Source organism: Lathyrus oleraceus, chromosome 7 (genome assembly GCF_024323335.1).
Source record: "Lathyrus oleraceus cultivar Zhongwan6 chromosome 7, CAAS_Psat_ZW6_1.0, whole genome shotgun sequence".
Lineage (NCBI taxonomy): Eukaryota > Viridiplantae > Streptophyta > Magnoliopsida > Fabales > Fabaceae > Lathyrus > Lathyrus oleraceus.
In genome coordinates this window covers 180,979,296-181,051,384 of record NC_066585.1, presented here as the reverse complement: position 1 = coordinate 181,051,384, position 72,089 = coordinate 180,979,296, and the positions used below count along the sequence as shown (strand labels likewise).

General features: G+C 39.3%; 3 protein-coding genes across 3 annotated transcripts; 2 read left to right on the top strand and 1 right to left on the bottom strand.

The window, feature by feature from the left end:
• Nucleotides 1–28,278: 28,278 nt before the first annotated feature.
• Nucleotides 28,279–29,227, top strand: LOC127100658 (protein DESIGUAL 2). Its single transcript, XM_051037906.1, has 3 exons — nt 28,279–28,519; nt 28,603–28,808; nt 28,927–29,227. Exons 1-3 carry the CDS (start codon nt 28,421–28,423, stop codon nt 29,114–29,116), a joined length of 495 nt encoding a protein of 164 aa, XP_050893863.1. The 5' UTR covers nt 28,279–28,420; the 3' UTR covers nt 29,117–29,227.
• A 4,218-nt stretch (nt 29,228–33,445) lies between these two features.
• LOC127102769 (uncharacterized) lies at nt 33,446–50,049 on the top strand. Its single transcript, XM_051040103.1, has 4 exons — nt 33,446–34,232; nt 38,187–39,463; nt 39,941–40,104; nt 49,747–50,049. Exons 2-4 carry the CDS (start codon nt 38,242–38,244, stop codon nt 50,047–50,049), a joined length of 1,689 nt encoding a protein of 562 aa, XP_050896060.1. The 5' UTR covers nt 33,446–34,232; nt 38,187–38,241.
• An 18,422-nt stretch (nt 50,050–68,471) lies between these two features.
• LOC127102767 (uncharacterized mitochondrial protein AtMg00820-like) lies at nt 68,472–68,864 on the bottom strand. Its single transcript, XM_051040102.1, has one exon. The coding sequence runs from the start codon at nt 68,862–68,864 to the stop codon at nt 68,472–68,474; it is 393 nt and encodes a 130-aa protein (XP_050896059.1).
• Nucleotides 68,865–72,089: the final 3,225 nt, after the last annotated feature.

The window sequence follows — 72,089 nt, the reverse complement described above, 5'->3', positions numbered from 1 at the left end:
TGAACCTCTATCCCATTGTGATGGATCGGGTGCGAGTAGCTAATTCCTATTATGGGGGATTAGTGAAGCGTTACCTATGGTGATGGTAGCGATTTTGGTGTGCTCCGGTTCCAAGAGGGAATCGATCTTATTATGGGGATCATGGAGTGAGATGAACCTGAGTGTTCATATTTGGTACTACATGCATGTCGAGTCAGTGTTGAGTACATTGCATAAGTGTTGCATTTGTATTGGTTGTTATTGATGTGTTGTTGGATGAGATGTTGCTGCATATGATGTTAATGATAATTGAGATGTGGTTTGTATGATGTTGATGATAATTGAGAAGTTATCGTGTATGATGTTGATTATGAATTTTATGTAAGAATATGATATATTGTTGTGCATGATTGTGTAAATGTTATACGGTATTCTTCATTCTATATCGTTATTATTGAAATGAATTCTCACCCCTTTTTTTGAATGTTACCTTTACATGGGCATCGTGAAGATACTCAAGAGTAGTATTTCTGAAGTAAGTGGAATGCAGCTCTTGGATTACTTCTTTATTTTGTCGCTTTTACTAGTGGTACCTTGCTCTGATCATGTAACATCGGGTTGGGTTAAACGCTTATTTTATTCCTTAATATAACGGTGTATTCGTCACCATTGGAAATATTGATTAGATCCAAGGTAAATTATACAAAGTCGAGTCGCCACCGCATTTCTATTTATCCAAAGGAATGGCTAGAAAGCGAACAAAAGCCTAAAAAGTTTTACCAACAAAACTAGTAAAAGGGGGTCAGAGATCTGGGTAAGGGGGTTGGTTATGTCATGGGAAGGTGTTAGGCACCCACAACATCCTAGGTACTCCTAGGGAGCCCTTTTCACAACTTGTTGTAAAATTATTTGTTTATGAAGTATTTTTGTGCAAACAGGATTGAAGAGATGAGAAAAGAATGTACAAGTTATTTACATTTTGTGTTTGGATGGATGAAACCCATTGCCTACGTACCTTTCATGAAAGATAAGGATCAAAACGTCGTAGTTCGGCTAAAAGATTTCAAAAAAAGATGAGTGGATTGATTTTAAACAAAAGCCTTAAGGTCTTTCGTTATCAAAGGGAGAAAACTCAACCTGAACAACCACAAGTCCACCATGTGAGAACAGCTTCAACATGCTAGTGAGGGGTTAGCCATATAATAAGCATGGAAGTCTTACAATTCAATCACTAAGGACAAAAGGTGAGATTCACATCAACCACTAAGATAACTCAGATCTACGGCTAACGCATATGAAAAATTTGATTAAGAAGTGGACAAGGCCACAAAAGCAATTGAGTGAGTGGAATTAACCAATTAGAATTATTCACAAAGGTAGTCAAAGTTGATTAAAGATTCAATTCACAATGAGTATTAGTGAAAATGAAGTTTGAAAATCAAAGGCATAAGGCCTAGGTTTCTAGTTTTGAAAACAAATCAAATGTTTGCACAAAAGTTTTCTGGTTTGGGTTAAGGATGAAAACAGATCAAGGTTAGGCACCAACGGAAGGTGAGGGTTAAGGGATAGAGCCACAGGCAGGATTGCTTTCTCAAAATCATAGAAATGATCCAAGTAAGTTCCTTTGGAATCAGGCAACACAAAGCAATAAGCAAATAAGCAATGGTCTCAATAAGAGAGCAACAAAACTGGAAATGGAGTGCCAATCAATAGTCTTACATCCAACTCCGAAACGAAATGGGAAACGGAGTGCCAATAAATGGTCTTACGTCCAACTCCACAAAGCAACATGGGAAACAGATAGCCAATCAATGGTCTTACATCTGACTCCACAAAAGAAAACAGAATAGGAAACAGATAGCCAATCAATGGTCTTACGTCTGACTCCACAAAAGAAAACAAATAGGAAACAGATAGCCAATCAATGGTCTTACGTCTGACTCCACAAAACAAAACAGGAAAGGAAATGGAGTGCCAATAAATGGTTTTATATCCAGCTCCCCAAAAGGAACAGGAAACAGATAGCCAATCAATGGTCTTACATATGACTCCTCAAACAAAGCAAATAACAAATGCAAAAGCAATATGCAAAACAATATGCAAAAGCAAACACAAGCAATCACATCAATCAATTAGCACACTCTATACACAATCAAGAGGCTCAGACAAAGTTGGGCTTTAGTCAAGGGGTCATATCAACCTCGACAAACAAGCCAATACTGTTATGGGTGTTGAGACTCTTAACCACTGACATTGACCGTTAGGGTGAGCAGATGAAATGGGAAATGAGGATTAGACCTCATAGCTCTTAACCCTGGCCTAGGTGAGCTTGAATCAAAGAAGGTGTGGGAGTCCAGAATGAGGAACTCTATTCCACATGACTGACTCTATATACAAGATTTTGGGTGTTTATTCAAAAGCATCAGCACATAGTGCGAGCATAATGAAAGACTCAACTGAATAACAGGGGATCGATTGCAAATCCCTTCTATCTTCCAATTTCCTCTTCACTTAGGAGGACTTGAAGTACATGGCATAAATATAAACAATCACAGACATTGCCTCTTAAGGAGGACTTCAGCCAAATGCCTGCCAAAAGAAACGACAGGGCTTCCAGACTACATGAAGTTAGAGAGATTACCTAAGTGGTATGCCAACCACAAGCAAAGCAAAGCTCAAGTAATGAGCTTAAGCGGCTAATGTACCTGTATGAAAAGCTAAACAATCAGTACTATGTTCAGATAACCAAACAATTAACAACAGTCAAACATTCCCAATATGTACAACATGTAAGCCATAAGAGGCAAACACTCAAGAGAGTTAGCCACCAAAGGACCTACAACACAATCACAATTAGTTAAACAAAGTAAATTGCATCTCAAGCAAGGAGATCACATCATCCATTAGGACTAAATGCTTGAACCTGAAAGGCAAGGCTCAAATTGTGAGTACAAACCACTAGTCCAATGACTAGGGTCAAAGGAAAAGCAAAATGTCAAAACAACAACCAATATTCAACATGAAGCTCATTTAAACAAGTAAGAACATGTCCTAAAAAGGACCAAGTTTAAAGCATCAAGCAAAGTCATCACATGAGCAAGATATGGCAAAGGCAATTACAAAGCACACAATTGGTCATCAAGAATGAAAAATCCATATTAAAACAGAAATGAATCAAATAACCATGGAAATGTTTATGTGCACACAACATGTCAAACATAAGCATCATGCCAAAAATTGTAATCAGTAGAGCTCAATTGATATGTCAATGAAAATGAACAAGTATGACATCCAATTGTGTGACATACATTGTCACACCATGCATTCATGTGTCTAAAACAGAGATGAAAAATGGTAAAAATGCACAACCAAGCCTCAAAAATCAAGCAACATGTTAGGAATCAACACACCAAATTTCACAGTAATTGGCCAATGTATGAGCATTTCACAATAGAATTGGTACAACATGTCACATTTGCATACATGTTCAATTAACAGTCCACAATTCAAAATCCAGAAATGATAAAATCATGAAATCATAACCACAAAATAGTAGACATTCACATGATCATGTAGAAAAAAAATTGGATTTAATTGGATTAATTTTCAATTTATTATGATTTTTTGAAGTTGGATGCAAATAAAATGAAATTAAATGTGAAGCATGGAAATAATGTGAAAATGAAGGGAAATGGAAATGTTTGAAACGAATTTGAAAATGTGCAGCCAGACAGAATCGAACCACGTTCACATAAAAGATGAGAGCGCTGAAACAAATAAATTCCAAAGTGCAACCGCTGGGAATCGAAGGGAGTATGGAACCAAAACGCATCACTTCATTAATTGAAGTGGCGTCCACATCAGCAGTCTAAGTACATGTGGAATTGGTCAAAGAAGCGAGGTCCAATAGTTTGGACAGCAGGCAAAGGCGTGGCAGCTGACTCAGGAAACCCTAGGACTCGAACCAGAAGGCGGAGCAAGCGGTGGTTTCTACCGTCTTCTTCATGAAGACGGTGGCGCTACAGTGCCACGCATGAACTTTTTTCCAGATTCACGCAAAAATTATACCAAACGAAAGCTCATGACACGAGGAACACAAATCCAGCATCAATTCACAATAATTCTTCCTAAACAAAGCAAATCGAAGAGAAACATTTTGATCTACAAAACTTCTACCAAGCATAACTCATGCAATAATTCACCAAATCAGAATCTAAAAGCATCAGTGTGATCAGCATTCAAAGATCTACAATAATATGCACATAAAAAGGAGAATTAAGAGGTTCGAATTTCACACCTCTTGAAGAGCAGTCAACAGAAACTGTAGATTCAAGGCCTTGCAAGTGTCCAGATCCAATCCTGAGATGATGATTTGAAGTTTGATGTATGAATTGAAGCTTGGCACGACCTAGATCTAGCTCAAATGGCAATTTCCATCTTCATGTTCTTGAGCTTGCACAGCTTGATTTCTGCTCGAATTCTTCAAATCAAGGCTTGATCTGCACTCAATGATGATCAGAGAACACGAATATCTAATAAAATTCAGATGCTATGTGGAAAAATTTGGAGTTTCAATTGAGAGAAAAAATGGAGGGAAAGAAAAATTTGAGATCTAGAATGTGATTGTTTTTGAAAATTCTGTTAGGATTAAGGCTTTATATGACATGTTAATCACTATGAAAAATTAATTAAGCAATGGTTAATGGAAGATTAATGAAAATAAGGTGCATGGCAAAATTAGTAAAAACACCTATGCATGGTGAAGGCACACGTGAACAGTACCACATGAATGCTCAAATTCACTTAAAATCATCTCATGCACATGTTGGAATTGGAATTTTGTTCATATGATGCACCAAATTCAAATTTTTCATTTCCCCTCCAAAATGAACATGCATGGGCAAATGATTATATGATGAAATTTCATGCAATGAAATGATGGATTTGGAAATTATAGGTCATGAAAAGAAATATGCAAAAAGAGGGACTCATTTTGGAGCTTTGGATCAAAAGTTATGGCTTGTTGAAGTTCCATGTGCACATTGTAATCATTTGGCCATATCTCCTCAACCATTCATCAGATGCTCATGATCTTGGACTTTTTGGAAATGGGAGAGAAATATCTTTAACTTTCATGTTGGACAAAAATTCATTTGAAGCTTCTTTGATGTTGGAAAGTTTGGTTGAATGTGAACCAAAAACTTGCTATTTTTGGAAACTTGAAATTATAAGTCACTTTCCATTTTGGGAAACTTTTTGATTTGGCTTCAAAATCTTCAAAGTAGATGTTTGACATGATGAACAAGCCTTGTTTGGACATGAATGAGGATATTAAGATCAATTCCCCAACCTCAAAGCCTTCACTTGACGGTACAGTTGATCACATGGTCCTCAGATGACCTGAAATTGCCTGATGAACTTGGGCCTCAACCACTTGATGAATTTGCTTCAAGATGAACCTCTAGCTCACATAAGCTTAATATAATGTCATGAGGTCCTCATACCAAGAAAATACCATCTGCTCTTGCTCATAGGAAAACCTTGAATTGCCTGGCTTGATGACTGCTTAGACTGCAAAACAAATGTTAGATGACATATTTTTGATGCTTTTGGTTAGTGATTAAAATAAAAACAATGATATACAAATGCAAGCAATGCTTGGTGATCAAGAACCACTCTCAAAAAGATCCCACCCACAGGGAATGGAGCAAAAATGCCAAAGATCCTTGAGGCTATGCAATGTAATGATATGATGTCATGAGGGATCTTAGGGTCAAAAATTGGGGTCTTACACTTATGTATGATTATGTTGAAGTCATAAGACTAGTTTTGTTGTTGAGAATTCTTAAGATGTTGAGTTGATTGATTATAAATCTCTTATTTTATTATTACAATTGAAGTTGAGACGAGATGTTATTACCTGCTTTATCTTCCATCATTGTGATGATAATTATGCTGCGATGATACTTTAAAATGGAAGTGAGCATGCGGTGACAAGTTATAAATGTCTTATTATGTGAATATATAATATTGATCAGATGAGATGGATGTCATGTAAACATCCCATATATGATTCAGATAAGTGGGATGTCGTGTAAACATCCTTATTACAAATGTGTGTATTGAAATTTACTGTTGAAACCCGTGTTACGGAGCAGGTCATATGTGTTATGAAGGTGTGACACCATACGTGGTTTTATTTTATATTTAATTTACGGAATAAATTATTACGGGGTTTAGGGTGTCATAACATTTGTTAACCAACACAGAGAACTGATAGATTTCCTGATACCCAATAAACTGGTTAATCTCAGGGAGAAGTCCATTCTCAAACTTAATGAATTTGGACACTTCAACTTCTACCCATTATAGTGAGGGCAGAACCTAGACAATTTCTCAAACTTGGCAGCATAATCTGCAACATGCATATTCCCATGTTTAAGTTCAAGGATTCAACCTCTTTCTTGCTACGCACATAGGTTGAGAAATGTTTTTCCAAGAATGCTCCCCTGAAAATAGCCCAAGTGATCATTGTACCATTAGCCTCAAATATCTTCTAGCATTATCCCACTAGTACTCTGCTTCTTCAGATAACATATAAGCACAATAAAGAATCTTCTGAGTGTCCGCACAAGCCATAACTCGGAAGATTATATTGATAATCTGTAACCAAACACGTGCACCCTCTAGATCATACCTTCATTTGAAGGTTGGTGGTTTATTTCTCAGAAACCTGTCTAGTCCACGAGATTCAACATTTTTAACCTGTGGATTCTGCTGAGCTTGCAAAAGTTAAGCCAAAGTTGCCAGGGCATCAACAATAACGCGATCATTTCTTCCAGTCATTTCTCTTTTACAATAATAAACAACTATTAGAAGAAACATTGCATCGACAATGTTCACATACTTGTCGTACACCAGGAAACAAATAAAACTTGTCTGACAGACCGACCTGCTCTGGTGAGACTATTTAACACCCTAAACCCCAACTCTTAAAATAAAATGGAAAATAATACATGTTTAAGAATGTTACTACACACAAATCACCAATTTCATGAAGATGGTTTCAAACTCACAGCGGAAAATAAATAATCCTCATACACATTATTAATATAACAAACCACCGAATAATAAAAATGAAACTTCAACTAAAACTACAAAAATCAATAACGCGCTCGTTCCTAGTGTTATAGACAAGAGCAGACGATAACCAACTAAAAGCGACAAAATAAAAAATGGAGAAAGTTCCAAAGGAGTCTCCTACTCACGAGTGACTATTCCTGCTGAGTATCTATACATCAAATTGCACTTAGCCAACAAAACAAACAAGAAATAGGTGAGAACTCATCTTATAAATGTTAACGATGAAATTTAGCAACAAGATAGTAATCACGAGTTTAGAAAACACACCATTCACACTCAAAGGCATTATCAAATATATAACAATGAAAGTGCAAATGCTAATGCCACCAACTCCTCCTTCGAATGCATGTAGTACCAAGTCTCTGGGATCAGAGATATGTTACTGGTTTTTCCTTGTCTCTGATTCCTCTTTCAACCGTGTCCCTCTCTGGACGTGAGACCGTCATAGTTTCTCTCTGAACCAGATTGAATGGGGAGATAACCATACAGAAGATAAACGCAAATAGTTGCTCAAAAACCAGGAGGAAACTCTGACTGGGAGTGAGTCGGATGGCAACTGATGGGGAAAACAAAGTTCTACCGCCATCATGCACACTACTGAGGAAACCCTCTTCACTCTGCTGGAGATCAAAACTAGTTGGGTAATCACCGATTCCGTCGGGAACTTATGCACAAACTTCGCTGGGGACGAACACTCCGTAGGGGAACTGAATCGACCAACTTAGCCGGGGATAACCGAGGGTTAACTGCTCGAGAACCAATAATGCTTCACACTTAGGACTTGCTATTTTTTTCGAAATGATGTTGATATTGCTTTAAAATTCTTGCTTTTATATGTTTAATAAAAAATGATTTTGATTTAAAACTTTAATTTCAAAGATGATCATAATAAGATTTAAACTATCTGGATGAAACAAATAAGAGTGGAAACAATTGGATAATAACTCAACTTTATTTAATAGAATGGTAGTCTGTAAATGACAAGACTCCATAGATCTTTACAAAGTTGAAAATGGTAATTTACATGGAAAACGGTTACATTGAATACAATTGACCACTAATCCTTCTACCAACTCTTGATATCCACAATGCTTTTGGCCGCTACTGGGGACAATGAATTGATGTCAACCCTTGTGCTCATCAAAGTTTCTTCCAAACTAGAAGATCAGCAGAATGCAGTTACTTGCCAAAATCCCTAATTTTTGCATAAGTTTCCCCAAGGTGGGGTACTCAACTTATCAGGAAAAATTCTTTTTGTTTTATGTCTCTAACTTTTGCCTGGATCGCCCTTTCGGGTTTTCAATCCACCGAGACGCTCATTTTTACCTAAGCCGCCCTTTCGGGTTTTCACCTTAGTGAGTTGTTATTTTTCTTTTTAGGCGAAGTATTTCTTGACTGCTACCGCGTTCACAGGACGAGTGAACTCTTCACCATCCATAGTTGTAAGGATCAATGCACCGTCATAATTAAGAGTCAATTTGCCCCTAGAATCCGGTTTGAAAGATAAAATTTTCTTGAGCACAAGGTCACCTTCCCTGAATACGCGAGGTCTGACCTTCTTGTCAAAAGGCTTTCTTCATCCTTTGCTGATATAACTGACCATGGCACATGGCAGTCAATCTCTTCCCTTCAATCAAATTTAACTGATCATACCTGGTTTGATACCATTCAACCTCAGTCAACTTGGCTTCCATGAGCACACGCAATGAAGGAATCTCAACATCTACGGGGAGTACTGCTTCCATACCATATACAAGAGAGAAAGGGGTTGCCCTTGTTGAAGTGCGGATGGATGTACGATACCCATGCAAAGCAAATGAGAGCATCTCATGCCAATCCTTATACGTCACAACCACCTTCTAAATAATCTTCTGAATGTTCTTATTTGCAGCTTCAACAATCCCATTCATCTTGGGTCTGTAGGGAGAAGAATTATGATGTGCAATCTTGAAGTCTTTACAAAGAGCTTCCACCATATTGTTATTCAAGTTCGATCCATTATCAGTAATGATCTTACTTGGCACACCATAACGGCATATAATCTGATTCTTGATAAACATTACAAAAACTTACTTGGTTACATTCGCATACGATGCCACTTCACCCATTTTGTGAAGTAGTCAATAGCCACCAAGATGAAACGATGTCCATTCGAAGCTTTGGGCTCAATCATATCAATTTCCCACATGGAGAAGGTCCATGGGGAGGAAATGACGTTCAACAGTGTCGGAGGAACATGAATCTTGTCCGCATAAATTTGACACTTGTGGCATCTCTTCACAAACTTGCAATAGTCAGATTCCATTGTCAGCCAATAGTAACCTGCTCGCAACATCTTCTTTGCCATTGCATGTCCATTGGAATAAGTACCAAAGGAACCTTCATGGACTTCAGTCATTAACAAGTCTGCTTCGTATCTATCCATGCATCTGAGCAGAACCATATCGAAATTTCTCTTATACAGTACATCACCATTCAGGTAGAAATTGTTGGCTAATCTTCTCAAAGTCTTCTTATCTTTCACAGACGCCCCAGACGGGTAAATCTGGCTTTGGAGGAAACACTTGATGTCGTAATACCATGACTTTTCGTCTTTGATCTCTTCCACAGCAATCACATGACTCGGCCTATCAAGACGCATCACGGTCAAATTGGGAACTTCATTCCAATACTTCACTACGATCATTGAAGCCAATGTTGCAAGAGAATCTGTCATCCGGTTCTCATCTCGAGGGATATGATGAAATTCAATATTGGTAAAGAAAGTTGAAATCCTCCTCGCATAATCTCTATATGGTATCAAACTGGGTTGATTCGTCTCCCATTCACCTTTTATTTGATTCACAACCAAAGTTGAATCTCCAAAGACATCTAAATGCTTGATTCTGAGATCAATGGCCTCTTCGAGCCCCATAATGCAAGCTTCATATTCTACCATATTATTTGTACACTTGAAAGTCAATCTAGCTGTAAATGGAAAATGTGTGCCTTGAGGAGTAATAATCACTGCCCCAATGCCATTACCATACTGATTAACAGCTCCATCAAATACCATGCCCCAACGGGAACCAGGTTCTGGCCCTTCTTCAAGCAATGGTTCATCACAATCTTTCATTTTCAAGTACAAGATCTCTTCATCAGGAAAATCATATTGTACTGACTGGTAGTCTTCAATTGGTTGGTGAGCCAAATGGTCAGCCAAGATACTACCTTTGATTGCTTTCTAAGATCGGTATTCAATATCATACTCTGATAACAACATCTGCCAACGGGTAATTCTCCCAATTAAAGCAGGCTTCTCAAATATATACTCGATTGGATCCATTTTGGATATCAACCAAGTGGTATGATTCAACATATACTAACACAGATGCTTAGCAACCCAAGCCAATGCGTAACAAGTTTTCTCAAGCATAGAGTGCCGAGTCTCAGAGTTAGTGAACTTTTCACTGAGGTAGTAAATAGCAAATTCTTTCTTTTCAGTCTCATTTTGTTGACCAAGAACACAACTCATACTATCTTCAAGCAGAGTCAAATACATGATCAACGGTCTTCCTTCAACAGGTGGAGACAAAATCGGAGGTTCAAGCAGATATTCTTTGATACTGTCAAAAGCTTTCTGGCAATCTTCGGTCCAATCACAAGACTGATCTTTCCGAAGAAGCTTTAATATAGGCGCACATGTGGCAGTCATGTGTGAAATGAATATGGAAATATAATTCAAGCGACCGAGAAAACCTCTGACTTGCTTCTCGGTTTTGGGCGCAAGCATCTCTTGTATTGCTTTGACCTTGGTAGGATCAACCTCAATACCCTTCTCGCTGACAATAAAGCCCAACAACTTACCAGAGCGAACACCAAAAGTACACTTATTGGGATTCAAGCGGAGTTTATACTTCCTCAAACATTGGAATAGATTCAACAAATGCTTAACATGTTCCTCTTCATCAATAGATTTAGCAATCATGTCATCGACATAAACTTCAATCTCTTTATGCATCATATCATGAAAAAGAGTAGTCATTGCTCTTTGGTAAGTTGCATCAGCATTCTTTAAATCGAAAGGCATCACTCGAATGTTCCCTAGGGTGTAATGAATGTGGTCTTCTCCATATCTTCGGGTGCCATCTTGATCTGATTATATCCGAAAAATCCATCCGTAAACGAAAAGACTTTTAATTTAGCAGTATTGTCTACCAACATATCAATGTGTGGCATAGGGAAATCATCTTTCGGACTGGCTTTATTCAAATCTCTATAATTGACACACATGCGGACTTTTCCATCTTTCTTAGGCACAAGCACAATATTGGCCACCCATTATGGATACTCAGCAGTAATAAGGAAACTGACATCAATCTGCTTCTTCATTTCTTCTTTGATCTTCATTGCCATATCAGGATGCGTTCTTCTCAACTTTTGCTTGACTGGCGGGCATTCTGGCTTTAACGGCAATCTATGCTCCACAATCCCAGAATCTAAACCAGGCATGTCTTGATAGGACCAAGCAAACACATTTGGACACTCTCAAAGAAGATCAACCAATCCCTTCTTCGCATCTGGACACAGTCGAGACTCAATCTTGACTTCCTTCACATCATCCTCGGAACCTAAGTTGACAAACTCAATCTGCTCTTCGAAAGGATGAATGGTCTTTTCATCATGCTCGAGAAGATGATACAATTCATCACTCACCTCTTCACCACTTTCTTCCTCAGCTTTAAACACAGGGAATTTAAAATTTGGAGAAGGAGAAGGATCATTGTATTCAATGGGGTTAGAAATCAACCTGCATAATGATTTGATATTTTGATTTTAGAGAAGTGAATTTTATGATCAAATATTATGCAGATGGACAATTATATTATTTATTTAGGTTTTTTGTGATTACCATTTTCAGAATAAAGCAAAAAGTAAAAACAAAACACCATAGATGTGGATGAATATAATTAATTTTATTGATGATCAAATTTGAAATGCCTAACAATGTTCACTTCCCCCTTAGGAATATGAGAAGGATTTTTAAAACATATAAAAACAATTACTTTGATCGATGCAAAATAATAGGAATGTCAACAGCAATCCAATTGTTGCAAGCTTTTCCATACGTCACAAAATTGGTGCAGTCTTCCCCTTCGTCATCTTTTAGCACAATAGCTAAGTGTTGTTCATTGCCATGAATGAACCCTCCGCTACGGAAGCTAAGTTACATATCCTCTGATCTAGCAGTAGACAAACCTTGCTGAAAACCCACACCAGTTCTACCTTTGTTGTCGAAGACCTCTACCATGCGCCCCCACTGTTCAACATTGCCTTCTTCAACAATCTTCGTTGCATCCTTCAATGAGGACATAGGTGCCCCAACTCTCTTTTCAGCAGCAATAAATAACGCTTAGAATGGAGTTCCAACCTCATCCTCAGCTTCAACATAAGACAAAGATGACAGGTGGCTAACCAACAACACCTTTTCCCCGCCAACGATAACAAATTTCCCATTCTTCACAAATTTGAGCTTCTGATGCAATATGGAGGTAACAGCTCCCGCCTCGTGGATCCATGGCCTTCCCAACAAACAACCGTAAGCCGGGTGGATATCCATTACTTGAAAAGTAATCTGAAAATCACTCGGACCTATCTTCACTAGAAGGTCCACTTCACCTATCACTGCTTTGCATGAACCGTCAAAAGCTTTGACAATTACACCACTATACCTCATAGGCGCTCCTTGATATGACAGCTTTGAAAGAGTTGACTTTGGTAATACATTCAATGAAGACCCGGTGTCAACCAATACATTGGATAAAGCGTCATCTTTGCAATTCATGGAAATATGCAAAGCCATATTATGATTCCTACCCTCCTCAGGGAGTTCCTCATCACAAAAGCTGAGGTTATTGCAAGAAGTTATGTTAGCTACTATATGATCAAACTGATCCACCGTAACATCGTGTTCCACAAACGCTTGCTCTAGAACTCTTTGCAGTGCTTCTTTGTGCGCTTCTGAATTCATTAGCAGAGACAACACTGAAATCTTTGAGGGGGTTTGGAGCAGCTGCTCCACCATGTTAAACTCACTCTTCTTTATTAGACGAAGTACCTCATCATCATCATTAGCCTTCAAATTGTTGGATTCACCAGACTGACATTTTGAAGCACTAACCGAATCTATAGCAGACACTTCCACTTTCTTACGAACTGTTGAATCTTCCACATCTTTTGGGAACACCGACCCAAACACTCGACCGCTACGGGTCACCTTAGTAACATCAGCAATGCTCACGAAAAAATTGGTCGTAGGCAATGGAACATCTTGACCATTCTTCACCATAGTTACATTATACTGACACAGAACAACTTTATCGGGTGAATACAGGACTGGGCCCGCTAACCGTATGACCAACGACGATACCGATCTTTGACTGATGTTGTTACTGCTGCTACTGTCGTACTAAATTACTATTCTTTTTGGATTCTTGAAAATGGGCACTATGACATTCACATCATCATTTATGTGACGGGATTGAACAATTTGAATCATACCCTCATCCATCAACCGCCAGATGTCTCTTTTTACAATCATACAACCCCTCGGGTTGACACTGCAGATAGCACAACCATCATGGTCATGCTCACAATCTCTCACCATAAAAATGTCCTTATGCATTGCCACTACGGACCTCTGGATGAAACGAACATCAAACACTTTAAAATCTCTGGGACAACTACCCACCATGTTAACAGAAGAATTCCCATGAGCAGGCAACGGATTTTATTTCACGTTCGGCGCACGATCCTCAAAGGATACCATTCCACTTTTTATCAGCTTCTGAACTTCGCACTTGAGCAGATAACAGTTCTCAATGTCATGTCTGGGTGCCCCTTGATGAAAAGCACAACGGAGTTCAGGTTTGTGCCACCATGGAAGTGGTTCTGGAATTTGTGGCGGGTTTCTCGGTTGGAGTAGGTTCTTGAGAACCAAAGATGGATAAAGTTTTGCGTAGGTCATAGGAATTGGGTCGAAAGAGACCTTCTTCCTCTCAAAAGTTTGTTGTTAATGATTGTTGGTATTGTTGTTATTGTAGGTTTTTATTCGTTGTTGTGGTTGTTTCTGTTGACGTTGTTGTTGAGTTGGTGTTGATTGACTGTTCGAAAATACTGGAATTACTGAGGATACTTGATGATTGTGTTGACGGGATGGTTGACTCTTTCTGATATGAGGCCTCCTCTGCCTCCCACTGGAGATTGCATTGGTTTCGTTGTCTTTCTTCTTCCCGAAACTGCTGCCATATCTCTTACTTGATGATGCTTCCTCCTTTGACAATCGTCCTTCTCGGACACCTTCTTCAAGCCTCATCCCCATGTTTACCATTTCGGTAAAGTCTCTGGGGGCACTGGTAATCATGCGTTCATAGTAAAATGAACTCAGGGTCTTCAAAAAGATCTTTGTCATCTCCTTCTCCTCTAAAGTAGCGGTGATCTGAGCAGTTAATTCTCTCCATCTCTGCACATATTCTTTGAATGTATCCTTATCCTTCTGAGACATAGACCTCAATTGGTCTCTATCAGGCGCCATATCCACATTATACTCATACTGCTTGACAAAAGCTTCTCCCAAATCGTTGCAAGTGCGGATGCTTGCACTGTCCAACCCCATATACCATCTGAGCGCAACACCGGTCAGACTGTCTTGGAAGTAATGGATTAACAGCTGGTCGTTATCTGTTTGGGTAGACATTTTGCGGGAATACATCACCAAATGACTGAGCGGACATGAGTTCCCTCTGTATTTTTCAAAGTCAGGCACTTTGAATTTCACCGGGAGCTTCACATTTGGCACCAGACATAACTCAACAACACTTTTCCCAAACAGATCCTTACCTCTCAACGTCTTCAATTCCTTACACAGCTCAAGAAATTGATCCTTCATTTCGTCCATTTTCTCATAAACATCCGGGCCCTCAGATGGCTCGGAATGGTAAATGGTGTCCTTCACACGAGGTAAGGTGTGCACAACGGGAGGTGGCACAAACATGGTTGGGCTAGATGCCGGCATGGAAGCAAAAGTAGGCGCAAAGCCTTCAGGCATGAAGTTTGGCTGCATTCCCCACGGGAATCTGGCAGGCATGACAGGCGCGAAATGAGCGGTAGCAGCAGGCATGATAGAGGTAGCCACCTCTAAAATAACAGATTGAGGATGAGGAGTTGCGGGTGTTGGAGAAGACTGGCTCTGAGCGGCTAGAACTGACTCCATCATGGCAGTAAGGCGGGTGATCTCCTCTTTCAGCTCTCTATTATCTTTCTCAAGATGTTCCATGATTCTCAGATGATTGGCGTGAGTGTTGTACCGATGAGCCGACTTGGCTGAAGCACAAAAGAAACACCAATGAGACATCTGGCGAAAGAGAAACCTGCTTATGCAAATGATGCATGGAATGCAATGCTTGTTTATTTATTTTCATTTTTCAAGGAACTTACTATATCATTTGCAAATATATATATTTAACAGTAATTGCAACAATTTGATATGACAAAAAAATCTCTTTTTATTTATATAATTGGAAGGATTACATTGAGTACAATTTCAGAAACAAGATAAAAATACAAGAGAAAAGGAGACTAGTCATCCTAAGGATCCCTAACAACAATATCAGAAGGCCTGGCTGTATGCGTGTACTTCCTTTGAATGCGTCGAATCTCGGTCTCAAAAGAAGCCTTCATCTGAGTCTTCTCGAGAACAAGCTGATCAACAATCTTCTTCCAAGCGACGGAAGGCTGAGGCATGCTAGAGAAGATGAAACCTCCGGCTCTCTCTGTCTCTTTGTCACTCGGTCTTCAAGTAGCTCGATAAGTGCATCTTTGTCCTTAGGCTCCAACTGCAACTCTTCATGCTTCTTGCTCAAATCACGGAAACGCTCTTCACACATATCTTTCTCTTGCTTCATCTTGGCGAGTGCGTCTTCCAACTCCTCTACATCTTGGTTAGAGAGAGTTAATGGCTCAACCACAACCATAAATATAGGTCTCTCACAAGGATAAGGCATCTTCAACTCCAAAGCTCTCCTCTTCACCCAAAGAGTGTAAGCTTCTAAAGCCACACAATTGCACGGAGCAAGCTCTGATCTTTCTTTCCTATGCATATTATACCAAGCATGCACAATCTTCTGCTTCAAATGTTGGGGATCTTTACCCTCTTGATAGAAAAGACCTTCTAACAAAGTGTTATTAGGTTTGTCTCTAAAGGGGAACCCAAGTTAACGACGAGCCAAAGCAGTGTTGTAGTTAATTCCTCCTTGTGTACCAATGAAAGGTACATTAGAGAATTCACCATAACAATCAATAATCTCCAAACTTCTCAAAGAAGGATCATACCAAACTATATCATCATTAGTGAGAGACATAAGTCTCTGAGACCATCATAGACATTATTTGTTCTCCACAAAAGCAGGTGTCTGAGGCAAGTGAAAAATAAACCACTTGTACAGAAGAGGAACGCAACAGACAATAGTTCCACCACCCTTAGAATTCCTTAGATGCAGAGAGAAGTACATATCACCCAACAAAGTAGGCACATGATTCCTAATCAAGAAAATTCTAATGGCGTTAACATCAACAAAATCGTCAATGTTAGGGAACAAAGCTAATCCATAAATGAGCAACACAAAGATAGCTTCAAAAGCGTCCATACTACCGGCTTGAGCAAAAGCAGTAGCTTCAAAGATAACAACCTAAACAACCCTTCTTTCTTCACCCAATGAGCCTCTACTTCAGACTTCTTCAAGTAAAGAGCTACAACAATAAGATGAGATCTGGGAATCTCTTCCAATCCACTAAAAGGTACCTTGCTAGAAACAGGTATTCCCAAGAGATGGGCATACTCCTCCAACGTAAGCACAAGCTGATAATCAGGAAAAGTGAAGAAACGGTAGAGAGGGTCGTAGAACTGTACTAATACACTCAAAAGTCCTTCAACCACTTCAGCAGATAAGATAGATAGAAGCTTCCCATGGCGTTGTTTGAAGTCCAAGGGATCTAATACAAAAGATGCTAGCTTCCTTAACTCTTTCAAGTTGGGACATCTGAAACTGTACTTCTTAGTGTTCCTTCGTCCATAATCCATGGTCTGAAAATATTTGCAAATAATACCTCGGTTTCTTGAAATTTTTATGTGATGAATGTTATGATGCGCATGAATCCATGAATGCAACAATCACAAATAAGGGATCACACACAAGGCAAGCAAACAAAGGTCAAGGGATGAATCAAGTCATTGTCAAGATCAATCATCCATTTTGGTGGATTATGGTTTACACCTTATCAACACCCAAGTTCCATTGATATTGACAAGACTTGATTGGATCAACCAAGAATCAAGGGTTTGTTGTGAGTCACGAGCATGGAGTTTGGGTAAGAACCATCCCAAAGGAGTGAACTAAGGATAAAACCTATAGATCATGTTCTAAAAAGTTCCCAGAGTCTTAATTCCATCTATCGGATATTACGGGTTAAGATGACTGACTCATCGACCCATAATATTCTCAAGAGAAACTCGTCTGAGTGTAGTATCGTGTAACAACTGTTATCAAGTCTACACTTGAACAGTCTCCGCACTACGTCCTAAATAGGCCAAGAGGGGGTAAATGTTCTATGGTCCTCAACTTCTCGGACCCAAATTAGAGATAGTAATGTCTAACCACAAATACTTGTGTGACATTTCCAAATCCAAAAGGATCTCCACTGAGCAGATGGATCTCAAGTCAACTTGTTAAGGACTACTCCACACAAGTCGAACATGACCATACCATCCTCATATCTTAATTGCACTCAATTTTGGGTTAGAACTTATCTCACCACTCAGAGATCACCAAGCATAACAAACAGATTATATCACACAAACAAATATACATACATCAAATATACAGTTATATACACACAAAAAAGTAGCCTAAACCCACTGGAGACTACTCCCCAGCAGAGTCGCCACTTTATTTCTATAGCGGTAGATTCATGATCATCAAGCTATGAATAAGCAAGACATCAAATAACAAGAGTCGCCACCGCGCTTTTATTGTTTCCAAAAGTAAGAAGTTTTTAAATCAAAACTAATAAAATGTCAGAGATTACAGGTAAGGGGGTTGGTTACACAGAGGGAAGGTGTTAGCACCCAAAGTGTCCTAGGTACTCCTAGGGAGCCATTTCTTATGTGCATATGTGTGTTTTGACAAAGTGATGTTTACAAACAAATAGAATGGGGGGGATGAGAAAAGAATTCATTAATTATATTTTTGTGTTTGACAAGACCTTCGAACTTATGCCTACGTACCAACATAAAATTGAGGGATCAAAACCTCGTAGTTCGTGATACAAATTTCAAAGTGGATGCATTGATTTTAATAAAAAATTAAGTTTGAAAGGCACAAGGGCCTAGAAAATGGTTTGAATGAGTTAGTTCTTTTTGTCTTTTGAAAATTTTAAGTCAAGATAGTTAAGTTTATTTACAAGTTTGATTTAAGAAAAGAAGTTTGAAAATGCAATGGCATAAGACCAAAGTTTCTAATTTGCAAAGGGTCTAAGTTTACAAAATAACAAGTTCAAACAAAGAAGTTTTTTTAAAATGAGGGAGAGATTTTGAAATTAAAGAGATGGGGAAGATATGAAGAGACTAATCCTAAGCACAAATTTAAAAGTTAAGAGTTGAAAAGATCTGACCGATGGGTAGCAATCCAATAGACAAGAATGTCATATAGAAACCCCAAATTCCCTTGGACATTAGAATCAAGCAACAAACAATGCATACAATATCATCTTTAAGATCGAGTCATCAAATAAAGATAGCCCCATCCAAGCTTTAGCCACTCCATGATCTCCTTCAAATTTGCTCATGTAACAGATGAATTCCACAACTCACAGGTTCAAAATAACAGCTTCACAATGATCATGTAGTAGATGAACTCAAAGGAATCTTCAATGATGTATCAGATGAAGTTTCAAATTGCAAGCACTTGGTTACATGAAAGTTGGCATTGGCCAAGTCCTTTTGCATATGGGTGTTGCCTAGATTCTAAGTCCAATTGTCCAAGATCAAACCAACAATCCACACAATAGTTTTTTAGGGTTTTAGTTTCTTATTATGTACATTAATGGTCAAAGACCACACAAACAAACAAAATATACATAAACAAGATATATCACACAATATGGTCCAAGTGGACAAAGTGAAAAGACATTAATATAAACAATTAGAATGATATGAATAATGATAAATGAATAGAGATTTAAAATTAAAGTACATTAAAAGTAAATGGCTTGAAATTAAATGTTAGTGGTTGATGAATTAGAAGTTAGTATTGTTTTTGCTTTTGCTTTTAAGTGATTCTTTGGAGAACACTCAACCCACTTATCACAAGCATGTATCCTTGAACCAAGACATCTTCCAAAGGAAGGAAAAAAGGCCAAGTTTCCACACAATACCATGAAAGAGGGGAGACTTACAATCTCACTAACTAGAATGCTATGCATTTTTGTGTCAAAATTTAGCGCTATGTTAAACAATCGTAATTGGACTTATGTGGAAGTCACAACTATTTGAGGTCGGGCAATAGAATTTTGGTGTTAATGCATGTTAGAGACATAGTATAATGGGCTATGCTCATGAAACATACCACACACAAAAAGAATATGCAAAAGAGGTGGCCTAATCTCATCCATACTTATGTTGATTTTTCAATCAACTAGCCTTAGGACTTTGAGATATCATAGACCAAATGAAATGGATGCATAAAGAAGGCGAATTAGATGAAGAGGGAGGGGAATAGATCAAAACTCAAATTGGTCAAAGGAGGACTTTTACCAAATTAAGATCATTCATTCATTTTGGGAGATGAAATGTACATTCCATCAATCCCCTAAATTCAATGATCTTAACCTAGTAAAGTCAAATCAACCTTGACCAAGGCCCAACAACACAAGTCAAACTTATACAAACCATCAAAATAGATCAACATAATTATTTGACATTTATTCAATTTAAAACTACTAAAAATAATGCATTAAATTAAATATGGTTTGTCAAATTCCTAAAATCTCATCAAAACACCAAAGAAATGGCCATGAGATTTATCATAGCTCAAACAAGGTCAAAGGACCTTGGAGAAAAAATTTCAGAATTTTTAGAGACTTAAAAGTATTTTTAAACAATTAAAAATATTCACAAAATCAATTAAATCATGAAAAATATTAATAATGATCCAAAAAATAATTTTATTTCAAAATATGAAAGAGGAATTTATTTAAATTTTTTTGGTGAAACTCTCATATTTTTTGGATCAATATTAAAATTAATATGAATTAATGAAAATAAAATGAAATAAAATGAATATCAAAAAATCAAAAAAACGTGGACCACTTGATCTCCCTCATTAATTGAGGTGGCAGCTCAAGTGGATGGAAACGCGCGTTCCATGGTGGAACTTAGTCAGCGCGTCACACACGTGGTAATCACAACCAATGCCCAAGATTAAAACATTTTAAATAAGATCAATGACTCAAAACCTGTCCAGCACACCACCGACGTTAGACCTCCGATTACCTTCTCAGGCGAGGTCCACCGGACTGGTTCACTCATCACCATCAAGAAAATGAAAAAAAAAGGACATGATCTGAAAGAAAAAATGGCGTAGAGCACAAATCTGACCTCAATTTTAACTAACTCCATACATATAGAAAGATATGAGGAGTTGAATTTTGAGGTGTGTCAACTGAGTTGCTTCGATTTGACCTCAAAGCAACTCAATCTTCTTGCCTACATTGGTAGAACTCCAGACAACCAAAGATCCAAGAGAATTGATGAGAATTGAGTGAGAATCGAAGAGAGGAAGTTTTCTTAAAATTACCTTCAATGATGTGTAGAAATGGATCTTGCTTGCTTCAAACTTGATCTGATCACGCTTGAGAAGCTTGCAGAAGAGGTTTGGCAATGGTACAAAGCTTTGGATCCTGGAGTTTTTGAATCTCCAAACAGTGAGATTCAAACTCAATTTTCAAGTTGAAAATTCTCAGGTTTTCCTTTGAATGGTGAGGGTTTCAATTGGGGGGCAAAGCTGGCGCACAAGGTCTGTTTGAAATGAGCTCCAAGGGCCTGTATTTATAGCATTTGAAAGTGATATTTTCACACTTGAAAAGTTGCTAAATTTGGACATGGTGATGCACAAGCTTACATGGGCTTGTACAGGCCCATGAAGCAATCCAATTTGATCCATGTACTAGTGTTCTGAAGTTCAAATGAGGCTTGGATGTCAAGGCAATGTGAAATGGGATTTTGAGCATTTGATTTCTTCCAATGATATGACCCTGTTAAGACCATGTGCAGCCCTAGCAAATCTTATCCAAAATGCATGAGATTGGGTTCTTTGGAAAGCTTAGATCAAGGGGAACAACTTTGATGTTGGACACTTTTTCATTTGGAACTTGGATCATGATGAATTTTGACGTAGAAATTTGGAAATTTCAACATGTTGAAATTTTTTCTAAGTGTTAAGTCATATATCTCAACATTCCACCTTGCTTAACTTTTTATGTGAGTTCCAAATGAGAAAAGTGGCTTCATCAAAGTTGTATGTATTTCAAAGACCTTCAAAATGATCACCAATTTCATGTCATTTGGATTTAGAATGATAGAGTTATGCTTTTTTGAAGTTGAAGAAAGTCATTTGTTCAATGGTATAGGGCAAAAATGACCTATAATGTATCCTCATATCACATGCTCATAAAAGTTGAATTAGCTCCCACTCCAAACATAAAAGATGAATTATACATCTTGAAGTGGATTTTGAAACTTGGAAATCTTTCATCTCATAAAAATTGAGCAAGTTATGGCTTTGGGAAGTTGACTTTCAAATTAGGGTTTAGACAAAATGACCTATAATGTTTCAACATAGAAAATAATTTTACAAGCAAAACTATATCTAGGTCTCAACATGAAAGTTGTTTGTAATATCATTTAGAGTAACGTTTTTTTCTTGGAATCATTTTCATATGGTGAAAATTGTAGGAGATAGGATCTAGGGAGACCCAGTTTTGAGCAAATGAATTCATCTGGCCAACCACCATCAACCAACTTGCTAAACTTCAATTCTCTTAATTTTCTAGGCTCATGGTAGATCATATATGTACAATATGATGGACTTTGAAGTGTCCCTTGAGAAATTTGATCAATTTGTGAGATAGCTTGTTGGAGAAGTTACTTAAGATGCCCAGTCAAACTAGGGTTTCCAAGGCAAATCACCTCCAAACTCTTGAAGAATACTTGATCAATATGACATGTAGAGATCATTGGGACTCATATATTATGCTTTTAGACCTTGTGGACCAATCTTTGATTGTGTTCTTAGCCATGAGGGTCTTAAACCCTAGGTGTGAACTTGCTAGATCAATGGTAATCATGCCCTACCTACAAAAGAGCAAGGCAAATGCAAAAACATATTTTTGGTGTTTTGGTTAGTAAAATGACAATATAAAAGTATGATACAATCACATGGTGCTTGGTGATCTTTCCCAAAACAATCCCAATGAAAGAGGAGTAAGGAGGATGCCAAGGTGTGATCCCAATGCTAATGCATGTGATGAGATAGCATGAGGGATCTTAGGGTCAAAATTGGGGTCTTACAGTCTGCAATCTGATTCTCAGTTCTTCAGTGTTCCACATTCATATTCCCATCTTCTACCTGCTCTCGAAGATAATAGAACCTCATCTCGATGTGCTTGCTTCTACCATGTGCTATCAGATTCTTTTCCAGATTGATAGCTGACATGTTGTCGATCCTTATGGTAATTGCTCCATGACTCTTCGTTGTTATCTCTTCGACCAGATTCACCATCCACATTGCTTGACATGCACAAATAGAAGCAACTATGTATTTTGCTCCGCACGATGATAATGCCACTACTGGCTCCTTTTTCGAACTCCAAGCAACAGGTGCACCACCTAGCATAAACACATAGCCCACTGTAGATTTTCGATCCTCAGTATCACTACACCAACTTGAGTCGGTGTATCCCACTAATTTGCATTCTTTTCCTTCATCAACTGCAGGAAACAAAATTCCATAGTCGAGAGTTCCTTTTAGATAACTTAGTATCCTCTTCGTCGCTGCTAGGTGTGATACCTTTGACTTCTGGATGAACCTACTCACCATACCTACATTGTATGCTAAGTCTGGCCTTGTATGACAAAGGTATCGAAGTGACCCAATAAGTCTTGTATATTGGGTTGGGTCGACATCATCTTCATTTGAATCTTTCGACATTTGTAATTTGGGCTCAGTTGGAGTCAAAGTTGGATTGCAATCTTGCATCTCAAATCTCTTGAGTATTTCTCCTGCATACCTTCTTTGATGCATCATCAAACCTCTACCACTCTTGTAGAATTCGATACCAAGGAAATATGATATGCCACCCATATATGACATTTCTAATTCCTTATTGAGATTACCTTTGAAGTCTTCGATCTCCTTCTTGCAGCTACCTGTTATCAACAGGTCATCGACATAGAGGCATAGTATAAGTAATTCACTCTTGCTTATTCTTACATATACTCCATGCTATATTTGCACTTCAAAAATTCCTTCTCCCTTAGAAAGACATCTATTTTCTTGTTCCAAGCTCTTGGAGTTTGTTTAAGTCCGTACAAGGCTTTATGCAACTTTTACACCTTTCTTTCTTCGCCATGTTTCACAAACCCAACTGGTTGTGCAACATAAACTTCTTCTTCTAAGGGGACATTAAGGAATTCACATTTCACATCCATCTGACACATCTTCCAGTTGTTCATGTTTGCTAGACCAAAAACCAACCCGATTGTTTCGATCCTAGCAACAGGTGCAAAAACTTCATCAAAGTCGATTCCTTTTTTCTAAAGAAATCCTTTCGCCACAAGTCTCGCCTTGTGTTGAGTCACTTCTCCTATTGGATTCAACTTCACCTTGTATACCCACTTCACATCGATTGCCTTCTTGTCTTGGGGAAATTCGACAAGTGACCAAGTGTTATTGACTTCGATTGACTTCAACTCTTCGTCCATTTCTTTCATCCACTTTGAATCTTTCAATGCCTCAACTGCATTGATAGGTTCGACATCTGCATAGAAAGCATAATGTACCAGCTCACCTTCTTTATTAACCACATCATCTGATGTAATCACACATTCTTGTAACCTTGCAGGCATGTGTCTTGTTCTTTGAGGTCTGCTTGGGTCTGTTTTACCTCTGACTTCTTCCTGTCGAACTTCTCTTTCGACTTCACTAGTTGGTTCATCACAAAATATTCTTACTGAATCTTTCTTGACATTTTTCAGTCTAATCCCACTCCTTAAGCTCATATATGATCATGTTCATGCTGATCACCACTTGCTTATTCACTGGGTCTAATAACTTGTATCCTCCAGTCGAATGATATCCTATCAGGATCATCTGACTTGACTTGTCATCAAGTTTTCTTCTTAACTAATCTGGCGCATGTCTATGTGCTATAGATCCAAACACCCTCATATGACTCAAGCTAGGCTTGACACCAGACCAACATTCTTCTGGCATGATTCCTTCTAGCTTCTTCGTCAGACACTATTCAAGATATATGTCGCAGTCGACACAACTTCTCCCCATAATTCTTTGGGTAGATGCTTTCCTTTCAACATACTTCTAACCATATTCATAATGGTTCTATTCTTCCTTTCTGCGACTCCATTCTGCTGTGGAGTGTAGGGAGGCACCACCTCATACAAAATCCCTTCTTTCACACATAATGCATCGAAATCTTTCGACAAATATTCTCCACCACCATCAGTCCTCAAAATCTTGATGTTTCGACCACTCTGTCTTTCGACCATAGATTTAAACTTGGAAAATACGTCAATCACTTCACTTTTCTTCTTGATCAGTTAGACCACAGTTTTCGACTGAAATCATCTATGAATGTAAAAAGTATTTGTTACCTCCAATCGAATCCACCTGGAGAGGACCACATACATCAGAGTATATGACTTCAAGATTTGCCTTCGACCTGCTTTCTGCATCCTTACTGAAGTTGTTCTTATGTTGCTTTTCCTGCACACATTCTTCACACACTTCGTTTGGAATATCGATTTTTGGTAATCCTGAAACCATATTTCTTCTCTTCAGATTTTTGATGTCTTTGAAATTGAGATGACCAAGTCTATAATGCCATATCCATTCATCTCTGTTGGCTGTTATTGCAAGGCACTTATGCTCCATCACATTTAGTTCAACCTTGAAGGTTATATTATGAGACATTGGAGCCTTCAGAACACAACCAACACCTTCAGCTACTAGAGTGTTATCATTTGCAAATTTCACCATGTTCTTCATTGAGGGTTTTATGTTGACAAACCAATCTTTCCTTCCAGACATGTGTGATGAGCATCCTGAGTTCAACTACCACTGGTCCTTGAATCTCTCTTCATCTCTTGTTGTAACCATCAACAACGTCTCTTCTTCTTCATGTTTCGCCAACTTTGCATAAGTTTCTTGATTCTTCTGCTTTTCTAGACAATCACTAGAATAATGACCATACTTCTGACAATTATAACACTGAATGTGACTCTTGTCTGGCTTTTGACCACCACCTCTTCCTCTACCTGCAACACCACCTCTTTGGTTACCTTGGTTCTAGGGTTTTCTGTTATTCGACCAGTTTTATTCTTGACGATTTCGACCAGTCGAATTAGTGTAGCCTCATCTGCCTTTGTTGCCATTTCAACTTCCTTTGCCTTTTCTTTCTTTTGTTGATTGAGCCTGCAAATCCATATCACTCGTCGACTTTTCTGCAACTCTTTCATCCATTCTTTGTTCATGAGATTCAAGCGTCCCTTGAAGCTCTTCCTTTGTCAGTTTTGACAAATCTTTCGACTCTTCTATGGCTACTACCACGCGGCCGAACTTTGGAGCCAACGACCTCAAGATCTTTCCAACAACAGATCTTGATGTCAACACTTCTTCACATACCTTCATTTGATTCACCAATTTTGTAACCTTGGTGAAGAAATTAGTTATGTTTTCATTGTGTTCCATATGAAGCAATTCATACGTTCTTTTGTGAGTTTGTAACCTCACATGTTTCACCTTCTCTACGTCTCCAAATGATTTCTCTAGAATTTCCCATGCTTCTTTCGCTGACTCTGCATCACTAACCTTTTCAAAGTTATCTGCATCAATACATTGATGGATTATAAAGAGAGCTTTATAATCTTTCTTCTTCTATTCTTTATGTGTAGCCTTTTCTTGATCTGTCGCGTCTTCTGCAAGCGTTGCTACTCCTTCCTTCACAAGATCCCAAATATCTTGATAACAGAACACAATCTTTATCTGCTTGCATCAATTCTCATGATTTTTGTTCTTGAGCATCAGAAGATTTGCTGGAAAATGCCTGTTTGAATGATTTGTTGCCATGGAGATTTTCTTCCCACGAATCGATTGAACCGAGACTCTTGATACCAGATGTTGAAAATCCCCCAAAACCTATGGAGAATTTCAATCAATCTTGATAAACAAGATTTTTATCATCCATACAATAACAATAGAAGAAAAGAACAATGGAGAAAGAAAGTAAAAAACGGTGAAGGAGAAGAGTAATATAATTCTGCAGAGCTTCTCTCTGCTCACAAACTGTGGAAAACTTCTTATTCACTTTACAACTGCAAAATACTGTGAATACAATGTTATGAATATTTTATTCACTTTTTTACAAAAAATAAGGGTTATTCCCTCTATTTATAGATTTAGGTTAACTTGGACCTCAAGCCAAAACCCAAAACTATAAAAGCCCAAAATAGCTAACACTACTAAAATAGACATAAGTCGAAATCTTGTTTGAAGCAACCTACTTCGACACTTCGACACACTAACACAACTAAACACCCTAGGTGGTTCAACACTTCCTTGTTTTGTCGAGCAACCTGCTTCGATACAAGGAATTACAATTCAACAGTACTGAGTCTTTTGAGTATCATTCCATGGATATAGCATGCTTCACTTAGGTTAAAGGCTACCACGTCGAACATTGCTAGGAACAACCTCCCGAGGCTGCCTTCGAAAATGCTTTCACAAGGAACTACCAAAAAATGTACACTTACAAGTGGTGGAATCATTGAATGCTAAAAGGTTCCTGTTTTTACATGACTTCAGATTTTTCTTTTGAAGGCCTAATTTCCCGAATATCTCATGGTACATCTGGTTGCATGTGCTTCTGTCGTTGAATAGGATTTTTGATACAACATTATTTGATACAGTGGCAGATATGACTATCGGTTTGGGGATCTCATCTACTTTCTTGTGGTCATGAAAGCATGACATCATCTTTTGTCGTTTCTCGTTTATCGATATGCTTCATGGACAGGAGAGAGTCCAGTAAGAGAGTCTTCTCTCTCCTTGGTAATGCTTCTTTGATCTCATCAACCACAAAAATCGGTGATGGTGTTATTTCAGGCTGTTCAAAGAAATTCTTGAGGTTGAAATCGAGAGTTACCTTTTCATAGTAGCGTATTATTTTGGCGACCTGGATTTTGAATCAAACAGGATATGTTTGTGGAATTTTGCAAGTCTCTCACATATGGCGCCAATGTTGTGTAAATGAACTAGTATTGTGAATGAGTTAAGGTGGTGGACTCTTTACACCGTTGTGCAAGTCTCTAGAGCTGTAGAGCTTTTGAATGCGGAATGTATTAGTAAGATTAACACTCCAACACTAAAATCAATAATTGAGTTCAAATAAGAGTACAACGAAATATGAAAGTGTGTAACTTAAACTTTACACGTGCCGATATGTATATATGAGTCAGGTAGTTATTAAACCGTTGTTTGTCTTTGGCTCATTGCTTGAGAATTGTAAATGAATCTTTCTTTATTAGGTTTTTACCCGGCTTAAAACAATATTAATATATTATAAAAGGTAGGGAGGCGCTTAAAGTTCCATTCGAGTCTCATATGCTAGACATCCCTGCGAATTTGGGCTTTCCTTGGTGGTGAAACTATTGTTTCCGTGTTCCCTAGTGGAGGGAATATTAGAAAGGGAAATGCAAATACAGAATAAAGTAAAAAATGTGAAGATAAAAGTAGCTTTAAGCCTAATAAGCTAATTTCTTCCATATATCATAATGCACCGCAAACCTGGCTCAATCTTTATTCTTATTCCTCCAATATCATAATACATGATGCTTAACTATTAAAGTGAGGAGTTAAAAGAACAAAGTAGCTAAACATTATTTTTTGCAACACCTTTGAATTTCATAAAAATGGTTAGAAACTTTGGTTTCCTTGTCTGCATTGTTGTTATTGTCATGGATGTTGTTGCTGGCATACTTGGAATTCAAGCAGAAATAGCTCAAAATAAGGTACTCTAAAACTCTTATCATGAACTTGACATCTCATAGAGAAATCATACCATCTCAATTGAGGATTCAATTATTGATAACAGGTGAAGGATTTGAAGATGTGGGTGCTTGTTTGTAGGGATCCAAGCTATCAAGCTTTCAAGCTAGGACTTAGTGCTTCCATTCTTTTGGCATTGGCTCATGCAATTGCTCACTTCCTTGGTGGTTGCATTTGCACAAAGTCTATAGAACAATACAAAAGAGCCACATCTAATAGACAATTAGCAATGGCTTTCCTCGTTCTCTCATGGTAAGACTATCAAACAGCGTCACAAAATTTATGTTATTAGATAAGTTTTAATACGTCATTTCAAACATGCTCTAAAATTTAAAAAACTTGTTACTGAATTGGTGTTAGTTGTTTACAGGATAGTATTAGGAGTTGCATTCTCCATGCTGATCATAGGCACATTAGCCAACTCAAGATCAAGAGAATCGTGTGGGATATCAAATCATCGATTTTTATCCATTGGAGGGATCTTATGTTTCATTCATGGATTGTTTACTGTTGCCTATTATGTTTCAGCAACGGCCACAAGAAGAGAAGAGTGCAAGTGACAAGGAAATGTAGTATAGCCATCAGCACATTAATTCTTAGTAGTTTTGGTGCACGACTTTTTTTTGTTTTTTTTGTTGAAGGATGCATATTTGTATCATTAAGTTGATTTGAAAAAATAAAAAGTTTTTTTGCTAACTTATTAAGAAAACTAAAAAGAGTTTAGTTTCTCAAATTGTTTTTACCTAATATGTATTTTTTTATGGTAAAATATTCATTCAATCAATGAATGACCATCATGATGGTCATCAGTCCAGGTTCTAGAATCACAAGATTTAGCAAGCCCGTATAATCTATGCGCTTTAGAGTTTAAATTACGACTAACAAAGCTAACACAAGCAAAACTAAAACTAGCCATAATATCAATACAGTTCTCCACAATTTGGGTGATAGAAACAACAACTTTGTGACCTTGGATATAATCAGCAACTCTCGAAACATCTGTCAAGATTATGATTTTTGTCCAATTGAGCACTTTTGCCTAATCCAAGCACCAATGAACTCCCAGCGCCTCTGCCACGCACGCCTCCACTGTGATATGTTGCTTCTTGCAGGCACTGAACACAGTAGTTCCTGCACTATTTTTGACAATACAACCCCACTTAGTCTGCCCATGAGAGAAGCATCCATCATCCACAAACATAGAGCAATCCACAACCGAATGATCTTTCATCCACCAACCAGTATCATCCCACATGTTGTGCTTACGAGGTTTTTTTGGCAAGAGATAATTCACCTGATAGGACCCATCTAGTTGAGCAGGAATTGCCACGTGAGCAGCTGGTTTATTGGAAAGTATATTCTAGAAGGAAGGGTAGTAAGGGAATTGGTGGCTAGTTAGTTACAAATGAGGTGTGTCCTGAGTGGGGAGAGCACCATTATATTATGTTCCACCTAAGAAGGGGACATTTCCGGCGTTCATAAAGATGGAAGCTAAGGTCGAAGCTTTAGAGAGTGAGATCTCAGAGGTGCGATCAAATCTCGTCGAGGTGCAGAATTCGGTGACGACAAACCACGCTAATTTGATAGCAATGCTAGAAAAATGCTTGGGTAAGTCGTTGATGGTGGATGAAGGAGACGCGAGAGTTTCCGTTAAAGGCTCGCCGACGGTGACGGGAAAGAGTGATCCACATAGCACTGTTGTCAACAACCTTCGTGGGGATGCATTGGCGGAGTTTCGTCAGTCCGTTGAGAAGGTTGAACTTCTGACGTTTGACGGTGAAGATCCAACGGGGTGGATCTCACGAGCATACGTATATTTCCGCGTTCAGGACACGAAACCAAATGTGAAAGTGAGTTTGGCTCACTTGTTTATGGAGGGGTCAACGATTCATTTTTTTAATTCCTTGATTGGAGAAGAAGAGGGATTGACATGGGAACCGTTGAAGGAGGCATTGTTGGAAAGGTGTGAAGGACATTGTGAGGGCGATGTTTATGAGAAATTGACGGAGTTGAAGCAAGATGGGACGTTTGAGGAATATATCACTGAGTTTGAGTACCTAATAACTCAAATTATGAAACTCTCGGAGAAACAATTTTGTGGGTATTTCCTACATGGATTGAAGACGAGGATTAAGGGGAAGGTACGAAGCTTAGCAGCTATGGGGGAGATGAACAGAACAAAACTGTTCCAACTCACAAGGGCTGTTGAGAGGGAGGTGAAATGTGGAAATGAATCGAGCTTTAGTCGTGGGCCCAAATCTGGGTATGGTCCTACTCATAATGGGTTACCATGAAAGAAAGCTAGATCTGATTGGGTTATGATAAGAGGGAGAGATGTTGGGTCGAGTAGGGGTGTAAAGAGTGGAGCAAGTGGGCTCCGGGGAGATAAACGGGCCAAAGGTGATAAAAAAGCGTATCAGGACTCGTGACAGGGGTTTCAAGAATTTATCTTACATTGAAGTGATGAAGAGAAATAAAAAAGGGTTATGTTTTAAGTGTGGAGGTCCCTTCGACCCCCTGCACCAATGTCTAGATAAACAACTTAGAGTTTTGGTTATGGAGGATGGTGGAGATGACGAGGATGAAACCAAACTCTTGGCTGTAAAGGTGGATGAAAGTGATGAGGAGGATAAGGTAGAGATGAGTGTGCTTAATTTACATCACATTGCATATAAGACTCGTCATACTATGAAATTCCAAGGGTCAATGCAAGGAGTTGAGGTATTTATTTTGGTAGATAGTGGGGCAACACATAATTTCATCTCTCAAAAGTTAGTACATCAAATGGACTGGCCTGTTGAGACTACTTTTCAAATGACAGTCAAATTGGGGAATGTGTTCCAAATAGCAACACAAGGGGGGTGTAAGGGATGGAGTTGCGTGTTGGAGAATTTGAATTAGACCCAAAGATGCATTTATTTAAGTTAGGTGGAATTGATGTGGTTTTAGGCATTGAGTGACTTAAAACATTGGTGATACTATCACTAATTGGAAGCAACAAACTATGAGTTTTTGGAGTGATAAAAAGTGGGTGACCCTTAAGGGAAAATATGGGTGCAGGAAGTCAACACTAGCCTTGTAAAGTATACTGAGTAAGCCCAGGCCCAATACGTAAGGCTTATTATGGAAATGGAGAAAATGAAATCCAAAGGAGGAAAAAAATACTTTGTCTACACAACAACAAAAAGAGCTGGAAACAATATTACACAAATACGAGCAAGTGTTTCAAACACCTACAGGTCTACCACCAAAATGAAACTAAGAGCACATAATCAACCTTGTGGAAGGACAAGGAGCAGTAAATGTGAGACCTTATCAATACCCCCACCATCACAAGAACGAAATAAAGAAGCATGTAAAGGAGATGTTGGCCACAAGGATCATTCGCCACAACACGAGTTCGTTCTCAAGTCCGGTGATTTTAGTGAAGAAGAAAGATTGTAAATGGAGAATGTGAATTGATTATCGTGCCCTAAATAAGGTGACTATACCTGGAAAATTTCCTATACCGATATTGAGGAGTTATTGGATGAATTGCATGGAGAAAAATTCTTTTCGAAATTGGATTTGAAATCGAGTTACCACCAAGTTAGGGTGACAGAGTCTGATGTGTACAAAACAACTTTTAGGACACATGAGGGACATTATGAGTTCCTTGTAATTCCGTTTGGACTAATTAATGCTCCCTCAACATTCCAAAGCCTCATGAATGATGTATTTCGCCCTCTGTTGAGAAAACATGTGCTAGTCTTCTCTGATGACATACTCATTTATAGTAAGGATTGAGAGACTCATATGATGCATTTAGAGGAGGTGTTAAGTCTATTATCTACTCACAACCTAGTATCTAATAGGAAGAAATGTTACTTGGGGCACATGATTATAGAGCATGGTGTACCTTTAGATCCTAGAAAGGTGGTCAGTGTGATTCAATGGCCACAACCTAAGAATGTGAAGGGCGTGAGAGGGTTCTTAGGACTCAATGTATACTATAGTAAGTTTATAAGGGATTATGGAAAAATTGAGACACCATTAACTGAGCTTACCAAGAAGGATAATTTCAAATGGGGAATGGAAGCTAACAGGGCTTTGATGAGTTAAAGGGGAGACTTACAACAACACATGTGTTAGCATTGCCGTATTTTCCCAAGAGTTTCCTGATTGAGTGTGATGCCTCAGGAGGGGGAATATGGGCTATCTTGATGCAAGATAAGAAACCAATAACATATTACAGCAAGTCCAGTGAAGAATTTAGCTAAGTATGCATATGAAAAAGAGTTGATGGCAGTGGTGTTGGTAATCCAGCACTGGATACCATACTTATTGGGGAGAAAATTTATGGTGTCAACTGATCAAAAAAGCCTCAAATAGCTACTGCAACAGAGAAAGTAACTGTAAAACAACAAAACTAGACTGCTAAATTATTGGGTTATGAGTTTGAGATTATGTACAAGAAAGGGAAATTAAACAAAGGGGCACATGCTTTATCAAGAATTCATGAGGGGGGAGTCAATTAACATGATTTATCAGTTAAGATGGCTCCAAGAGGAACATATCAAAACAAAAAATCAACAAGATGAGAAGTTACAGAGGATAATAGCAGAGGTTCAACAGAATGCATAAGCATGACCTAGTTATAAGTACAAGCAAGGTGTTTGGATGTATGAATGCAGATTAGTGATTTCCAATAAATCCATGTTAATTCCTACATTTCTAGAGGAATTCCACTCAACACCCTAGGGTGGACAGTCTGGTTTTTACAAAACTTATAAAAGACTAGCTACTAATGTGTATTGGATAGTGTAATACCCCAAAATTTACCCTTTCATTTTTTCCAAAAAAAAAAAAAAAAAATTAAATAAATAATTAAAATATAACAAATTTTGGGTCTCCCTCATTCCAAGCCCACAAGTCCACGAAAATCAGCTATAAATATAAGAGTTTCAGTAGGGTTTCAGACACTTGGAAATTCCCTGAGAAATAGACTTGGAGTTCACGTGGAGTTTCAAACCTAGGAACTACTCTGCAGCAACCTTCGGGCAGCCCTGAGAAGTTCATTCCGCCTCGCGCAAACCCTAAACGTTACTTCGCCAATCCGGCCTTGCCTTCCAATTTTAACAGGTCTCTCATCAGGTATGCCTCTGTTCCTATTACTCTATGCCTCGGGTTGAATACTGAATATATGAGGTAACCTCAGGCTTGGCCCTCAGGGTTATATTTGTGTATGAATATGTGATTTATGCCTTGACTGTTTAACAGTTTCGTTTATGAGGTGAATGCCATAGGATCTGGAATCTTTAACATCGTGCAGGTACCAATGGAAAATCCAAATCCCGCAGGTGCTCGCTAGCCGCTTCGCTAGGCGAGCACGCAGCGAAGCTTCGTTAGGCTTTCGCTAGGCGAAGCAGTCGCGAATGTGACAGTATCTGCTTTATTCCGTTTTGTTCTAACCTGTTCTTTGTGTTGCCATGGCCTTGTTATCTTTTGATTTCAATCCTGTTTGCCTAACCCCTTTTGTTGAGTTTTTGTGAGGGCTCACATATTCTCGCAGGGATACCCTCCGGAGGTTTATTCCGATTTCCCGTACTGATTGGTTTTCTTTGATGGCATCAGCTTGGGAGAATCTCAGGGTTGCTTATCCTTTAATTGCTGTAACTTCGGATCTTGATCCGTGTGGTATTTTACTTCTTCCCTTTTATTTCTACGGTTTCTTAGCTGGAAGACCTCGATAGGAGGCAATGTTTGAGCCCCTTGGTGGCATTTTTTCTATTTCAAGATATATGTTTTGTGTGATGTGATTGTTTCCCCATAGGATGCGAGGCTTCGCATAGTCTCCCGTTTGCAATGCCAATTTAGGTAGCACTGTTCCTCCGCCTAGGACTTCCTCTTTGCATGCGCGTTCCTACAACGCAAACAAAACCTAAAACCCAAAGCAACACGTTTACTCCTTCTACTACAGGCGAGTAAGTCTCCAAAGGTCGAGCATCCGGTAGATTGCGTAGTAACGTTGTTCACCCCGTAACATAATCCATAACCCCGTAGTTAGTCGAACTACGGCTTGCTCTGATTCTCATTCCAGATGAGATACGTAGGCATAAGACGCGACGTCTTAGCGAGCACAATTACCCCCAACCCATAGGTCAGCCGAGCTACGAAGACTCTGATTCTCATATTCAGATGAGATACGTATGCAGTGGATGCGACATCCGCGCGAGTCATTTCTCTTAACCTTTTTAGTAAATAGCACATTAGGCAAAACCGTACCCTTTAAACAGAAACCGCATAAGTGGATCCCGTAGAGTACTACGGATGCGTAGGGGTGCTAATACCTTCCCTTCGCATAACCGACTCCCGAACCCAAGATTTGGTTGCGAGACCTTGTCTTTTTCTTTCCTATTTTCAGGTTTACTTCGAGCGTTTCCTTTCCCTCCCTTGGGATAAATAACGCACGGTGGCGACTCTCCTGTCTTTCTCTTTCGCCGGTTGTTTTTTCGCGCACTGTATTTTTCAGGTTGCGACAGCTGGCGACTCTGCTGGGGAGTGTAGAAGTTGACCTCTTGCTGGTCCATCTTCCCTAAGCGAGTCCTTCCTAGCTTGTGTGTTTTCTTGTTTATTGAGTGTTCACTCTTTTGTGCAGTTACTTATTTGCCTAATTGCATTCATGTACATATGTTTGCTGTATCTGCTGCTGTTTGTTTGTTTGTTGGGATGGGGTGTTCTACGAGAGATAAGCCCATTACCCAGGCTTGAGTGTACACACAGGTTTTAGAGTGGATGTTCATGAGGCTTGCGTGGCATGTTGCTGCGTTAAGTCGTTCGTGAAGAACCACACCCAGACGAGGTTTCTCTTGGATATACTATGTCCTACGGATGTTCCGTAACGACATAATATTCCCCTAGAAATTGTCGACTCTGGTGACCATTTCCCGAGAACTCAGTCGAGGCCTCTCCTCCGAGACGTGATTATGTTAGCTCTGGTGGGCGCATTCTCGCTGATCAATCCGAGGACCCCGAGACTGGGAACTTGCTTTAGGATGTCCTGTTGAGGGGAGTCAGTGGAGGTCTTTTATTCCGTAATAATGCCAAACCTTCAGTGGTAAACGTATTATTCGCGACTGAAGGGCTGAAGTTGACGAACTTCTGTTCTTAGAACCTACAAGTGAGGGGCGGGCTAAATTCAGGAAACCTTAACCTCCAACCAACCCGGTTTTCTGGAGCAGTGCTTTGATCTCGTATTATATTCCTCAGTGGTTTTCTCTTCAGACAGTGCAACCTGACAAATGTTCAAGCAGATACAGCGATCCTGATTGACACGCCGCTGCATTGCATTCACATCATCACATCATTTGCATTCATATCATTTAACACATGTTTATCCATTTCTAGGGGGTTTACATCTTCTTCTTGATTCCGGTCGGGGTTTTTCCTGGTTCTCTTAAGATGGATATTGGCAGAAAGAGACTCGTCGCCTACAAGTTTCCGGTGGTCTGTCTGGAGCCCATTCAACAGTTAATGAAGTTAATGGATCCTGGTTCTCTAGAAGGATTCCGAGAGGATTACGGTTTGATTCTAAGTTTCGTCACGGTTCTTTCCAAAGATCAACATGATGCTCTCTTCACACTACTGCAGTTCTATGACCCTCCATTGAGGTGCTTCACATTCCCGGATTATGTTTTGGTCCCTACTTTGGAGGAGATTGCCAGTTTTCTCAGAATTCCCATCAAGTCACAGTTGCTATTCTACAGCTCGGAGTGTCTGCCCGATCTCAGCATGGTTGCTTCAACCACATATTTGAGGGAATCAGTTTTGAAGGCTAATATGTGTCAGAAGGGAGAAGTTAACGGTTTTCATCTGAGTTTCTTATTGGGAGAAGCAAAGAAGAAGCTTGAAGATGGTGACCAGAGGGGTTTCAATGCTGTGTTGGCTCTTTGTGTGTATGGGATTGTCTTGTTCCCTAATGTCGCCAAATTTATAGACGTAGATGCCATACGCCTCTTCGTGTTGGGAAATCCAGTGCCGACCTTGCTGGGAGATTTCTTTCATTCAGTGCACCACAGGAATAAGAATAGAAAAGGAGGATTGTTGAATTGTTGTGCGCCTTTGTTTTATAAGTGGTTCAGTTCTCACCTACCCAAGTCAGGAGCATTCATTGATGTCAAGGACTCGTTGAGTTGGTCAAAGAGATTGATGGGGTTGAGAGCTGAAGATATTTCTTGGTGGTCTGACCGGAGTTTGCTTCGGGCAGATATTATTCACAGTTGTGGGAACTTCCCGAATGTTCCGTTGGTAGGAAGAAAAGGAGGAATCAACTATAATCCTTCTCTTGCAGTTAGACAGTTTGGATATGCCTTAAGAACTCCGCCGGTGGAAAAGGATGTGGAAGAATCTCTGTTTTTCCATTCTTCGCCTGATTTGACGGTATCCCGTAAGGCAGCTGAGGCCTGGCTCAAGGTGATCAAGAAAGGAAGAATTGTTCTTGGGAAAGGAGATTGTAGAGCTTACCCTCAGTATGGAGAATGGCTTCAAGGAAGAATCGAAGAGTTTGGTCTACCGTTTCCTATTGAAGAACCCTTGTATTCACCTACTCTCGAGCAGTCAGCAACGGTGAGCCGAGAGGAGTATGACAAGTTGAAGAACACCACGGAAGGACTTCAAATCGAGAACTCGGAGTTAAGGGAGAAATTGCAAGACTGTATGCATCGATTCCATGAGTCAGAATATCAGAAGGAGGAAGCCGTCAAATTGCAAGAGGAAGCTGAAAGGAAATTTGCTGTGGAGGTGAATTTCTTCAGGAAGACAGACGAAGCCTTGAGATCATCCAGTTCTGAGTTGAGGCGAGTCAAGCAGCAGTTAATGGATGCTCGTGGTAAATTAGCTGGGTGGCAAGAGCGATGGGATGCATTTTCAACTTCTCGGAAGACAAAGGAGGAAGAGACGGTGGCTGAACTGACTGGTCAGATAGAGAAATTGAAGACTTTGCTGAAGGGGAAGAACCATGAGCTGCTGTGTACCCGATCAACTAATGGTTATATCACAGATCAACTCAATGAGGCTCAAGGATATATCGAAGAACTCAAGACGCTGGCAAGTTTGAAGAAATCCAGACTTGAAGAGGTATTTGGAGAAGATGATGGGAATTACTACAAAGAACACATCAACGAACTGGATAGGAACATTCGCAAGAGGAATCTGCTTATCCGGCGTTTGACAGAATCTCCAGATCATCCTGACACGGTGGCGTTACTGGATGAAGTGAGGAACGGTCCTTATGGGTTGTATACAGGAGGCTGACTTCTGATTTGTTTGTTCCTCTCTTTACTTATTGCTTTGGTACTGTGTAGTGATGATCCACAGGCTTGTTGTGGAGATCCTCCTTTGATGTATTTTTTGGCTAAGGCCCTTTCCTTGAACTCATTTGTATGATGGTTTCCCTTTATTACATCTTGATCTCAGAAGTTTATCCATGACTCGGCCTTCTTGCACTACCCACCTGATGTGAGACTGGAATCAAGGGGGTAGAATACCTTTTGGAATTGATAAACATGTCATTACATTTACATATTCATTGTCATATCTTGCATAACAGGTACCGCTGCGGTGTTCTCATATTGTTTGGTGTTCCACTAGCAGGATAGCTGACTCAGGCATTCACCGATACGGTACCCGGAGGAATCAACAGAGAGCAATGGAAGGTGTACAAGCAGAGCTCGCTGAGATGAGGGCCCGCATGACCCAATTCATGGATGTGGTTGAAGGGGTGGCTCAGGGACAACAAGAGCTCAGGCAGATAATACAGGGGAATCCCCCTGCTCAACCAGAGACAGTGACTGAACCTCCAGCTGGAGAGGTTAACGGACCCAGTGGACCGGGGCCTATCCCGATCCCGCATGCCAACCCCGGTCAACATACCGTTCATGATGATCAGGACGATCAGTTTCCCCCACTTCAGGAAGACTTTGGCATGGGTCATGGCGTAGACCCCATGTTCAGGAGATTGGAAGAGAGGTTGAAGGCAGTGGAAGGACAGAATCCTTTGGGAGTAGACGTTGCTGACTTAGGGCTGGTCCCAGGTGTGAGAGTGCCACCAAAATTCAAAGTCCCGGTCTTTGACAAGTACAAGGGCAACTCTTGCCCCAAGACTCACGTGCAAGCCTATTTCCGTAAAATGGTTGCATACTCTGATGACGAGAAGCTACTTATGTACTTCTTCCAGGACAGCCTAGCTGGGGCATCCTTGGAATGGTATATGAGACTGGACAGAGCCCACATCCGTTGCTGGAGGGATTTGGCGGAGGCCTTCGTGAAGCAGTATCAGTATAATGCAGACATGGCTCCGGACAGAACTCAACTTCAGAATCTGTCTCTTAAAAGCAATGAGTGCTTCAGGGAATACGCTCAACGCTGGAGGGAGACAGCTTCCCGTGTTCAGCCCCCTATGTTGGAGAAAGAAATGGCCAACATGTTCATGAATACGTTGCCTGGACCTTATCTGGAGCGCCTGGTGGGGTGCAATGCTTCCAACTTTGCTGATGTGGTCTCTACCGGAGAGAGGGTGGAGAATTACCTGAAGACCTGCAAGATCCAAAGTGGAGGAGGATCTTCGTCAGGGGTAAAAAAGTCGTTCGTTGGAGGGCATAAGCAAAGAGAGGGGGGAGTGAATTCTTTGGCTTCCTATCAGAACAGAGGTGTTAGAAGGAATAATTTTCAGAATTATCATCAACAACCGTATGTTGCGGCGGTGACCATTCCAGCTGCAGCGCCACTACAACAACAACCACCGCAACGTCAACCAGCTCAGTACCAACAGCAGCAACAACCGGGTAACAGACCCGCTTATCAACAGAGGCAAAGGATGATGGACCGACATTTCGACACCCTTCCGATGTCGTACGCTCAGATGCTTTCTAGTCTTCAACAACTACAACTCGTGCAATTGCGCACTCTGGCTCCTCCTGTTGGGAGACTTCCGGTGGGTTACGACGCCAACGCTAGGTGTAGCTTCCACTCTGGGGCACCTGGCCACAATATTGAGAACTGCAAAGCTTTTAAGCACGTAGTTCAGGACCTCATAGATTCAAAGGCCATCGACCTTGCACCGGCTCCGAATGTCGTTAACAATCCCATGCCCCAGCATGGTGGTGCGAATGTTAACATGGTAGAGGGAAGAGCCAAGTTCATTAAGGATGTGTTGAAGTTGAAGACTCCGGTGTCGGATATCAAAGGATGCTTGCTGAAGGCCGATGTTTTCCCCGGTTGTGGGAAAGTTTGTTTGGATTGTGCTGCACAGGAGAAGGGTTGTTTGAAACTACAGCAAGGTATCCAGGCCTTGCTCGACAAGGGTATCCTCCAGGTTGAAGATTTGTCTGTCCGAGAGTTTATGGAAGGGGTTGAGGAAGAAGGGTTTGAAGGTGCTACTGAAGAGTTCCTAGATGTTGTTCCTGCTGATTCTGCAGTCCATGATGATGTATTTACTCTTTCCAATACGGTTGACTCTTTTGTATTTGAACTTGATTCCGATGTTTCGGATGTTTATGCTCCAACAAATGAGGTTTCTGAGTACGACTGTGACATTGCAACTATAACTATTTTCTATCCAACTAATCAGATCAGTGTGCCAGAAGCGCAACCCGCGCCACCAGTGCGACGACCTACTATGACCATCACAACCCCTGGTCCTTTACCCTTCACCAGTGAAAGGGCCATTCCGTGGCATTATGGGGGGAGCGTGTATACGCACGATCATAAGGTGGAACGGCCACTAAAAGTAGAAGAGGGTCAGAAGCCTGAACTTGAAGGTCCCGCAGTGGATAATGTTGGTGGAATCTGGCGATTCACCAGGAGTGGTAGATTGCTCTCACCACCGGTTACCCAAGCTGATAATGCTGATGCTGTGGCGAAAACCAAAGGCAAGCAAGTCGTGAATGAGGGTACCTCTGCACCCCAAGCTGGTTCTGAGCCCACTTTTGCAAAGGACGTGGACGAGTTTCTAAGAATCATAAAGAAAAGCGATTACAAGGTAGTCGATCAGTTGATTCAGACTCCGTCCAAGATATCCATTCTCTCACTCCTATTGTGTTCGGAGGCACACAGGGAGGCACTTCTGAAGGTTCTTAATGCTGCATATGTACCTCAGGAGATCTCAGTGAACCAACTAGAAGGGATCGTTGCCAATGTCCATACAAGCAACGGGTTGGGTTTTACTGATTCTGACTTAACACCAGCTGGACGCAATCATAACAAGGCTCTGCACATCTCATTGGAATGCAGAGACACCATGTTATCTCATGTTCTGGTGGATACAGGTTCCTCTCTCAATGTGCTACCCAAGAGGGCCCTGTCGAGGTTAGAAGTAGAGGGTTTGGTCTTGAAACCTTCAGATCTTATGGTGAGAGCCTTCGATGGTTCTAAGAGATCGGTGTTTGGAGAGGTGGAATTGCCAATTCTGATTGGATCACAAACCTTCAACACTGTCTTCTACGTGATGGATATCAGTCCTTCCTACAGTTGCCTGCTGGGTCGGCCTTGGATCCATAATGCTGGGGCAGTCTCTTCAACTCTACATCAGAAGATTAAGTTTCCGGTCAACGGACGAATTATCACCGTCTGTGGTGAAGAGGACATCCTGGTCAGTAACCTGTCTACATTCAAGTATGTAGAAGTAGAAGGTGAAATTCATGAGACTCTGTGTCAAGCTTTTGAGTCAGTTCAAGTCAAGGATGCAGCTCCGGTGGAAGAAGTTAAAGCGGGTGCCTCTATCTCATCCTTTAAGCAGGCACGGGCCGTGGTGGATTCAGGTGTTGCTTCTGGTTGGGGGCGTCTGTTGGAATTACCAGTGAAAGAGGATAAGTTCGGGATTGGGTACCAGCCAACTCTGACTTCTACAACTTCAGCACTTCAGACTCTTCAGGGGCCGATCACTTTCTCTAGTGCTGGCATCATTCAGTATGGTCAAGTCTCTGCAGTCAACGAAGAAGATGGGGATAGTGACTGCGACATCAACAACTGGGTGCGTCCGAGGATCCCGGGTGAAGTCATCAACAATTGGTCTTCTGAAGAGATTGTTCAAGTCACTCTTCTTGAAGAGTAATTTTCTTTGTTTATTCATGCATATCCAAGTCTTACGTTCCACCCAGGGCGTAACGACTCATTGTAGGGCCCGTCTATGTGACACTTGCATTTTTTTATCATAAATAAAAGACGTCTTTTCGCATTCAAATATTTCGTTCCTTGTCTTTCTATTTTTGCAGTTTTTCAAAGAAAAATATATAATAAAAAAAATAATAATAAAAAAAATGGCAATGTTTTGTTTAGTTTCCATATTTTTTTTCACACTCATAAGCACATACCATCACTCATGCAGATGCACATCACCGGATCCTATTGATAACGGTTCTGCTATGGCTCGCTTCGACTTTGAAAATCCAATCTTTCAAGCTGAAGAAAGGATGATGAAGATTGTGAACTCCCTGAAGAACTTGCCAGGTTGTTGAAACAAGAGGAAAGGGTTATTCAACCGCATCAAGAGTTTGTTGAAGTGATTAATCTCGGCACCGAAGACGCCAAGAGAGAAATCAAAATAGGGGCTGCTTTGGAAGATAATGTGAAGAAAGGGCTGATTAAATTGCTGCAAGAATACATTGACATCTTCGCCTGGTCTTATCAGGACATGCCTGGGCTGGACACAGACATCGTGGTACACCGCTTGCCTCTCAAAGAAGGTTGTCCTCCGGTCAAGCAGAAGCTCAGAAGAACAAGACCAGAGATGGCTGTCAAGATAAAGGAAGAAGTGCAAAAGCAGTTGGATGCAGGGTTTCTAGCAGTCACCAATTATCCGCCATGGGTTGCAAACATCGTCCCAGTACCTAAGAAGGATGGAAAGGTACGGATGTGTGTCGACTATCGGGATCTGAACAGAGCTAGCCCTAAAGATGATTTCCCATTACCTCACATCGACGTTTTGGTGGATAATACAGCTCAGTTCTCGGTATTCTCCTTCATGGACGGCTTTTCTGGCTATAACCAAATCAAGATGGCACCAGAAGACATGGAAAAGACAACTTTCATAACCCCGTGGGGCACCTTCTGCTACAAGGTGATGCCGTTTGGTCTGAAAAATGCCGGAGCAACATATCAACGAGCTATGGTAACTCTGTTCCATGATATGATTCATCATGAAATCGAGGTTTATGTGGATGATATGATTGCCAAATCTCAGACAGAAGAAGAACATTTGGTGAATTTGCAGAAATTATTTGAGCGTTTGAGGAAATTCAAGCTGAGGCTTAATCCGAACAAGTGCACTTTCGGGGTGAGATCGGGAAAATTGCTGGGTTTTATTGTTAGCGGAAAAGGGATTGAGGTGGATCCCGACAAAGTAAAAGCAATACAGGAAATGCCTGAGCCAAGAACAGAGAAGCAAGTCCGTAGTTTCTTAGGGAGGTTGAACTACATTGCAAGGTTCATCTCTCACCTAACAACCACGTGTGAGCCAATTTTCAAATTGCTGAGGAAAGATCAGGCTATCAGGTGGAATGAAGATTGTCAAAGGGCTTTCGAGAAGATAAAAGAGTATCTACAGAAACCTCCGATCCTTATACCTCCAGTTCCTGGGAGACCTCTGATAATGTACCTATCAGTGACTGAGAACTCGATGGGGTGTGTATTGGGACAGCATGACGAGTCTGGTCGAAAAGAGCATGCCATATACTACCTTAGCAAAAAGTTTACCGACTGTGAAATCAAATATTCGCAGCTTGAGAAAACTTGCTGTGCTTTGGCCTGGGCTGCTCGCCGACTGAGGCAGTATATGTTGAACCATACTACCTTGTTGATTTCTAAGATGGATCCAGTGAAATACATATTCGAGAAGCCAGCTCTCACCGGAAGGGTCGCTCGTTGGCAAATGATTTTAACAGAGTATGATATTCAGTACACGTCACAGAAGGCCATCAAAGGGAGTATTCTGTCAGACTACCTTGCCGAGCAACCGATTGATGATTATGAGCCAATGAAGTTTGAATTCCCTGATGAAGACATCATGTTCCTCAAGATGAAAGACTGTGAAGAGCCAGTTGTTGAGGAGGGACCTGATCCAAACGAAAAGTGGACTTTGTTGTTTGATGGGGCTGTCAATACTAGAGGAAGTGGAATTGGTGCTGTCATTACAACTCCGAAAGGTGCCCACATACCTTTCACCGCTCGTTTGACTTTTGAGTGCACAAATAATGAAGCTGAGTACGAGGCCTGTATCTTGGGCATTGAGCAAGCCATTGATCTGAGAATCAAGACTCTGGACATCTTCGGAGATTCAGCTCTGGTGATTAATCAAGTGAATGGTGATTGGAATACTCTCCAGCCCACTCTGGTCCCCTACAGAGATTACACGAGAAGACTGTTGACTTTCTTCACAACGGTAAAATTGTATCATATACCTCGTGATGAGAACCAGATGGCAGACGCACTTGCTACTCTATCCTCCATGATCAAGGTAATTCGTTGGAACCATGCTCCCAGGATCGATGTGATGCGCCTTGACAGGGCCGCGTATGTGTTTGCTGCTGAACTGGTAGTCGATGACAAGCCCTGGTATCACGATATCAAGTGCTTTCTGAAGAATCAAGAGTACCCTGCAGGGGCATCCAACAATGACAGAAAGACTTTGAGAAGATTGGCAGGCAGTTTCTTCTTGAACAAAGACGATGTGTTGTATAAGAGGAACTTCGACATGGTTTTGCTCAGATGTGTGGACAGACACGAGGCGGACATGTTAATGCAGGAAGTTCATGAAGGTTCCTTCGGTACTCATGCCGGTGGACATGCGATGGCTAAGAAATTGTTGAGAGCGGGTTATTATTGGATGACCATGGAATCAGATTGTTTCAAGTATGCTCGGAAGTGTCATAAATGCCAGATTTATGCTGATAAGGTGCATGTACCGCCGAATCCTCTGAATGTGATGTCTTCGCCGTGGCCGTTTGCCATGTGGGGTATTGACATGATTGGAAAGATTGAGCCGACTGCTTCCAATGGGCATCGCTTCATCCTTGTTGCCATCGACTATTTCACCAAATGGGTCGAAGCAGCGTCATTTGCGAATGTCACCAGACATGTGGTTGCCCGTTTCATCAAGAAAGAAATTATTTGTCGCTATGGGATTCCCGAAAGAATCATTACTGATAATGGTTCTAATCTCAACAACAAAATGATGAAGGAGTTGTGTCAGAACTTCAACATTCAGCATCACAATTCTTCCCCTTACCGCCCTAAGATGAACGGCGCTGTTGAGGCGGCAAATAAGAACATAAAGAAGATTGTGCAGAAGATGGTCGTTACGTACAGAGATTGGCATGAGATGCTACCCTTCGCCTTGCATGGGTACCGCACTTCAGTACGTACATCGACAGGGGCAACCCCTTACTCCCTTGTGTATGGTATGGAAGCGGTCCTACCTGTTGAAGTGGAGATTCCTTCTCTAAGAGTCCTGTTGGATGTCAAGTTAGATGAAGCTGAATGGATTCGGACAAGGTTCAATGAGTTGAGTCTTATCGAAGAGAAGCGAATGGCAGCCATTTGTCATGGGCAGTTGTATCAGAGTCGGATGAAGAGAGCTTTTGATCAGAAGGTGCGTCCTCGTTGTTTCCAAGTCGGAGATTTAGTGTTGAAAAGGATCCTTCCTCCTCAGACAGATCACAGGGGCAAGTGGACTCCTAACTACGATGGACCGTATATTGTCACCAAGGTTTTTGATGGTGGGGCCCTAATGCTTGCAACTATGGAGGGCGAAGACTTCGCTTCCCCTGTGAACTCAGACGCAGTTAAAAAATACTTCGCATAAAATAGACCCGCTGGACAGTAAAAAGAATAGTCCAGGCAAAAATGGGCATCCCGGCGAACCAAGAAAATGGAAAGGTTCGGGCAAAAATTAGGGATCAAAAAATAAAAAAAAAAAGATTGTACACCCGGTAAGTTGAAAACCTGAAAAGGCAACTTAGGCAAAAATGGGTATCCCGGTGGATCGAAAACCCGAAAAGGGCGATCCAGGCAAAAGTTAGGGATTAAGCGAATGACTGCGTTCTGAGTAGCTCTGAATCTCATCTCGTGCCAATGACTGGAAATTTTTGAAGGATAGGAAACAATCCAATCACTCTTTCAGAAAGCTGATCATCTGGAGGATCTTGAAGACGGGCAAGTCATAGCAGAATTGGAACCCAATAGAAATCCACTTCACATTGCCATTAGATTAATTTTTGTTTTATCTATTGTGCGATTACCTCTTTCCAGGGATTGCTTCTTAATGTAAATGCCTATTCAGAGGCCATTCAATCAATAAAATCATGTTATTCAGTATATCTCGGTTTTCGTTTTCATTTTACTGTTTTGTTTGCGAAAATGACGTCCGAATTTTTTATAAACATTGCATCATGACACATAAGGGCTTTACAGGTACATGCTCAGTAAACATTTAAAATTGCTGTAAATTTTGAGTGCCTTGGATCGTCTATTCAGAACAGATACCCTCGGGGCATTTCTTTAAAATCCCCTTGCAGACGATCGTGAATATCTTCCCCAGTGAAGTCGCCAACAGACAAATTCGGTGTCTTATCCCTGCAGAGCTGATTAGAGCGTTGGATTCTTCAATCCCCAGCAGGTTTTCACCACTGTACTTCCCCAAGCGTTTGTTTCAGGACATACACTCCCCAGTAGAGTTGACAGTGCCAGACTATATATCCCCAACGGAGTTGACAGTGCCAGACTGTATCTTTCCAGCAGAAATGGCTGCTCCTTAGAGTTCGATGCCAGATCGATAGTCCCAATGCCAGATCCATGGTTTCTTTCCTTGAAGCAGAACCTCGGTACCGTATCAGTGTTTGCTCCCCCTGCTGAGTCATCTCTCGCAAATCGTGGTTGCCAGAACCATTGTAGCTTTCCTCAGCAGCAGGCTTCCAATGCCATTCTTTCCCCGATCAGAGTCTCGGTATGGCCAGAACACCGCATGGCTAGTCATCTCCCCACAGAGTTCATTGTGGTGTGTATCTCCAGCAGCCTGGCCAGAGCCCAGAGGATGGTAATCATTTCCCCAGCAGATCCCCTTGCCTCGACTTGGCATTCTACCCAGCATTTCGCATCCCTGCATGTAGAATCATATTGCATTGCATCATTACAAATCGCGTAGCATTTCCATTTTCATGGAACATTACGCCATTGAAAAATTCAAACATACGCATGTAAGCATAAAACATTCTCGGTATCCCAAGTGATAAGCTAGAAGTTGTTTCCAGTACTCAGACTGAAGATTGTTCATGACTTACCTTTGTTATCCCCAACAAGTGTCATTGGCCCATGCGCCGCCTCTATTATCATTCCCTATTTCTGCCAATACTGACAGGCATGAAGTTTTCCGGTATCCAGACCGAAGTGGCATTCAGGCCAGTTTTCCGGTATCCAGACCGAAGTGGCATTCAGGCCAGTGTTCCGATGTTCAGATCGAAGAAGTTTCCGACGTTCAGGTCGATGCAACTTGTGGCATTCAGGCCAGTTTTCTGGTATTCAGATCGAAGTGGCATTCAGGCCAATTTTCCGATGTTCAGATCGAAGAAGGTTCCGACGTTCAGGTCGATGCAACTTGTGGCATTCAGGCCAGTTTTTCCGGTATCCAGACCGAAGTGGCGTTCAGGCCAGTTTTCCGGTATCCAGACCGAAGTGGCATTCAGGCCAGTTTTCCGGTATCCAGACCGAAGTGGCATTCAGGCCAGTTTTTTCGATATTCAGATCGAAGTGGCGTCCCGGCCAGTGTTCCGATGTTCAGATCGAAGTCCTTTCCAGTATTCAGACTGATGAGCGGCATTCCGGCCATGGTTATTTCTGTGTTACCATTTATTTTGGTATGCAAGTTAACATTCTTTATTCAGACTGACTCTCACCGTACCAGACGGATTCTTCTTTCAAGACCACCTCTTTGCTGATTCTGACAGACATTGTTACTTCATTTCACTCCAGTGCAAATTTTTGGGCTTTTATTGTATTCAATCCCTTGACACCTCGAAAGCACGAAAGCAGCTGTCATCTTCCTTCCGGGTCTCCAGTTGATTGAATAGGGGCAGCTGTAATACCCCAAAATTTACCCTTTCATTTTTCCAAAAAAAAAAAAAAAAAATTAAATAAATAATTAAAATATAACAAATTTTGGGTCTCCCTCATTCCAAGCCCACAAGTCCACGAAAATCAGCTATAAATATAAGAGTTTCAGTAGGGTTTCAGACACTTGGAAATTCCCTGAGAAATAGACTTGGAGTTCACGTGGAGTTTCAAACCTAGGAACTACTCTGCAGCAACCTTCGGGCAGCCCTGAGAAGTTCATTCCGCCTCGCGCAAACCCTAAACGTTACTTCGCCAATCCGGCCTTGCCTTCCAATTTTAACAGGTCTCTCATCAGGTATGCCTCTGTTCCTATTACTCTATGCCTCGGGTTGAATACTGAATATATGAGGTAACCTCAGGCTTGGCCCTCAGGGTTATATTTGTGTATGAATATGTGATTTATGCCTTGACTGTTTAACAGTTTCGTTTATGAGGTGAATGCCATAGGATCTGGAATCTTTAACATCGTGCAGGTACCAATGGAAAATCCAAATCCCGCAGGTGCTCGCTAGCCGCTTCGCTAGGCGAGCACGCAGCGAAGCTTCGTTAGGCTTTCGCTAGGCGAAGCAGTCGCGAATGTGACAGTATCTGCTTTATTCCGTTTTGTTCTAACCTGTTCTTTGTGTTGCCATGGCCTTGTTATCTTTTGATTTCAATCCTGTTTGCCTAACCCCTTTTGTTGAGTTTTTGTGAGGGCTCACATATTCTCGCAGGGATACCCTCCGGAGGTTTATTCCGATTTCCCGTACTGATTGGTTTTCTTTGATGGCATCAGCTTGGGAGAATCTCAGGGTTGCTTATCCTTTAATTGCTGTAACTTCGGATCTTGATCCGTGTGGTATTTTACTTCTTCCCTTTTATTTCTACGGTTTCTTAGCTGGAAGACCTCGATAGGAGGCAATGTTTGAGCCCCTTGGTGGCATTTTTTCTATTTCAAGATATATGTTTTGTGTGATGTGATTGTTTCCCCATAGGATGCGAGGCTTCGCATAGTCTCCCGTTTGCAATGCCAATTTAGGTAGCACTGTTCCTCCGCCTAGGACTTCCTCTTTGCATGCGCGTTCCTACAACGCAAACAAAACCTAAAACCCAAAGCAACACGTTTACTCCTTCTACTACAGGCGAGTAAGTCTCCAAAGGTCGAGCATCCGGTAGATTGCGTAGTAACGTTGTTCACCCCGTAACATAATCCATAACCCCGTAGTTAGTCGAACTACGGCTTGCTCTGATTCTCATTCCAGATGAGATACGTAGGCATAAGACGCGACGTCTTAGCGAGCACAATTACCCCCAACCCATAGGTCAGCCGAGCTACGAAGACTCTGATTCTCATATTCAGATGAGATACGTATGCAGTGGATGCGACATCCGCGCGAGTCATTTCTCTTAACCTTTTTAGTAAATAGCACATTAGGCAAAACCGTACCCTTTAAACAGAAACCGCATAAGTGGATCCCGTAGAGTACTACGGATGCGTAGGGGTGCTAATACCTTCCCTTCGCATAACCGACTCCCGAACCCAAGATTTGGTTGCGAGACCTTGTCTTTTTCTTTCCTATTTTCAGGTTTACTTCGAGCGTTTCCTTTCCCTCCCTTGGGATAAATAACGCACGGTGGCGACTCTCCTGTCTTTCTCTTTCGCCGGTTGTTTTTTCGCGCACTGTATTTTTCAGGTTGCGACAGATAGGCATGAAAGGAACCATATAAGATTCAGTGAAAAGGTGTGACATTTGCCAAAGACAGAAGTACATGGCTTCATCCCCATGAGGTTTGTTACAACCTCTACCCATTCCTCATCAAATTTGGGAAGATATATCTATTAATTTCATCACTGGTTTGACAAAATCAAAAGGTTTTGAAGCTATTTTGGTGGTTGTAGATAGGTTGTCTAAGTATTCACATTTTATTCCTCTGAGACACCTATATACTGCAAGGAGTATTGCTGATGTGTTTTGCAAGGAGATAGTCAGACTCCATGGAATACCTCTGTCTATAGTGTGACAGGGACCCCGTTTTTATGAGTAGTTTTTGGAAAGAGTTGTTCAAATTGCAGGGGACTAAGCTTAAGATGAGTATTGCATATCATCCAGAATCTGATGGTCAGACAAAAGTTTTTAATAGGTGTATGGAGACCTATTTGAGATGCTTTATTGTTGATCAACCTAGGACATGGGTGTCTTGGGTACACTGGGCAGAGTATTGGTTTAACACCACTTTTCATGTTGCCACAGGGAGGACACCATTTAAGATAGTTTATAGGATGCCACCTCCAAAACTAATTCAATGGGTTCAAGGAGAGACTAGAGTAGAAGTTGTGCAGAGGGACTTGTTGGATAGATATGAGGCTTTGAGATAGTTGAAGAGCCAATTGCTAAGGGCATAAGAGAAAATGAAGAGTCAAGCTAATAGAAACGTATTAATATGAGCTTTTTATATGGAGAGTGGGTGTTTGTCAAGCATAGAGCTCATAGATAGCAATCTATAGTAACTAGAATAAGTGTTAAACTAGCAGCAAGGTATTATGGTCCTTACCCCATAATTGAGAAGATATGAGTAGTAGCCTATAGGTTGAAGCTTCCAGAGGGGTCCATAGTGCATCTTGTTTTTCATGTATCATTATTGAAGAAAGATGTGGGAAGTTATCATGAAGAGGATGAGTTACCAGAATTATTGGAGGAACATACTGTTGTGTATGAACCAGAGGCAATACTAGCTACTAGGAAGGTGAATCAACAAGGTGAAGAAGTCATACAAGTCTTAGTACATTAGAAAGTCAAGACATCAGAAGAGGCAACTTGGGAGGATGAGATAATGATCAGAAGTTAATTCCCAATGTTCGGCCTTGAGGATAAGGCCACTACAGAAGGAGAGGGTGTTGATAGAACCCAGCTAGTTGAGTAGGAATTGCCACGTGAGCAACTGGTTTACAGTGGATCAAGTGGACCCAAGGCTTGGAAAGTATATTATAGAAGGAAGGTTAGTAAGGGAATTAGTGTCTAGTTAGTTACAAATGAGGTGATGTGTCCTGAGTGGGGAGAGTACCATTGTATTATGTTTCCATGATATAAGGAGTCAGAGAGAGAATGAGATCTTATCTTGGATTATAATGATATTCTAGCATGCATAGGAAGCTCTAGATTCTTATTAGGAGACTTGCTCTTGTCAGATCTAGGGATTACATTCCCCTTTCTGTACTTGTTTCCATTATTGATCACTGGAATACAACTCTCATTTCCCCCTGTTTTGCTACTTATATTGTTATATTCCTGTTATACTATTTTGGTCCGTATCATCACCCACCAACCAGTATCATCCCACATGTTGTGCTTACAAGGCTTGTTTCCAAGAGAGAACTCATCCACCAGTTGACAGCTTCTCACGCCACCTCCATTGGATTGAGGTCTTTCTATTGAAACAAAAGGAGATTCCTTGCTTTCCAGAGCTTCCACAATGTTGCACAAACTTTCTGCACCCAACTTATTTAATAGCCAAATTTTTATATCAGTGATGACCAGGATTTGAATCCCCAGAGGAGGCGCAACCATACCTGCTTGGCACATGGCACCTAAGGAACAAATTGTCTCCAGTTTCAGATTTAGAGAAACACATAGGACGAATAGGATCAATCTTCATGCCTTTCCTAAGAAGGTTGGCCATAAGGGGAAGTATGCCTTTCACTAGACGTCATAAAAAGTTCTTGGCTGCATTAGGAAGATTGGCATTCCAAATTCCTTTCCATATAATTCAGTCATTGTCGCCCGAAGTACCTGCCAACGACCGTCTCTTTTCCATACCGATACAATGATAAGCATATTTCACATGGTAGGCACCATCTTTTTCAGGGAACCAAATTAGCTTATTCTCAAGCAGTCGCCATTACAGAGGGTTGCTAGTGATTTAATGGGACTCAAAAGCATTGCAACATGAGTAGATGGCGTATGTTTTCCACGTCTTCAGGTATTCATCAATGAGGTATGCAAGAAATGAGTCACTAGCAAGAATTCCATTTGGTCTTGGCACCCTAGTTCCTAACACAGAGGGAACCCACTTGTCTTTCTAAATCCGTACTTGTTTACAATTTCCAAACTGCCACTTGCAAACTATTTTCATGATCTCTCTAGCATTAAGGATACTTCTCCAAGCTTAGCTTGGAGTACTCCACCTTATCTTCCATGAATGTGTAGTTAGGGAAGTATTTGGCTTTGAAAATCCTCTGAATTTGATCATAACACCCTTCTGGAATTTTACAGGAACTCATTATGTAACTGGGGATTTCCTGAGACACTGTCTTGATGAGGACTTCCCTCTCTGCTCAAGACATTGCCTTATCTTTCCAACCTTTCAATTTCTTCCCAACATAATCCATAACGAAGGATAAAACATGCTTTGGCATACCAAAAACCACTGGGAGACCAAGGTATTTTGGGTGGGATTCCACCTATTGGATTCCTAGTGTCGTACAAATTCTACTCATATCTTCATTAGCCACATTATGTCTAAATGAGACCTCTGAGTTCTCCAGATTCACCAACTGACCTAAACCTCTTTGGTACACTTGAAGGGTTTCCAATCTTGACTCTGCCTCATGTTACTTGTTCAAGAGAAGGAGAAGGAGGTAGTCTCATCAACTGTTTTGATGCCTACCAAGACTAGAAGTAGAGCCTCTAGAAAAGCTCCTCTGAAGATAACTTCTTCATCTGTCACATCAACTCATGTGAAGAAACTCAGGAAGATGATTCTACTAGTTGAAAAGATAATAGAGGAGGAAAATTATCAACCTCTGGTCAGGAAGACCAAGAAGGTAGAGAAACAGGCTCAGGACTTGTTCATAGGAGCTATTCAAGAAGGAGCCAAAATGATAGCATATACATTGAAGACTGAGGCCATAGAAGAGCCATCAAATGTTGAGATTTTGGAGGAACAAGCTTTGTAAGTAGAAGTTACTGCAAAATCCATTTTGAAGAATGTATAGGGAATTGAAAGTGCTATAGAGACTCAGACTCTAAAAGTTGTTGTGGGAGTAGAGAAAGTTGTTGAAGCTTCACATGTTGTAGAAGCTGTAAACTTAGGTGTTAGTCTGGATCATATCTCTAATTCATCTTTAGATTCTTCATATCCTTAATCTGTAACCAAAACACCAACCTCATGTCAATCACCTACACACTCTTTTGAACACACACCCTCACCCAAACCTGGCATAATTCTACCCTTAGAAACTGACATGCCTTTCCCTAACAAACCTCTAACTCTGATTTTGATGGACTAAACTCCCAAACCTTTAGTTATATTCTAAAAAAATTCCAAAGACCACATGTCATATATGAACTGTCCAAATACATAGTTGGTCAGTTCACCTCGGAGAATCAATATGAATAAAACCAACTAATGTGTATCCCAGAATCTGAATAACCCATTACTACAAACACCATGAGTAATACTGATCAAATCATGGAAACCATACCATAAGATCAATGTATAGAAGCCACACCACTTCAAGCCATACCTTTAGAAACTACAACATCTAAAACTCACCAACCAGAAGAAAAAACCAACCTTGTTCAACCTAAACCTGATCCTAAAACTGAACAAGCCATACCAAACCAAACCATACCAAAAGCCCAACCTGAACCACAATCTCCTGATCCACAAACCTCTCAACCTCAACACTCTGATCACCATTCTACCCACCCAAGAGAAACATATGCTATGTTAGAATCTAGTACAATATTTATATCCTTTTCTGAAGAAAGATCCCCACATGTCCCTTCATCACCTTAACCAACTCTTAATCTGAACCCTTCACGTCATATCCAAGCCTAAATGGAAGAATTTAGAACTGTTATATATGATGTGATTCAGGATCTGGTTATTGAGAGATTTACAACATCTGAGTCCATTATTTATGCTTCTAAGTGGGACACTCTTGGAACCTGCAACTCTGTAGAATCTGAAGACTTTCACTTCTGAGTCTGTAGCTTCTTTTAGCCAGAAGCAAGAGCAATTAGAGGCAAAACTGGTTATTTTAGCGGTTAATCAAGCGTTAGTAAGAGGTCAACTTTAGACTATGGTTGCTAATCAAAACTCTAGTGAACAAGCAAGAAGAAATTGGTCCTCAGTTGAAGTCTGTGGTTGCAAGGCAAAATGATGCGGGGTCTAATATTAAAGACATCCTGGAGATTCTAAAGCATGCACCATAGGCCTTAGGACTTAGCACCCTTATGATGTTTTTGAATATTTTTTTGTCCTTTATTTTAAAATATTTTGCAATCTGACAATTATTTTCTTTGATCTAATGATATCTTTCTTCAGTATATTTTCCTATTTTATTTATATTTTTGTTGATGACAAAAGGGGGAGTAAGAAAAATAAGTATTTAAGCGTTTCAATCTGATAGTTAAGAACTAATTCTTGATTAAATTCTAAAGAATAATTTATTATGCTCTAAAGACCAAATTTAATTAATCTGGGTAGAACTTAGGGGGAGCTTATAAACCTCACCTTTTGGACTATTAGACTCACGTGGAGCTTACACACCTCAGACCATGAAGTCAACTTGTTAATTAAATTAACAACCATTGTTCTTAAATAATTGTGTTTGTCATCATCAAAAGGGGGAGATTGTTGAAAAAAAATTGTTTGTACCATATCTCTAAGGTTTTGATGATAACAAAGTATTTAAAAAACATTTCAGTATACTAATAAATGTTCAAGTGTGCAGGACCATAGACTAAAATTTATAATATAAACTTAGTACTAGTACTGAAAATGAACATTTAAAGAGAAGCTAAAAGATCTAAAATCTGAAGGATCAGAACCTAAGAACCTGACTCTGAAGGAGGTCAACTTCTGAAGACCAAACTCTGAAGAAAGTCAACCTCTTAAAGTCCCAGACTCTAAGGGATGTTAACTTCTAAAGACCATACTTTTAAGAAAGTTAACCTCTGAACTCAGACTCTAAAGGAGGTCAACACTTGAATACCAGACTCTAAAGACTCAGACTCTAAAGGAGGTCAACTTTTGAAGACCAGACTCTGAAGAAAGTCAAACTCTAAATAATCAAATTCTGGAGGAGGTGAACTTCATATAAAGTTATCAAACTATGAAGAAGGTCAACATAAATGATCAAGAAGACTCTAATAGGTTACTATCAGACTCAAAGATCATTTTGTATTCTTCTGATCACATGCATATCCAAACAAAAATCTGCACAGACAGCTAGGATGTAACAAATAATTCCTCTTGAAGTAAAGGGAGTTCAAATGTCTTTTCAACGATATTAACCATATTAAGTAACAACCCAAAGTCTATGATCAAGCTTATCCAAGACTCACATGTGCTAGCTCTTGTCTTCAATGACTCTTTTTTGTCTCTTCATATAAGGAGGTGAAGACTTGAATAAAGATAACAAATCCTTGACAATCAAAAGAGTTGTTACTCTGTCAAACCAAAAGCATAAACTTAACTTAGAATTTCTTATCATTTGTATATCTTAGAAACTCACAAGTTTTATTGAGTTGTATTCTATTTACACCTCTGATTGTATATCAAATGTAAGAATCAAACAATATTTTATCTGTAAGTTAGATTGTTAGAAGTCTCTTGCTTATGTGCTTGAGCATCTAAAGTCTCTTGCTTGTGTGCTTGAGCATCCGAAGTCTCTTGCTTATGTGCTTAAGCATCTCAAGTCTCTTGCTTGCATGATTGAGCATTTGAAGTCTCTTGCTTGCGTGCTTAAGCATTAAAAGTCTCTTACTTATGTGTTTAAGTGTCATACCCCAAAATTTGCCTGTTAATTTTTATGATAAATTGATTCATGCATGGCAGTCATTTCACATTTGCATTCATTCATTAGCATACATTCTCATATAAATTATAAATTTTAATTTATTTATTATGTGATACAGATATAAAAAATAATAATGATTTTGGTTGTCTGTATGATATAAATAAATTATATATATATATATATATATATATAAATAAAATAGTTTTAATTTAATGATAAATAAAAATAGATTTGAATTTTAATTGTATAATTAAAATTTTAAATTAATTTTATTTGTTAAAGCTTATTAAATTATAATAACTATTTTTTATAATTTAGTGACTCATGTTCCATTTATTCATTATTTATAAATAGTATTTATTTAGTAATTCACGTTTTACTTAATAAAATTTATTTATAAGAGTAACATTTTTTAAAAGCCCATAAATGATAAAATAGTTTTGGTTGATATAAGTAAGAATAATTTTGATTTTTTTTTAAATGATGAAAGTAAAAATAGAAATAGGTTTAAATTTTAATTCAATTATGTAACTAAAATTTAAACTAATTTTTATTTGTTAAAAGTCATTTAAATTATTCATTATTTATAATAATATTTGTATTTAATAAATATTTAGCAAGGTTAAACCCTAACTCTCCTAAAGTATAGGAAGGGATCCAAATATTTAGCAAGGTTAAACCCTAAAGTATAAGAAGGGATCCAAATATTTAGCAAGGTTAAACCCTAATCCACACCATTATAAATACTTCATATGGCTGCAGCGAGAGGGAGGACGGAAAAGAGGAGAGATACAGCAGAAGAAGATACACAAGGCAAGGCAGAAGCAAGAAGATTCACGGGCAGGAAAAAGAGAAGCAACCATAAAGCACTCATAGCCTGAATAAGAACAGCACACATACAGTGAGCAAGGTAGAAGAATCAAATCCTCAGTAAGTGTTCATTATGGAATTTGCATCCAGCATGATTACCTTGTAATACTCCTTAATTCATGCATGAATAATATTGGTTTAATATATATATTGAGATGTATTCATGGTTTGGTGGATGTTGATATTGCTTTATTCAAGTATGCATTTGTTCTTGATATGTCATAGCATGTTGGAGAAATTCTGTTTGCATGATTAAAGAATTATATCTGTCATTTAATTATTATTATATGAGTGTTGTTTCTAGCATGATTATGTTTATTTCACATGTTGTTATTACATAATAACGATGATGATGATATAATGGTGATAATATAAATCCTTGGTTGTCTTTAACATGTATGTATAAGGTTTGTTTTATCATTATCACTTGCAGTAAAGAGAACTAATACATGAGTAAAATAATATAAGCTTCTTGATTTGTGCATGACTATTTTTATTATTGCATGATGATTACATATGATCTTATTTTATGTGTGCGGTTTGATATAAGATGAAGTTACAGGTTTGTTGTATTCATATGAAAGAAACAGCATGAGAAAAATAAAGTAGCTTGTCGTAAGAGAGAAAGCTGTAACATGCATGGTGGTGTTGTGTCAAAATGGAAAAATCCATGTAGAATTAATATATATTTTAATGAAGGCGAATAAATAACGAATGGACCAACATGGCTCGTTGGTAGCTCCCCCTATAATTAATTCACAACTATTTTTCTATTATTAAAATAAAACCCATTAATTAATTTTTTAATTAATATATTATATTAGTTATTTAAACTAGGATATAATTTAATCTAGTTTATTAATTAAATTTTCATATATCACTTAATTAATTAAAATGGGCTATTTTGAATAATAAAAATCTAATTATATTTTTTTTCTCTTTTCTTTTAAAATTTCTATCAATTTAGTCTAAGTTTTCCCATAAATTCATAAAAAAAAAGTTTCTATTATTATAGACTAAAAATATTCTTAATTCATTCTTAAATTTTTTTTATTTCTTTCTTTTTAGTTTAATTAGGTTTTATTATTTTGTATGCCCTTTTAATTTTGTACTCGTTAATTAAGATTTAGATATTTTATATCCCTTTTTAAATTATGTACCCCCATCCCGAAGCCATGTAATAGCGTAGTCTTATTTTTCGCACTTTAATTTTTCCGTACTGTGAATATAACTGTCTAGATGTATGCTAATAGGATTGCATGGAAAGATAAACAATCGAACTTAGATAAATTAATTCAAGATAATATATCTGAATCCAATCATTTTCACACTTGCACCTCTAGGGTAACCCTCTCTTTGTTGCCTTACGATATTACGGTCATGTCCCGCGAATGTAGATACCCTTAGCAAAGACCCTTTCGATTAAATCATCATCATCCCTAAACAGATAAGTCATAGTCCCTTCGATCAAAAGGTCAATGTCCCTACAAGATAAATCATAGTCCCTTGAACGTTGCCTTCGAATATATGACCTTGTCCCTCGAACGTTGCCTTCGAATGTATGACTTTGTCCCTCGATGACCCTTTGTTGTAGCCTACGATTAAATGATGATCGTCCCTTCGAATGTTAAGGTATCCTTATAAATGTTGCCTTCAATGACCAATCGACGACCCCACGATGCCCCTTTACATCCAAAGGATAAGACTACTTACTTCTCAATAGTAAGGACAGTTTTACCCTCTTAAGGATAGGAAATACCTATAAAGACCTTGGTTAGGTATAACTCTTAAATGCTTTCTCACAGCTTAAAATACTTTTCACACCTCACACTTTTCAAAACATCTTTTAGAAAATCACCACTTGGTATACATTCGCACCAGAATCATCGCCGAGTTATATTTTTCTAAACATCTTTCAAAATCAAACGAGATAAACACTTTGTATACATTCGTACAAGAATCATTACAAAGTTAAACTCTCCTTTCAAAATATTTTCTAAACACACCACATTTCTCAAACACTTTCTCAAACAAGGAAAACATAAGTGAGTTAAGCAATTAAGAGCCCATGGATAACCATGGATACAAAGGGTGCTAACACCTTCCCTTTGTATAATGTACCTCCCGAACTCAAAATCTAATCAAGGTCTTTCCTGTTCTTTTCCGCCTTTCCTTATTGGATAAAAGAAAAGTCGGTGGCGACTCTTGTTATCCGCAACATAGCTTTTCAAAGCAAAAACACAAAGTCAGTTCACCGTATCACATTAAACATTGGAAGTCTCTTGCTTGTGTGCTTGATCAATTATAATCAGTAGTAGTTATAGTGAAATCCCTTAGAAGTGCAAGGGGACTGGATTACTCTCGTTTTATGGGAGGAACCAATATAAACTTGTTGTGTGTCTCTCTTTCTTTCACTTTTTACCCCTGAACTTGTTTTTATCTGTTGCAAACACTTGACTCTGTATCCGATTCTAGACTTTGAGTTTAGAAACTGATAAGATATTTATTCAAAAGAAAGAAAAATTTAACACAATTCAACTCCCTTCTTGTGTTTTTCTCACCTTCACTCTTTACAACATTAGGGTTTGCATAATTGCCAACTTTCAATATTTAACTAATATTGGCACCCCAATTTACCTATCATGTCTTTACTTATCATATAATGGGAGCATGATTCCTAGACAACTCTTTTTTCTATCCATCTATTTACATATGCTCTCTATCTCATCCAAGATATAAATGAAATAAAATAAAACACTCAAGATACTTTTTGAACCACTTTTACTTTGTAGTTTTTAAAATTTATTTTATAATTACACTTTCACCTTTCAGATCACTAGTCAAAGTAGAGAAATGTCATGTTTGCATTGTAGGAGATTTTTGGAGATGATCTCTACCGGTTTCCTCTCATGGTCGCCATGGCGAACTGTGCCTTACCTTGATCTTGTCTGGTTCGACTTAATTATTCTTCTCAACCCAAAGATTCACATGCCTATAATGCTAAACCTAATGATTATGTGATCTTCAAGCCGTCTTTTACGCAAACACTAAACACATTCGTATGTGTCATTCAATGAGCTAGTTTCCTAAACTCACGCTCAAGGGAGATCAAATAGTGATCGTCATTCCTGTGAAGGAACATGTTGTTGGTTTTGAACAATGCAAAAAAAATCTACATGACCCTTTGATATGGCCAAAAGGAACTAAATTGTTGAAGGTGGAAATATTCGCATTAAACATATGGATCAATGAAAATCTATTGGAAAGTAGGGATTCACTTTACTTTGTAAATGGTTCTACGTGATATCGCTATATGTGGAAGAACTTAAGGGTGAAATCAGTTTATTATTAGAATATCAACCCAATATTCTCAAGTTATTCACTTGGAGCCAGAATTTCAATTCATATGTGCAACATCAAACCAACTCTCAAGTTTGGATTCATATATCTTGATTAGAACTAGAGTATTGGCAGCACAAAATTATATTTTCCACATGCGGAAGTATTGGTACACCCATCTGCATATATAATAAAAAAATCTATTTTATCATATTTTTGGGGTTTTTTTACAAAAATAACCCACTTTTTCAAGGAAATTCCCAAAATACCCCTAGTTTCAAAAAAAATCCCAAACTACCCCACTTTTAGGAGGAGTCGCCAATTGAATTGGAGACTCCTCTTAAAACTTGAATGGAGGCGCCAATTGGATTGGCTAGGGAAGATGCCCTAGCCAATCCAATTGGCGCCCCTGTGTAGGTTTTAAGAGGAGTCGCCAATTCAATTGGAGACTCCTCCTAAAATGCAATTTTTTTTGTTATATGGTATACGTGATAGATAAATTTGATATAGGACCACTTGATATTAATAAAATTTGTCGTTTACACAAAGAAACCTAATGGTGATGACTGGGATCACCAAACCGACCTCCGGTCCCACATCCTCTAACTACCCTAACCCGTGGCCCTAACCCACGTTGACGATTCTGTACCGATGTTTGATTATCTGAGGGGCCAGGAGCGTCACTACCAACTACAGGAGAAAGTCTATTGAGGTATTCAGACAAGTCGGCATAGTCTTCGGTATGCATCGATGGTGTACCACCGTAGCTGAGCTCATGACCCATGCCAGAGAAGTTGGGATGTGGTTGACTCATTGATGGGTGACCAGGACGGTTGAAGGGAGACATGGGTGTGAACGATGCGTCGAGGAAAGGTTGGAAAGGTTGTTGGGGTGTTTGGTAGAGATAGGGTTGTTGGATGTTTTGGTTTTGTGATGCTTGGGCTTCTTGGCTACGGTAGGAGGAAGGGCGATTGGTGTTGAATGATTGTTGGGTGTTCTGGCTTAGGAGACTTTGGTAGGGTGATGGGGTGGGTGCGAAGCGACGTTGAGTCTCAGGTTGATGGTCAATTTGTTGCTGGTGGTATGGGGTATGCTCTTGGTATTGGGGTTAGGTGTATGGAATGTTTTGGTTGTATGTTTGTGTGTTGGTTGAACGGAACATTTGACGGACAGGGGGTTGTGTGTATCCGGTCTGACACTGTTGTTGGGGGTTTGATGTTGAGGTGTCAGGTGTGTAAGTCATCTGGCATGGGTCGTACAAGTACATATCCTCGGTGATGAACTGAAAACCAACCGATCTGTACCAAGCCATATAAGTACGACTTGGTTTTTCTTCAGTTGGCATGACTGCGTTAGTTAACACATGGTCATGACAGTGCTTCCATTTGCGACACTCCGATCTTGCGAAGCTTTGCATTGGATTGAAGTTCCATTGGTTGTTAACTTTGCGCAGATGCCATTCTCCTAGGCTAGCTGAGGGATCTGGGATATTTTAGAGCATACTGAACTGCAGCTTCACATGATCATTATTGTGCATCTCCACAGTTATGAACCGTATTATCGGTGTGCATGCAGTCCATACGGCCGCGTCTTCAGCGTTGACCTCATGGTCATGATCCAAATTAAGGTATGGACGCCAAATGAACTGAAATGTGAAAGAAGATAGGATTATAGTCAATGTAGAAGAAGTTAACAAAATATAACGAAACAATTAAGTTATTTTCCTTACGTCTGTCGGTCGAAGGTGATCCAACAGGTTGCGATACTGAGTAATACAGTGTCTTGGACATCTGTTGTAACTCATACCACGTGCAGAGAATCTACACCAAAAAGTCAAAAAATATTAGTTAGAGGTAATAATCTTTAAAAAAGTAAGTAAATATATATAAATTTAAACAACTTACTTTTGTGCATACGGAAATGTGAAAGGGTTGTTATTGACGGGTGCTAGAGACGGTAGTCTTGACCAACCCCATGCTTGTAGCAAAATAGCACATCCAGAAAATGTAGATGTGTCTTTGTGTGAGTTTTTGCACAAGGAGCTATAGAGATAGGCTAGACAAGCAGATCCCCAAATGTAACTTCCTATTCTATCTACATGTCTAAGTAGAGGTAAATACATAATATGCATGCTAGAACCGCTACCTTCGGGAAATAAAAACGAGCCAATTAACAGCATAATGTAACACCTAGTTTTTATTATTCGAGCATCTTCGGTAGAATGCTCATCTAAGTATAAACTATTATAGTACGACTTAAGGCGTGAGAGTAGTATACCTTGACCTCTTGCATTATCATCTAACAAATCAGTCTCTAAGAGCTCCATGCAAATTGAATTTGCATAGTTGGTTTTACCATTAACAGCCTTACCTTCAATGGGTAGTCCCAAAAGCATGTAGACGTCTTCTAACGTCACGGTACACTCACTGGTTGGGAACCAAAATGTGTGTGTCTCTGGTCTCCATCTTTCGTATAAAGCTAGAATGAATTTGTTATCTATGGACCAAGACAAAATCTTGCTTATATGACCAAAACCGGCGAGTTCAACATAAGGTTGAATCATCGCGTCCATATGGACATATTCGTGGACCCGAGTTCGGAACCTTGATACATCCTATAAAAGAAAGAATAAAAAAATTGACTAAGTTGGTATGTTAAAATAAAAGGGGGTTGGTGAAGATGAAAGATAAAAAGTTAACAAAAGAAAAAACTTACATATGTTGCGATGTTTGCAACCGTTCCTCTATGTGATTCGCCTATTGTGAGGATATTTGTCGGGGGGTGGTGTAGATGAAACTACAAGAAGTTGTTGCAAATGAAATTGTAGAAGAAGTAATGAGAGTGATGGTGTGGAAGAAGTGTTAATGGAGTGGATGTATTTATAGGCAAATGGATGAGAGCATGAAAAGTTGTGCTTGCATGGTGTCTCCACTTGAATTGGCGACCATATACAACCTTTAAGAGGGGTCGCCATTCAAATTGGCGCCTCCATAGGGACATGCATGCAAGACCTAGGTTTGATTGCTTGGTTTCGAGGTCTGAATGCATGGTGTCTCCACTTGAATTGGCGCCCATGTGCAAGGAATGAGTGGGGGCACCAATTCATTTGGAGTGTATGTCTGCATGTCTGACACGTGGTTGTCTTGTCTCTTTCATGCTGAACATGTCACTTCTTAGTAGCTTGCATGGTTGACACATCATTCGGAGTAGCTTGCATGTGTGACACGTCATTTCGGAGTAGCGTGCGTATGCGACACGTCACCTCGAACTAGCTAGCATGCGAGACACTTCACTCCTCTATTTAAGTGTCTTACTATCAACATCCAAGACACTTCACTCACATTCATCTGCAGTAAGAAAATAGTTTTCATCTGCACAATGTCATCTTCATCATTATACAGTGTCAACGTTCATTGCAACGGTGAAACATACGAGTCTGAGCTATATGGTTTTTGTTTTCGAAACACCGATACCATTAGACTCACGATCAAGAGAAACACAACCTTCTTGCATTTGAAAAAAAGAATACAATCCTATATAAGATCGGGTATTGTGTCAAAGATCACATATCAAAATCCAATATTTTTTTAGAATAGTCAATGCAAGTATTTCCCCCTTAAGGTACGAGACGATGAAGATGTTGAAGACATGTTTGTTAGTCATGAACATTCAGGCTGCAACTGTATTAAGTTATACATTACTCTTCAACCATGTATACCATCTCAATAGTCTCAACTAACCGGTCAGGATGAATCTGGTGAAGATGATCCATAATGGTCAGATGAACTCAACCCAGAAGCAGAAGCAGAAGTGGACGTCGTTGATGAAGAAGAAGAGGAGATCGAGATACAGGTTGGTCACATGCTGAACAACGACGATGAAGATGATGATCAACCACCACCAATACCTCCTAGTCATGTCTACAATCCGCCTCAACATATGACAAATATGGATCTTCACGACGATGAAACATCCAACAATGTTTTCTATAATCCGTATCCGAGATCAGAAGGCGAATTAAAGGTGGGAGACATGTTTCGTACCAAAGAAGAATGTGTTCTGGCTATCAAAAAATTCCACATGAACAACTCTGCTGACTTTACAGTGAAACGCACTGATTCTAGAAGGTATGTTATCGAATGTTGTAACATGCTTTGTAAGTTTCGTTTGGATACATCTTACAAGAAGAAAAACGACTCTTGGGATATCGGTTCAATAGACCCACCTCACAGTTGCATTGCAACTAACGTTGAACAAGATCACCGTAAACTAAGCGCAGCGTTGATATGTCAAGACATTCTGCCGTTGGTTAATAAAGACCCATCAGTGAAGGTGAGTATAATTATATCCCATATCAGATCAACATATAATTATACTCCATCTTAGAAGAAAGCCTGGATTGCGAGGACAAAGGTTGTTGAAAAAGTTTTCGGTAACTGGGAGGATTCATACAAGGAATTGCCACGGTTTGTATGGGCACTAAAAACATATGTCCCAAGAACTGTGGCAATTATGGAGACATTGCCAGCGATGATGCCAGACGGAACCTGTGCTACAGGTAATAGAATCTTTCACCGTCTCTTTTTGGCATTTGACCCGTGCATCAAAGGTTTCGCATTCTGCAAACCTATTATTCAAATTGATGGCACTTGGTTATACGGAAAATACAAGGGTACTTTGCTCATGGAGGTTGCACAAGACGGAAACAACAATGTCTTTCCTATTGCCTTTGCTCTTGTTGAAGGTGAAACGGCTGGTGGATGGGGTTTCTTCCTTCGATATCTCAAAATGCATGTGGCTCCACAAGCCAATCTCTGTTTGATTTCTGATAGACATGCTGCCATTGAGAGTGCCTACAACAACCATGACAACGGATGGCATGATCCTCCTTCTACCCATGTCTACTGTATCAGACACATTGCACAAAACTTCATGCGTGCTATAAAAGATAAGAATCTTCGCAAGAAGGTGGTGAATGCTGGGTATGCTCTAACTTCAGCCGTCATTTCAATATTATCGTGATGAAATTAGACTGTCTAATGAAGACGCAGAGAGATGGCTAAATAACATACCAGTAGAGCAGTGGACAAGGGCATTTGACACAGGTTGTCGATGGGGCCACATGACAACAAACATTGTGGAATGCATGAACGGGGTATTCAAAGGAATTCGAAATTTGCCGATAACCTCCTTGGTAAGATCAACCTATTATAGGTTGGCTTCTATGTTTGCAACCAGAGGTGAAAGATGGAGTGCGGTGTTAATGTCCGGGCAAGTATTCAGTGAGTGTTGCATGAAGATCATGAAAGAGGAGAGCATCAAAGCTAGCACACACGCTATAACAGTCTTTGACCGTCATAGGAAAAATTTCAGCGTCCAGGAAACAATGGACTATAACGAGGGGAGACCAAATTTAGCCTACGCTGTTAGACTAAACAGAAGTTGGTGCGATTGTGGAAAATTCCAGGCCTTCCGCATGCCTTGCTCCTATGTCATTGCAGCACGTGCTTATACTCGTCAAGATGCTTACAGCCATTTATCTGATGTGTACAAGGCCAACACCTTCATGAATGTATATAATCAAAGCTTCTTAGTACTACCAATGGAGGATTACTGGCCTCCATATGAAGGTGATATTGTTTGGCACAATGACGAGATGCGTAGAAAGAAGAAAGGAAGGCCAAACAGCACACGTATCAGAACTGAGATGGATTCCACAGATAAAATGATAAGATTATGTAGTATCTGTCGTCAACCAGGACACAACAAGAACAACTGTCCCAATCGAGGAGCATCATCTAGGTCTTAAGCTTTTTGTAACATTGTATTTCTGTAACCTTCAATCATTATATATCATTAAGTTTTTGTTACAACGAGGTTCACAACAAACATCAATACAAAATAAGCTATCTGAAAACATAAATATTTGTAACTGATTACAACAATCAAATTGATGTCGTCTCGACCGAACATCATTTCCCTAGCATCCTTATCAGTCTTCATTCGCATCCAACCAAAGATACTGTCAAGTCTCTCAATACTTCTAATTTTTTTCCCTTATGGTATTTTCCCATCTAACCAACGAACCAGCTTCCGCTTCAGTTGATCGAACGTAGTGATGTTCCAGAACAACATCAGCATCTGAGGTCCGTCTCTCGCATAAATCACCTTACCGTATCGGCGACGAACACCAAACATGATTGCCAAATGATTGTGTGAGATGCGAAACATTTACTCACACAACGCATCTACTTATAACACAAAAATTTCATTTTAGGAGGAGTCTCCAATTGAATTGGCGACTCCTCTTAAAACCTACACAGGGGCACCAATTGGATTGGCTAGGGCACCTGCCCTAGCCAATCCAATTGGCACCTCCATTCAAGTTTTAATAGGAGTCTCCAATTCAATTGGTGACTCCTCCTAAAAATGGGGTAGTTTGGGATTTTTTTTTGAAACTAGGGGTATTTTGGGAATTTTCTTGAAAAAGTGGGTTATTTTTGTAAAAAAACCTATTTTTGGCCACTCTACGAACATATAAGGGGGATGTGGACCATAATGACATGTCAAATCTACTAGCTAATATTGAGGAGGAAATAGTCATTGAAACACCATATAATATCCATGTGGAGATTCAACAAGATTAGAATAATCTCAAATTCAATTGGATTGATGTGGTGGAAGTTGATGTTCTTATAAAATGTTGCATTAATACTGAATATGGAGAAATTGAAATTGTTTTATCCAATTCTAAAAAAAAGAAAAATGCAAACTTAACAGTGCTAGTAAACGAGTTACCCAAAGGGAATAAGCTAATGATCCTCTTAAATAAATTCTATTTACTATAATATAAAGGGATTTTCCAACACCCCATCAACATTGGCATTTACAAGATTATACAAGTTGCATAATCCAGAGTTCTTGTTCATTATTGAACCCTTGATGAATAATTTGGATCTTGCTCCTAATTTCTTTAATAACTTGTAGTACATGTTTTTTTAATCTTGATGACAAGGATGATAGTAGCCTAATTTGTGGGGTCTGTGCATGATTCATATGGATCCTATCGTAATTGATACATTTGACGAGCACATGTCATTCACTTGGGAAGAAGAAGATGAGATGCTTTGTGTCACTATGGTCCATGCCTACACAAACCATATATGTAGAAGAAGACTTTGGAATTCTATAACTCATAAGTAAGGTGTTTTCACTTGTCCTTGGTATTTTATGATAGATTTTAAACAATCCCAGGAGCTCATGAACATAAAGAACACAATATCCCTTCTAGGGTACCTATGGAAGATTTAGTGAGAAAGATAAATAGAATGGTCAAAAGGATACTTATTCACATTACAAGTCACAATACATATACAAGAGAAAGAGAATCGACCACGACCCAAGAATTAAGTTAACTTAACGTACAAGCTACCAATAAGGAAACTAATAAAGACAAAATCATGTACTCTAATTACATACGATTTGTGTAGCTAATAACAACGTACACTGAATCAAGACAATGCATATGGAGGGAACTGGTATAATATAGCACTATGTGACTTGTCTAACACCCCCCCTTCCTCAAACTTGTGGGTGACGTAATTACTCCAAGCTTGTCTCTTAACTGATTGAATCTTGAGTGAGTGAGAACTTTGGTGAGGCAATCTGCAACTTGGTCTGCTGAGGATACATAAGCAACTGTGACTTCATTTTGTAGTGCTTTGTATCTGATGTAGCGCACATTAATTTCAATATGTTTACTTCTAGCATGGATCACTGGATTTGAAGTAAGAGCTCTAGCACTTAGATTGTCACACCATAGAACATGCTTTCTCAATTGAAGCAATTTTAACTCTTGCATTAGTGAACATATCCAAGTCATTTCATTTGCCAATGCTCTATATTCTGACTTAGTTAATGATTTTGACACTACCTTTTACTTCCTTGAGGACCAACACACTAGAGTTTCACCAAGAAAAACACAGTGCCCTGTAATTGATTTTCTATCATCTATGCTTATTGCCCAATATGCATTTGAAAAACCTGTGATGTCTAGATCATTTGATGGTTTAATATGTAGACAATGATCAATGGTGCCTTTATGATATGTAAAAATTCTTTTTATGCCTTTCCACTATTCCATTATACGAGAACTTATGTACTGACTAAACTTGCTAACAAAAAAGGTTATGTCAGGTCTTGTGTTGGTGAAATAATGCAGGGCTCCCATGGCTTGTCTGAATAAAGTTGCATCTTTCATTGGTTCCCCATCAATTGTAAATTTCCTACCACTTACTATTGGTGTTGGACAGGCGGTGACTTTTTTAAGGTTAAACATTCTGAGCAAGTCTCTAATGTACTTGGATTGCTTCAAGTACAAGCCACTACTGTTTCTATACACTTCAATTCCCCAAAAGTAATGCAATTGGCCAAGATCTTTTAATGAGAACACAATGTTTAATTTTTTGATAAAGGCTTCCATAAACTTTTTATTTCTACCTGTGATGATGATATCATCAACATAAATGAGGAGAAAAGTTGTGTGATTAGTACCTTTGAGAAGGAATAATGAAGTGTCACTCTTGGTATTCTAAAATCCCCAACTTAACAATGCATGTTTGGGGCTATCATACCATGCTCTTGGTGCATGTTTCAAACCATATATTGCCTTTGATAGTTTTTAGATGTGTAGAGTTGAGAAATCCCTCTGGTTGATACATGTAGACATGTTCTTTTAGGTAGCCATTGAGAAATGCATTGTTTATGTCCAATTGTCTAATATCCTAATTGAGATGAAATTCTATTAACAAGATAATTCTAATTGTGATGGCCTTTACCACAAGGTTGAATGTTTCATCATAGTCTAATCCATCAGTTTGTTGAAAGCCCTTAGCAGCTAATCTTGCCATTCTCCTTTCAATGGATCCATCTGCTTTGTACTTGGTTTTGAAGATCCACTTTGAGTCAATAATATTTTCTTGGCCTGTGTATGGTACCAAATTCCATTCGTCATTGGACATGAGAGCTTTGCACTCATTGCTCATTGCTTCCTTCCAAAGTGGACTAGCGAGTGCATCCTTCATATTTCTTGGTTCAGTATCTTGCGTTTCTGATTTAATGAGACCAATGTAGGGTAATTTTGGTTTATAAGTCCATGCTTTTATTCTAGTACACATTTTATGAGTTGCCTCAACTTCATGTTGATAATTGATGTCTCCTAATTATTGTTATTTCTTATCTCAATTGTTTCTTCATTTAATGCCATTATTTCAATATTGTTTTCATCTACATTGATTGAGTCACCTTCATCTTGAATAATGAGTTGTTGTTGAGTGTCAATACTTGCAGTTGGTGAGATATTATCTTGAATTACAGTTGCTTCTGTTTCATTTGTTGTCATCACCTGTAAGATATAGAGGAAACAAACTATGTAAAGAGTCAGTACTAGATATCTCTTCCAATGGCCTTTTTGTATTAAGGAAGACATCATGAAAACAAAAGTGATTCTTATTGAACACAACATGTCTTGAGATAAAGACTCTTCCATGAGAGTTGAGACACTTATAGCCTTTGTGAGTGTTGTTATAGCCTAGAAAAACATGTCTTATGGTGTGGAATTGCAGTTTATGTTGACTATATGCTCTGAGACAAGGATAGCAGACACATCCAAAAGGTTTTAAAGCATTATAGTCAGGTTCTTTTTGGTGATTAGGGTGTAGGGACTTTCATTGAAATTTGTTATGGAAGGCAACCTATTGATTAAATAAAATGAAATTGAGAAAGCATCCCACCAAAAGGACATTAGTGTTTTGGCATGAGCAAGTAGAGTTAAGCTTAGACCAACAATATGTCTATGCTTCTTCCCAACTTTACCATTTTGTTGGGATGTGTAGGGGCAATGCATTCTAAATTGTATGCATGTTTCTAATGTTTGTTTGTGATTTAGTTTAAATTCACCACCACCATCACATTAGATAGTCTTTATCTTTTTGTTCAATTGATTTTCCACCAAGTCTTTAAATTGAGAGAAAGCAAGTATGGTTTTAGATTTATGTTTCAAAGGAAAAATATAAGTAATCTACTATAGTCATCTATGAAATGGACATAGTATTTAAAACCAGAAGTGGAATTTATTGAGGAAGGACCCCATACATTTGTATGGATCAAGTATAATGGGCTCAAGAGCATGTGAAACAAAAGACTTAAAAGGTAAAAGATGCATTTTCCCAAATTGACAAGATTCATAAAAAGTGGGATGGTCACTATCACTAGGTGGTGTATTGATCTTGCAATTCTTCAAGACTTTGTATAGTACTTTATTATTGGGATGTCCAAGTTTTCTATGCCATCTCTCCTTGATTGAGATGTAGGCACAAGGGTCATTGGATTGATTATCTGACCCTGAGAGTTGGTACGATATATCTTTAAGTATCCCTCTTAGAAGTGCCTTCCTTGTCATCTTGTCCTTCACAAAGTAGCAATCAACATCAAACACTACAATGATGTTATTATCATGAGTAACTTTAGATATACTAAGGATATTTTTGGTAATGTCTGGAAAATATAGCATATTAGGCAATTTAAGTGAATTTAGATTAGATGAACTTGTACCAATAATATATAGCTTAACACCATTTCCAAAAACAAGTGAATTCTTACCATTATGCTCAGTTAAATCTTGAAACTTTTGTGTTTGATGTGTGACATGATTGGTTGCACCATTATCAAAGTACAAATCATAGTCTTATGCATAGTGAGGTGAGGCTAGATATGCATTGTGTGTATCACCTTTGTTTGCATTAGTTGATAAATTTGAGTTTGAGTAATATTTTTCAAACCCGTGGAAGCAATTCATTTCTATATGACCTGTTTTGTTGCACACTTGACATGTTGGTTTGAACATTCTCCCTATGCCTTTTCCTCCTCTATAGCCCCTGAAATTGGAACCTTTCCTATTCGAGTTTCGTGTGTTTGAGTTGAATTTGTTGCCTTTGTACTCAGCTTTGTTGACAACATTTGCAGAAGCATTTAGAGACATATTTGTGATGTTATTAAGTTGATTAAGCATGCTTTCAAAGGCTAAGAGTTGAGCTTGTAGATCAAGCCAAGTGAGCGATGATTGATCTAACAATTTGACTACTATAGGGTTGTAGTTAGAGTCTAAACCATTCAAGATTTGAATGATTAGATCTGAGATTGTGACAAGATTACATGCTAGCTTTAGTTGATCATTTAACTTTTTCATCTTATTCAGATACTCTTCCATTTTTAGATTTCATTTTCTTGTACCATGGAATTCATATTTCAAATATGTAATTTGAGATTTGGAGTGAGCACCTGCCAAACTTTGAGCCTCATCCGAAAGTTGTTTGGAGATTTCATAATGCATCAATTGTGTTGCTACATCAGTGGTCATTGAATTTAATAGCCAACCAAGCAACATTTTGTCATCTGTTACCCATTCTTCAAAGCTTGGATTTTTTGTCTTGCTTGAATCAACAACAATGATGAATTCTTGAGGGCATTCCTTTGATCCTATCATATAGCCATCTATTTTACAGCCCCTAATGATAGGTAAAACTAGTGACCTCCATAAGAGAAAAATCTTTATGTCCAGCTTTACAAAAATTGATATTGGTAGGTCATTTTTCTTTGAGTTTGCAGCGGTTGTCATTGTGGTTATGGTGGATCGAGAGCTTTCAAGATTAATGCTCTGATACTAAGTGAGAAAGACAAATAGAATGGTCAAAAGGATACCTATTCATTACAAGTCATGGTACATATACAAGAGAAAGAGAATCAATCACGATCCAAGAATCAAGCTAACTTAATGTACAAGCTACCAATAACAAATTAATAAAGACAAAATCATGTACTCTAATTATATATGATTCGTGTAACTAATAACCAGGTACACTGAATCAAGATAATGCATATGGAGGGACCTGGTGTAATGTAGCACTATGTGACTTGTCTAACAATTTTCATAAGCTAGACTGATCAATTTATATAATTCATCTACCTACTATAAAAATACAATTCACTTGGTCTAATAGAAGGAGTGATTTAGCTTTCATAGAGAAAATATTAGACAAAGTCATGCGCAATAATGGTTGGCTGAATATGTGGAATAATTGTGTTTGATCTACTTTGGTTAAAACTTGTTCACACCACTTCTCTATTATGCTTGTATGGTATAACTGTTGGAAATCCACCAAAACCTATGGAGAATTTCATCCAATCTTAATGAACAAGATTGTTATCGCCCACAAAATAACAATGAAAAGAAAAGAACAATGGACAAATAAAGAAAGTAAAGAATGATGAAGGAGAAGAAGAATTAAAATTCTGCAGAGTTTCTCTCTGCCCGCAAACTGTGGAAAAGTTCTTATTCACTTTGC

Bases quoted from the DNA above. Each gene is read 5' to 3' on its own strand.
- LOC127100658 (XM_051037906.1), top strand. From the start codon at position 28,421: ATGGTTAGAAACTTTGGTTTCCTTGTCTGCATTGTTGTTATTGTCATG. The intron at 28,520-28,602 runs GTACTCTAAAAC...TATTGATAACAG, and splicing joins CAGAAATAGCTCAAAATAAG to GTGAAGGATTTGAAGATGTG. The intron at 28,809-28,926 runs GTAAGACTATCA...AGTTGTTTACAG, and splicing joins GCTTTCCTCGTTCTCTCATG to GATAGTATTAGGAGTTGCAT.
- LOC127102769 (XM_051040103.1), top strand. From the start codon at position 38,242: ATGGAAGGTGTACAAGCAGAGCTCGCTGAGATGAGGGCCCGCATGACC. The intron at 39,464-39,940 runs GTCTTCAACAAC...AGTTTATGGAAG, and splicing joins GTACGCTCAGATGCTTTCTA to GGGTTGAGGAAGAAGGGTTT. The intron at 40,105-49,746 runs GTTTCTGAGTAC...TTCAAATTGCAG, and splicing joins TTTATGCTCCAACAAATGAG to GGGACTAAGCTTAAGATGAG.
- LOC127102767 (XM_051040102.1), bottom strand. From the start codon at position 68,864: ATGTGTACTAGAATAAAAGCATGGACTTATAAACCAAAATTACCCTAC.